Genomic DNA, 72,089 nt, shown 5'->3' with positions numbered 1-72,089 from the left:
CCTTATACTAATTAGATTTGACAAAATTATGTTGGTAAACTACTTAAATTCTTAGGTGTATAGAGCTTCCTAGGCCAGGAACATCAATAAACTGGTCTCATTTTCAATTAGGCTTGAGTGTGGTTTCTCCTTATGGAATATGTAATATCAAACTGCATAAGTGTGATATTGATTTCTTGATACTTTTATTGCTTTCATTTGACTAAGTACATGTGGATAGGCTGTTATTACCGTTCAAATAAGCCTTACATTACCTTTTGTTTAGCCCGTTTGAACCCTTGTAGCCGTTCTATATCCTACATTTATTAGCTACAATCCAAGAATTTGCCTACCTTATCGGGACAGTCGCAGTTGCTTGTTTATCATGTCTATTTTGCTACTATGGTTAGGTTGGGACTATTATCAATTGTGGGTGTAGTAGAATTATTTAGCAATTGTGTTGTATCCCTTATGTTGTAAAAGAAAGAAAAATATGAAGTGAAAGAAAAAGAAAGGAAAAAAAGAAAAGGAAAAAAAAAGAAATTCGAAAAAATTTGAAAGTGAAAGAAAAGAAAGAAAAGAAAAAAGAGTTGCTTCATTTTCATTTGTTAAGGGATCAAAAGGATGGTCGTTAGAGTCGAATGTATATTTGGTGAGTACTTCATTCGCTCTCATGTGTTGTAAAGTTGAGATTATTTCTCTAAGATGGGTTCATTTGTTATTATAAGATTTGGTTTTGGTTTAGCGCTGCGACTACCGTCTTAGCTCCAAATATCCATAACGTGCTTTGGCACAAACCATTTCTATCCCTTTAACCCATTTGCCACCCTTATTGTCCTTGATACATGTACTTTTGTCTACATATTGGATGCATATTAGTTGGGGAAATCTCTATCACATTAGATTGCATGCATGTTTCATAAGTTGAGTGAGTGTTTCTACTTCTTTCTATCTTTACATATAACTCACCCTTACATACTTATGAGTGCATGATTGAAATCCGCGAGAATCCGACTAAGTTGTCTTGCAAGATCGAAAGGTATTTGGCATTTGTCTATAGTATGGTGAGATGAGACTTAAGCTGCGTTTTCTATTTCCTGTAACTTTGAATTTGTTTTATTGGTACACTTTGGTCATTGCTTTGTTACAGATACGGATAACTTGGGATTTGTATGTGCATCAACATTAGCTCTGAGTTGTTTATTCGCCATTTGTATGATTGCCTTTTGTAATTGTGTGATGCTTTGCTTGAGGATAAGAAAAGAGATGGTTTGGGGGAGTTTGATGAGTCATAATTATATGCATATTTATGCCTCCCCTTAGTTGCTTTTGATACGGTTTTCGTACTAGATTATATCATTTACATGCCTTTTATGTTAGAACGTTGATACTTCCGCTATTTGATGTTTAATGCAGGAATGATGCATTTGAGGAGCAAAGGAATGAAATGGGCATCGCGGAGTAGGCATGAAGGAATACACGAAGCATGGCACGAAAATCCATAAGAATTAAGGAAGAGAAGTTAAGAAGACAACACGAAGAAAAGGGCTGAAATAAGTTGCTTCCTCGATCAACTACCCTTGGGCTCGATCGAGGAGACTATGTACTCGATCGAGTATGAACAGGCTCGATCAAGGATCCTCCGGTTTCCATATTTTCCGCAATTTTCCTTAAGTCGATTATGTTTTATTATAAATACCTAAATCGTACCCTAGTTTATTTTACGCCTTATCTACGCTTTATTTTACCTAGTTTAATATAGCTACTCTAAAAACTCTCTTAGAATACTTTTAGATTAGTTTACATTAGTTTAGCATCGGATCTATTGTTCTTCATTACGATATTGTTCTAATCTTTCCTCAATTATTAATTCAATTGCTTGTTCATCTTTGATGCTTTTAGTCATGTTGTTCATTAATCTTATTGATGTTATTCCCTTTATCATGAGTAGCTAAATCTATTATTTAGGGTAAAAGGGGATCTAGATGGTTAGAAAAGGGTTAACTTATGAATTGATTGTTAAATTGCTTTGGATTGTTGTTCAATTATTGTTGATAGGCTTATCGTGTACCTATGCAAAGATAAATTCCCTAAACACAAGCAAATGTAGTAATAGGGGTCGAACCACAAGGAAACGGGAATTACGTTGTGAATTGCTATGGGTAGATTTTTATCAAGGTCGATTTCGTTTTTGGTTTAGTTTGTTTGTTTGATGATTAATCAAAATTGTAATGAAAATTATATGATAAAAGAGAGTCTAAGGGGTTCGGGTCACACATGCAAAGGTAAAAATACGATCATGATAAATTCGGTACTAATAACATTGTCAATTGCTTAGGCTTAGAGACACCCACCTTACGATATTAGTGTCAACTATAGACCAGGTCCTAGAGAAACTCTCGTCCATGACTAGGTCGTCCTACTATACATGCTAGTCTAATTCAATTCCGTACCTCTCGACTTATAGAACGAATGAACAAACTTAATCAATTGAATAAGGCCTTAAACAAAGATTAAACGTTATGGTACAAGCATGTGATAGAAGCAATTTAAACAATATTATTATTAACCTATTTTATCATGTTATATACTTGATTAGCATGGCTCCCCTAGCCCTTAGACTAAGAGATTTAGCTACTCATGTTAAGGTGCAAATTGTAAACTATATAAAGAGAAATGATAAACATGGTTGAGTGATTTATATGAACTAAATGTTTTAACATGTAAAAGAAGTAGAACTAAAGTAATCTAAAAGGAGTGCTTAATTATAAACTAAATAGAAACTAAATAGAAATGTAAACTACAAAAAGAAGTACCTTAAAGAGATGAACTTGTATGGAAGAAAAAATAATAACCAAATGCTTGAATAAGAAATGCTTGAAAAATAACTTGTAGAACAAAATATTGAAGGATTGAACTAAGGAAAGCTTAACAGCTTGTAAACTAAAATGAGAAAACTAATGAGAGAAATATAAAGCTAAAGGCTATTGTAAAGTGGAAATGGGACGTAAAAATTGGATGTCTAACCCTTGGAATGCCTCTCCTATTTATAGGAGAGGAAAACGTAAACAATCAAGGTGCATGCGGCCCCGATCGGGGTTGGGTGGCCTTGATCGGGGTCGTGGTTATCCGGGTACTTTGGCTTAAATTCTTGTTTAATGCTTGAAGGAATCCAATGTTTGCGATAAATGATCCTTAATGCACCCGGTTAATGCTTCATAATTCCTTCTAAGAGCATCCAAATGAGCATCCTAAGCTTTGATATTTTCCACATAATTTTTGGACTACTTATTGGGCTCTTAGTAGGATCATTTTGCATTTTTCACACACACTTGCTTGGGCTTGGAAAAACCTTTCATTGTCATGCTTGGTCCATCTTGTTTCCACTTAAATTAATGAACTTGGTGTATGCTAATGTGATAGGAAAAAGTCTCTAAATGCTTAGATTCCTACAAAAGGTAACAAATGCAAATAATACACCTAGAACACAAGATTAGCTCACAATATACTAATTTAAAGTATGATGGACAATAGAAACCGAACTAAAATGAGGGATAGAAGTATATATAAAATGAACATATCAAACTCCCCCAAGCTAAGCCCTTGCTTGTCCCCAAGCAAGAAATCAAATCCCATCAATTGCTATATCCCAAACAAGCTAAGCATAATGATTTAAAAACCCGAAACAACATGGGCAAGGAATAAAGCAAAACATGAATGAACCTTTAAGCTCTTGCATGATCTTTCGACTTATGGACTCTCACGGTGCACTCAAACTCTTTTTTTTATGTGAAAGGACAATTATGTGAATGATCACTCAACTATCCTCGACTTATAACAATGTGCCCGCAATCTAATATGGTAAACATGTCAAAACTAGCAAGCAAAAACAATCAAATGTAAGCATGATAAAGAAGCCAAATGGGTAGGAAGGAGGCAAATAAACATGGGTAAGAAAGGGAACAAATGAGTTATGGTAATGTGGAGCTAAGTCAAGCTAGCAACTACCAAAATGCAAGGATGCTCAATCCCAATTTTAACCCAATTTTGCAATTCAAACCATAAGAAAATTCTCCAAAATAATATAAATAATGCTTGAGAATTTCTCATATCTTTTCTTCTTCTTCTCTTTCTTTTCTTTTTCAATGCATACTTCTTTGTTCATGCTTTTTCTCATTCATTCATTTTCTTTCTTCATTTTTTCCCTCTTTTTTTTTCATTCTCATTTTTTCAACTTTTTCCGTTTTTTTCTTCGTTTTCTCATTCATTTTTCATGAGCATTAAGACCAAGCTCACATGATATTCAAACTTTGAAGCAAAGCCCAATTGAGCACCCAAACAAGACCAAACAAGCTACTAGCTCAACAAGGTAGGCAAATTATAATGTAGCTAGGGAAAATTGTTTGTGAAGGGGTCAAGAAGGCAATTATATTCATGTGAATGGCTCCAAAATGCTATAACAAGTGAATGCATGCTTACCAAGAGATGACAAGAGAACCATACTTGTGTGTTTTGATGAAACACACATTACAAGGAGACACCTACACTCACCTAAGAGAGACCGGATATGGATGCATCGGTCAAAAAGAGGTTCTACCTTACCATTTTGTAGCTTGCCAAAAGTCAAGATCAAGCCTATTCGGTTCATCCTCCATCTCCCACCTACTATGTCAAGACATCCCCATGTAGCTAATATCCCAGCATGAAAGAATAAATCATTAGCAACAAGCCATTATTAGGATAAGCAAAGAGGAAAGTAGGCTACAAGCAAGCACAAAGCAAAAATTTCTCAAAAATTTTCAAATTTTTTCAAAATTTCTACACTACATGCAAACTACACTATATGCAAATGCAATATCTTCCCCCAAGCTAAACATCACATTGTCCTCAATGTGCCAACTATCCAAATCACCCAATCAAACCATAAAAATGGCTTAAAGCACAAAACAAGAAGGACTAGAGGTTATGTTTAATGGGTTGCAAGATCTAAACTAAAATGCAAAGCAATGAAAAACTTACTCGACTTGCTAGCCTCCCCCAAGCTAGCATGAACTCGGGGGATGGAGATGTTTCCTTGTGATCTTTAGTGAATAAATGCGAAGAAACGAGAGAGAAAGGAGGAAATGAGTACCGTCGGGTATGCTTGAATGATAGAAAGAACTCTATCTCTTTTTTTTTTTTGCCCGTATAAAGCAAAGGTCAGGAAGTCACAGAACCACGACCCCGATCGGGGCTGGCAACCCCGATCAGGGTTGACCTCATCTTCGGGTTTTGACTCTTTTCCGCATTTGATTTTAATTCCTTCTCGTTTCTCGAAAATCACGTCCCCGAACGGGGTTATTGCATGGGGAAGCGTGCCAAATTTACTTCTAATTCTTCTCCCTTCATTTTCACCTAAAAATCACAAAAAGAAACATCGTCAAGTCGAGCATTATATTTCTAATCTACAAAAAACAATAAATTGCAGAAAATAAATAAAAACAAATAAAAAGCTTGGGTTGCCTCCCAAGAAGCACTGGTTTAACGTCCCGCACGACATAAGAAGCTATTTGATTCAAGTTTTATTCTTGAGCTTGCCACCAACCAAGCTCCATGTCATAGCTCCTTTAGCATTCTGCAACCATTTGAAATTTTTCAAATAAAATTTCCCTTTCTTCTTTTTGGCACTCTTAGCAATAGTACCCTTAGCATCGTCACCTACAAAGCAAACAACACCCATATCATTCTCTAACGAATCCATTAGTAAGGATTCAAGCGTAGTAGAGGCATAAGAAGAGTCCACAGTGCTAAATAAATAACAAGACTCTTGTAACATTGGGCTTCTAATGGTGTTGTTTTTGCTAAAGGAAACCCGGTCATCACCCACTTCCAATATCAACCTCCCATTCTTCACATCAATTAGCGCACCTGCGGTGCGTAAAAATGGCCTACCCAATATAATTGGGGTTTGTGAGTCCTCGGTCATATCAAGTATGAGGAAATCAACGGGTATGAAAAACTTACCAACTTTGACGGGTACATCTTCTAAGATACCTAAAGGTCGCTTTAAAGAACGGTCCGCCATTTGCAATGTTGTACTTGTGCATTTTAGAGCACCCATGTTAAGTTTCTCACAAAGGGAATAGGGCATGACACTTACACTAGCACCTAGGTCGCAAAGGGCCTTATCAATGGTATGTGCCTATAGTGCAAGGAATAGAATAGCTACCGGGGTCCTTAAGTTTTGGGGGAGACTTATTTTGTAAGAGTGCACTACACTCTTCGGTGAAAGCAATGGTCTCAACCTCATTGAAGGATCGCTTCTTTGAGAGGATTTTCTTCATAAACTTTGCGTAAGAAGGGACTTGGGTAAGCAATTCCATAAATGGGACGGTGACTTGTAAATTTTTACACATTTCCATGAACTTACCGAACTTACCTTCTTCCTTGTGCTTTGCTAGATGATGGGGAAATGGTATTTAAACAACTTATTTTGGAGGAGCATCCTCCACATCTTTATTATTCTCATTCTCATTAGGAGCATCCACCTTCCTTGAAACGACATCACTCTCCTTAGCATTAGGAGAGACTTCTTCAACAACCACCTCGTTGCTTTCTTTGGGCATAGGGGACTCAACATTCTTGGCATCAAGCTTGCTCTTCCTTTTTAGCATCAACAACCGGTGAGGAAATGGCACACGATCCTTAACAAGAGGCTCTTCACTAGCCTTCTTTTTGTCATTTCCCCCGAGCTTGGCCTTTTTAACAACCACCTCTTCATCCAAATTCATGGATGGCCCATCATAGCTAGTACCACTTCTCAAGGAGATAGAATTAATGGTTTCATGTGGTTGCTCACCTTGGGGAGGTAGTTGACCGTTCTTTCTTTGAGAGCTAGAAGCGGCTAGTTAAGCCACTTGTTGTTCCAACATCTTGACCGCGGCACTATGAGCTTGATCATTCTTTTGAATTTGAGCCAATAATTCCCTTTGTATTTGGACTATCATGCCCTCGAGCTTACCAACTCCTTGATTGCTTTGTTGGCCATTTTGTGGTGGATTTTGTTGGTAATTGTTTTGTGGGGGCCTTTGTTGATTTTGATAACCCGGTGGAGGGATATACTTTTGTTGTTGAGGGACATAGGCATTTTGTTGTGGTGGGGGTTGAGGGTTAAGCACATTGTTGCTAGTGTAAGACAAGTTCGGATAAAATTTTGAATTCGGGTTATAAGTATTGGAAAATGTACCCGGTGGATATGAACTTTGTCTTAGAGCTTGAAAAGCATTTACCTCTTCAATGGGGGCTCGGCAATGAGCGGAATAATGGCCCGAACCTCCGCAACCATCACAAACAATGATTTGACTCGTTGAAGACACGACATTGAGTTGTTGAAGGGAATCTTTAGCATCCCTTTCCGCCAATTGTTGTTGGAGCAAGGCAATTTGAGCTAGCAAAACGGAGTTATTGGAGGATTCTTCTTTACCTTTGGATGGCACAACTCGGGAATTGACATATTAGGCATCATGGACCGCCATAGATTCGATCGTGGCATGAGCAAGGTCGGTGTCAATTTGATCAAACCGTCCATTGTTGGCGGAATCAAGAATCCTTCGGGACTCGGCACAACATCCATTGTAGAATGTTATTGCTAGAAACCAATCATCTAGCCCATGATGTGGGCATTGTCTTTGAAGCTCTTTGTACCTCTTCCAAGCCTCATATAAGCTCTCAAGAGCGTGTTGACGGAATCCGGTAATTTGGCTCCTCAAAGTTTGAGTTTTCTCCGGTGGAAAAAACTTTTGATAAAAAGCAAGAGCCAAAGTCTCCCAATTGGTGATTCCCATGGTGGTGCGGTCAAGGCTATTGATCCAAAGCTTGGCCTTGTCCTTCAAAGAGAAAGGGAAAAGTATTTCCCTTATTTGGGCTTGAGTGACGCCTGTTTGACGGATCATGGAGCAATAGTCACAAAAGTTTTGCACATGCAAATTGGGATCCTCCAAAGGACTTCCTCCAAATTGCTTCCTCTCCACAAGGCTAATGAAAGCCGGCTTGATCTCGAATTCCGGTGCAGTGATTTGAGTGGTTGTGATCCCGGCCTGAAGCATGGCCGCAATGGGCTTTGAGTGATCGGAAAGTTTCACCATCTTTTTGGTAGTAGATGGTGATGGTGGTGGAGATGATGAACTTGAAACCTCCTCCTTTTCAAGGGCCTCTAGATCGTCTAAGTAAGACTTTTTAGCACTTTCAACTTGTACGGGAGAAGTGGCTTCTTTCACTTCCTTCCAGAAACGTCGTCTTCTCCTAAATGTTTTCTCGGGATCGGAATCCGGTGAAAGCAATTCTCCACTACGAGAGGACCTGGGCATAAGACAACAATTTTTAGAGAAGTGATAAGTAACAGTCTCAAGGAACAAGTGTTCCCCAAGACAAAGGAAAACAAGATAAAAATCGACAATTCAAAATGCAATAAAACCGTTTCCCCGGCAACGGCGCCAAAATTTGATAGGCTTATCGTGTACCTATGCAAAGATAAATTCCCTAAACACAAGCAAATGTAGTAATAGGGATCGAATCACAAGGAAACGGGAATTACGTTGTGAATTGCTATGGGTAGATTTTTATCAAGGTCGATTTCGTTTTTGGTTTAGTTTGTTTGTTTGATGATTAATCAAAATTGTAATGTAAATTATATGATAAAAGAGAGTCTAAGGGGTTCGGGTCACACATGCAAAGGTAAAAATACGATCATGATAAATTCGGTACTAATAACATTGTCCATTGCTTAGGCTTAGAGACACCCACCTTACGATATTAGTGTCAACCATAGACCAGGTCCTAGAGAAACTCTCGTCCATGACTAGGTCGTCCTACTATACATGCTAGTCTAATTCAATTCCGTACCTCTCGACTTATAGAACGAATGAACAAACTTAATCAATTGAATAAGGCCTTAAACAAAGATTAAACGTTATGGTACAAGCATGTGATAGAAGCAATTTAAACAATATTATTATTAACCTATTTTATCATGTTATATACTTGATTTGCATGGCTCCCCTAGCCCTTAGACTAAGAGATTTAGCTACTCATGTTAAGGTGCAAATTGTAAACTATATAAAGAGAAATGATAAACATGGTTGAGTGATTTATATGAACTAAATGTTTTAACATGTAAAAGAAGTAGAACTAAAGTAATCTAAAAGGAGTGCTTAATTATAAACTAAATATAAACTAAATAGAAATGTAAACTACAAAAAGAAGTACCTTAAAGAGATGAACTTGTATGGAAGAACAAATAATAACCAAATGCTTGAATAAGAAATGCTTGAAAAATAACTTGTAGAACAAAATATTGAAGGATTGAACTAAGGAAAGCTTAACAGCTTGTAAACTAAAATGAGAAAACTAATGAGAGAAATATAAAGCTAAAGGCTATTGTAAAGTGGAAATGGGACGTAAAAATTGGATGCCTAACCCTTGGAATGCCTCTCCGATTTATAGGAGAGGAAAACGTAAACAATCAAGGTGCATGCGGCCCCGATCGGGGTTGGGTGGCCCCGATCGGGGTCGTGGTTATTCGGGTACTTTGGCTTAAATTCTTGTTTAATGCTTGAAGGAATCCAATGTTTGCGATAAATGATCCTTAATGCATCCGGTTAATGCTTCATAATTCCTTCTAAGAGCATCCAAATGAGCATCCTAAGCTTTGATATTTTCCACATAATTTTTGGACTTCTTATTGGGCTCTTAGTAGGATCATTTTGCATTTTTCACACACACTTGCTTGGGCTTGGAAACACCTTTCATTGTCATGCTTGGTCCATCTTGTTTCCACTTAGCTTAATGAACTTGGTGTATGCTAATGTGATAGGAAAAAGCCTCTAAATGCTTAGATTCCTACAAAAGGTAACAAATGCAAATAATACACCTAGAACACAATATTAGCTCACAATATACTAATTTAAAGTATGATAGACAATAGAAACAGAGCTAAAATGAGGGATAGAAGTATATATAAAATGAACATATCAATTGTCTTACTTCTAATTAGTTAATTACTGATCAGAATTGATTAATTAGTCTTGCATAAACTAGGATTTTTACCGACCGGGTTAAGACTAGTATAGGCCACGATAATTGAATTAGACCGACTTAATAATAGCGATTGCATGATAAGCTTAGATTTAAAAAGACATATTAGAATCGACCGATCATATGACTTTCAACAGTATAAATTGCTCAATCAATGAATTAAACCTTACCCTTAGATGACTACCTAGTGAACCCAATCCCTAGACTCTTTTAATATATTTGAATCAATCTTTTATTTACATTGCAATTAGTTGTTAGATATCAAACAAACAAAACCCTCATAAAATTGGCTACTTTAAGACGATCTAAATATAAACAAACTAGATTAATTACCTCGCCTCCCTGTGGATACGATACCTTACTTACCGCTAGCTATTTGTTAGTAGTATTATAGGATTTACTTTGATTAAGGCCAAACGACTGAAAATAACCTTATCAGTTACGTTTGATGAAAGAAATGACTTGCTTATCTTTTACCTAATTGAATGCTTTTGCCTCTATCCATTTGGAGAAATAATCTGTCATTGCTAGCATCCACAGTGTGTTTCCTGGGGCCTTGGGCAATGGGCCAACGATGTCCATTCCCCACGCCGTGAATGGCCATAGAGAGATGATTGGGTGCAAAGGTTCTGCTGGCTGGTGGATCATTGGTGCTGACCTCTTGCAGGCGTCACACTTTCGAGCGTATTCTACTGAATCTACCTTCATTGTAGGCCAGAAGTAGCCTTGTTTGAGAGCTTTGTTTAACAGACTCCTACCCCCTGCATGGTTTCCACATTCACCGTTGTGGAGGGCATGAAACACAGTCTATGCTTCTTGATTGTTCATGCACCGCAAGTAAGGTCCTACCAGTGATTTTCTGAAAAGAACATCGTCTATCAGTACGAATCTAGAGGCTTTCATTTTGAAACCCATTTCCTCGTTTTTGTCAGCTGGCAGCTTGCCATATATCAACCAGTCTATGTAAGGCGTGCGCCAATCTGTATCAGCTGACTAGTCGTCTGTGTTTGACAGAACCTGTTAGGCCTGATATTTCCACACTATGTTCAAGATATACTTTTACCCTGGCCTGACGATCAGGACAGAAACGCCAGGATAACTCAAGACTGGCACCAGGCAGGAGAGGACAACGGTCAAGCAAGAAAATATTATTTGACCAAGTCAAGCACAATTATGGAGAATAAATCAAGATTATTACACTAATTATGGAGCAATAAAGGAAAAGATTCCATCATAATGATCAAGCATTTATCCGGGTAAATATGGAGCATTTAAGGTACAATTAATGGCGCCATAAAGAGGAAATAATACGCCTTAATTGTAGAGATTAATCAGGATATGAAGATTACTATATAAGGAAGAGTCAAAATCATCCCAAGACACATTACGCAAGATTACAGGCAATACTATCTCAATACTTAGAGAAAAATACGATGTTGTACTAATTATACAATTATTCTCCATAAATCATAGTGAAACCTCTTCTGGCTTGGTGCTTGTGGTTTTTTCCCATTTAAGGGTTTTCCACGTACAAAACCTATTGTCTTACTTCCTTTCTTTATTTCCTTTTCCTTACGCATTGTTTAGCCTGCCCTGCAGTAATATACAAGGTAGACGAGCTAGTTAACCTTGCGACCGCTCTACCCTAACCTGATTCAGCTTGGTGCATAATCCACCCAAAACAGAATCGTTGCTCCATTCTCCACTTCTATATTCTGCTGGTCTTCTAGCTCTCCTCTGTCTATCTCTTCTGCTTTTTGGATTGATGGTTCCAACATGTGCGCGATGGGTATGTTGGCCAGCTCCGTTGGTTTGAATGTTGCCCCAGAGTTGCCAGGGCATCTGCTTCCATGTTCTGGTCTCTGGAAACCTGCTTAAGCTTACAGTCTTTGAATTTCTGCTTTAGCTCCTTTGCTACATTTAAGTAGGCTATCATTTTTGAGTCCCTGGCTACATATTCATTATTTACGTGATTAACTATAAGCAGGGAGTCGTTGTATACCTGTAGGTTTCTGATTCCCAAGTCTAGATCTAGCTGCAGCCCTAATATTAGGGCTTCATATTTTGTTTCGTTGTTAGTAGCCTTGAATTCACAGCGGACTGCTTATGCTATCAGATCCCCTTATAGAGATCGCAGGAGTATGTCTACCCCTGCCCCCCTTTGATTGGAGGCACCGTCAATGTGCATCTGCCAGACTTTTGCATCCTTGTCCCCTTTGAGGGTCGGGATCTCCTTATCAGCCAGACTTTGGATAGCTGTGCTGAAGTCTGAAACAAAATCTGTTAGTGCCTGTGACTTTTTCGCTGTCCTCGGGTCATACCTAATGTCATATCCACTAAGGTGTACGGACCATTTTGACATTATGCCTGATAACTCAGGCTTCCTCATTACAGATTTTAGGGGATGATTAGTCACAACATGTATGGTATGTGACTCGAAATAAGGGCGCAGTTTGTAAGATGCAATTATAAGTGCAAGTACCAGCTTTTCGAGGGATGTGTACCTGATCTCTGCTGGTAGCAGAGATTTGCTTACGTTGTAGACTGGTCGCTGCTCCTTATCCTGCTCCCTGAATAGTACTGCACTTACTGCTACCTCTGTGACGGCTAGGTATAGGAACAATGGTTCTCCTTGCTCTGGTTTCAACAGCAGCGGTGGGGTGCTGAGATAGTGTTTCAGCTTTTTGAATGCTTGCTCGTGTTCTTTGGTCCATTCGAATCTCTGACTCTTCCTTAATATATCATAGAATAGCCTGCATCTGTCTGATGATCTCGAAATGAACCTGCTGAGAGCTGCTACCTTTTCTGCTAGCCGCTGCACATCTTTTAGCTTTTCTGGTGACTCCAGCTGTAGTATTGTTTTTATCTATTCTATGATGGCTTCTATTCCTCTCTAGGTCACTATGTAGCCTAAGAACTTCCCGGATTAGACTCCAAAAGTACATTTGGAAGGGTTCAGCTTCATTTTATACTCTCTGAGTGTGTCGAAGGTTTCTGCCAGATGTTGCATATGATCCTTAGCTTTATTCGACTTTACTACTAAATCATCGATGTATACTTCCATAGTTCTCCTTATATTCTCTTTGAACATTTGGTTGACTAATCTCAGATAGGTAGATCCCGCATTCTTCAGGCCGAATGGCATAACCTTATAGCAGTATATCCCTTTTTCTGACATGAATGTTGTCTTCTCCTGGTCTCCTGGGTCCATCTTGATTTGGTTGTAGCCACTCCAGGCGTCCAGAAATGTTAGCATCTCGTGTCCAGCTGTGGCGTCGACCATAGCGTCAATATGTGGCAGCGGGAAGGGGTCTTTTGGACATGCTTTGTTGAGATCGGTGAAGTCCACACATAGTCTCCACTTCTCATTCTTTTTGGGCACTACCACTATGTTTGACAGCCACTCTGGATACTTTACTTCTCTTATTTTGTTTGCTGCCAGCAGGTTGTCTACCTCCTGGTTGATTGCCTTGTTTCTCTCTACTGCGAACTTTATTCATCTCTGTTGGATAGGCTTACATCCAGGATCTAAACTCAACTTCTGTATTATGATAGATGGGTCTATCCCTACCATGTCGTCATGGGACCATGTGAAACAATCTATGTCAACTTGCAAGAATTTAATTAGGTGTTGCATGGGGTCGACTGTGCACTCTGTCCCTATTAGCACCATTCTTTCTGGATGCAGCCCGTCCAGGTTGATTTGATCTAGCTCCTCAGCTGGGGGCTCGACGTACTCGTTCTGCACGTGCTGCTTCTGTAATTGCTATGCTGGAGGGCTAGTTGTGCAATTTAGTGCCTTCTTATAGCATCCCATAGCTTCCTCTTGGTCTCCATGTATCTTTTCTACTCCCCAAGGCGTAGGGAATTTCACACATTGATGATATGTTGAGGGGAATGCTTTCATTAGATGCAACCATGGTCTTCCAAGAATGACATTATAGGTGGATGGTCCATCAATGGCTAAGTACCTTACTTGTTTGTTTATTCCCCCTGCGTAGGTTGGGATCACGATCTCTCCTAGTGAGTTAGCTGTTTCCCCACGGAATCCCACCAGTAGGATGGTCTTCTTCTGCAAGTCCTTCTCGCTGAATCCCATGTTTTCTATGGTTTTCAACATGATCAAGTTGACTGAGCTACCAGTATTTACCAGGACCTTCCTTACTGTACAATTGGCCATTGACAGTGTTACAATAAGTGCGTCGTGATGTTCCTGACTGTCATGGACATCTTCTTCGTCGAAGGCGACTGTGGGCAGGTCACTATGGGAGACCCTGCAGGAGGTTTCTGGCCTGTCGCCCTTAGTTTCGGTAGTGTGTCTCTTTGCTACTGAATATATCAATCCACTTAGGTCTAAGCCGCATGTTATCACGTTTATTATTTTGGTGCATGTAAGCGGTGTGGAGGGCTTAGCCTGCTTTGTGGAGCCTACCTTATCTTGCTGCTTGCCCCCACGTGGTAATATGTGGCTCAGGCCTTCTTGTTCGCACAGGCGTCTGATCTCCCTGCGCAAAGTATAACAATCCTCTGTAGTGTGTCCAATATCACGATGAAATTCGCACTTCTTCTTGCTATCCTTCCTCCAAGCTTGTCCTTCTTTTGGCAGCCTAGGCCATCTTACCCCATCTCCCATTTCCCTTAGTGCTTTCTGAATTCCCCCGATTCCAGTTGTGAATCCATACTCAGCCAGAGATGGGAGGTGTTGATTCTCCTTTCTGTTGTCGATTATGTTTACTCCTCGGCCGTATGGTTTGTATCTCTCCTCCTTCCTTTCAGTAGGTTGTTTCCTGCTTGATTTCTCTATGGTCGGTGTACTCGACACGCTTGGTGTGCTTGGTACGCTTGCCCTGGCGAGCATATCTTCTTTCAGTCTGATTGATGCCGCGGCTTTTTCCTGGACTGCCTCAAAGCTGTGGCAGGGATGCATTGTCGGTAGTTTATATTGGTCTAAATCATGGTGTAAGCCCCTCCTAAATGCTTCTACTGTTGTCGAGACATCACACTCCCGTACTGCTACTTTCTCGTTATTGAACCTGGTGTTGAAGTCTCCAATCGTCTCATTGAGACATTGGACTATTCGATATAGATCGCCAGCGTGCTTTTTGTGATTTCTGGCTGCTAGCGAATCGCTGGGTGAAAGCGTTTACGAAGTCGGCAAACGTTGCTATTGACCTGTTAGGTAGACTCACGAGCCATCGCAGCGCTGGCCCTGACAGTGTTGACCCGAACCGCTTGCACATGCAAGCTTCCTTCACATGCCCAATGGCTGTTACTGTCATCGTTTTTTGTTTATATTAGCTCACGTGGTCAAAGGGGTCTGTTATCTCGTTAAAGAGTGTCATATTTGGGTTATTGAACCCTTTTGGCATGACGACAACTGATATTGCATCCACGAATGGTGAGTCTGCATAGCTATCATGGCCTGCCTTCTCAAGTGGGGGAGGCATTCTTGGTACCCTGCTTAACATTTCCCTTAACTCCAAATACTATTGGTTTGTCGGGCTGCCTGGGTCTGCACCACGGCTGTTAGTTGGTTGTTGCTGATTCCGGATACTGCTTCTAGGCTAGAGTTCTCCAGGGCTTTGATTCTGCTCGTTATCTAGGGGGGTTGATATTACGAGCGTCCCCGGGTACCAGTCTATATGTGGACTGCCTGCGAATCCTGTGCCAGGTGTCCGATTAGTCATAAATAAATTATTGGTTGGAGCATTACTTGGTATTATTTTCATGCTGCTGGCAGCCTGCCAGCTGTCTGGTGTTAGATATCCTAGCCGTTGTGGGACTACCCTTTTTCCTGATGGCATCACTGCCAAATCTAGCCTGGTGACCAACTCGGTGGGGATCTGTCGTGGTTGACTTCTGCTGCCTAACGCCTCATGTGAATGTTCTACTACTGGGGCTCGGCTTCCAACTTCCATGCTTGCTAGCGTGTTTGCTTGTTGCTTCACGAGGTCTATCTGTGCCCATAGCTCCCTGTTCGTTCTTGCTGCTTGGTCTTCTGCCTTTCTCCGGTATTCCCGCATGCCATCTATCGCCTTCTGCAAATTGTCCATACCGTTAAGCAAGGTATGCGTTGGGCTTGGTGGCGGAGTGAGATGCAAGCCTCCTGGCCCCTTATCTGACTTAGAATGTGATCCTGCAGCAGGAGTCTTGGAAGGTAAGGTGGCCTTGGCCGAGGATGTGACTCTCGACGCGTGTCCGGGCGCCTGAGCTTGAGCCGTTGACGCCGGATTCTGGATGGAGTTTGGTGGTATCAGCGACGGTTGGCTACCTCCCGACCCGTTTGGTGATGCTGATGTTGCGTTCTTACTTCCGTCCATTATGTGTCAAGCAATTAAGGATGACGACCACTATGCCCCACGGTGGGCGCCAAATTGTTTTGGTATTTTTCTACCGAATTAGGTTAAATTAGGACAAAGTGGTCTTATGCGTTATTTAAGAAATTAACGATAAACGTATGGTTGATACGTAAGTAAATAAAGACGTAAATAAGAGATTAACACAAGAGCTTCGGTCACGCGGAAACCCAATGTGGGAAATGACCGCGGGAAGGGGACGGTACCCTTCTAAGGATTGCACTAGCTTTTGTAATATGGAGGACGAATACAACAATGGTGGCACGGCTTATTTAGCTAGTACAATGTCTAGGGTTTTGTCTATGAAAGAATGCTCTTTCTCCCTTTCTTCACCTTATATATAGGACCCAAACCCTAGTAGGTTTTAGGTTGCTTGGATGATAAGTCAAGCCGAATAACGCCCTGGATAGGCTTCTCCTGCTGTCGGGTTATAGCTTGCTAGCTGAGGCCCAATGTTCTTCATTCTGCCAGCTGCCCACCTGACTGATCCTTGCTTACGGGCTCCTCAAGGCTGCCGGCTTATCTAGCCCAATTCGTCCCTCATACTCCTTTTACTGGACCAGTTCTTTCCTTGGCTCACATAAAGAACTTCTCTTTTGCAATTTCAAAACAATTTCCTTATATGACGAATTTCAATTTTGTATTTTCGTTCAACAAATCATTATTGGTAATCCATTGTCATTTCTTCATTTTTTTTCATCAGCCCACATAAAGAATCCGCCTCCACGCATATTAGAATCGGATTGTAAAAAAACATGTTTGCATTCCACCCGAATTATGAGGTATTGGAGCTTAAGGGCGAGCTTGACATTTTGTTTCTTGAGAAATTTTCAACAATGAGAGAGAGAGAGAGAGAGAGAGAGAGAGAGAGAGAGAGAGAGAGAGAGAGAGAGAGAGAGAGAGATCCAATCAAGAACATAATTTGAGAGAAAAATAAATGGGAGTTAAAAGTTGGAAGGAAAATAAAGTTAGGTAGGTTTTAACAAAGCAAACAAATGAGTTTTTTGGCTTGCATAAAGAGACACATGAGAAAGGAGGTAACCACCGGAATCTTGAATTTTTTTTGGCCAAAAGTGGGTTTTTGGTAGTTTTTAACAAAAGACAAAAATAAAAGGTAGTTGAAAGCCCCAAAAAAAAAAAAAAAAAGTTGTTACTCACAACCAAAATAAAAGGTAGTATTGACAAACACTTATATTTTTTATAAATCACCTTATCATCCTATCCAAATATACCTCTAATCAATATATATATATATATATATATATATATATATATATATATATATATATAGAGAGAGAGAGAGAGAGAGTCGGGATCCGGTGAGAACTACTAAATATTTGAGGATTGAGTAACGAATTAAATATCAGACCATATACAAAACAATATCGCGAGGGAAATTGACAAACAAAACCCCCAAATTAAAGCACAAAAAACATTCGACAGTTTCTCTCTCTAAAAAACATATCAAACTTACTGTCAAACATTTCAAACAAAAATCTCACATAAAATCTTGCTAAAATCATAAAATTTTATCTCCATTTCAACTTTCTTGATTAATTCGCTCACTACATTGAATAATATCAGTAGATTTCTCTCCAAAATCGTACAGGTAAATTCGTTGTTTTTTTTTTTTTAGATTTTTGCGGTTTTAATTGAACTTATGTAGTACTAAATTGATTATGAATGTTAATTTTGTTTGAAATTATTTTATATATGTTGAATTCGATGAATTTCATAGGGATTAAATGAAAAAAATCGAACTGATAGTCGATGATTTGTGGTACTTTCATTTTCTTGTTTTAAAATTCTAAATATCTTAGTTATACATGATTTTAAACGTTTTTTGTGATTATATCGACAAATTGAACTAATTAGTATCATCGAATTTAGTTGTAGTTGTTTATTAGATGTTTTCTTCGTTTAATTGTGAAGATTAGGATTTAATATTGTTTAATTTTGAAAATTAGGGTTTCAGAAATAGAGTTTACTAACTGAGTAATGTGATATTGAATGTGATATTATTTCTTACTATGATATTCTTTCTTAAAATCACAAACTGGAAGGGTGATATTCTTGTTTATGGCTTTGATGTTGTGTTATATTCTTTGTTAAGGGTTGTGATAGGTGAAGTATAATATTCTTTGTTAATTCAATCACTATAACTAAATAGTATCACAACTTTCTCTCAAATCTCATACAGGTCCATTCATCTTTCATAATTAGTTATTTTCTGATTAAGTTCTTGTATCAGGGAACTACTGAATAATGATGCTCTACTTGTTGTCAAGAGGTATAACAATGTCAAGCTTGATTGGAAGCCTATGAAAAATGAGATTGTTGGCACCAATGTTGGGAGTGCATGAGTACCGTTGTCGGTATTTAATGCCTTTCCTAGAAATCTAACTGGATTTTATAGAGGGTACATGTGTTGTCCTTCCTATCTTAAATTTGTTTGTTGACTGTTTTTTATAGATTGAATGAATTGGATAAGCATGATGGGGTTTCAGTTTGGAGGTTGATTTTGGATCAATTTAATGATACTTTAGTTAGGATATTATTTTGTTCTTCAATGTGCTTGCTTGGTATGATGGTGATGAAGGTGGAGAGATGGGGATTACGACGTTTGTTGAGCCATTGGTGATATTCTTGATATTGATTCTGAATGTTATAGTTGGGGTGTGGCAGGAAAGCAATGGATTGGTTTGGATGATCAATGTCAAGTATTTCCTTACCTGGGAATATCTCGATGATGGGTGGTCGCCAACGAATTTTAAATTCTCGTTTGAGAAGTGTACTTATTACTTTTAAATTGTTGTAGCACTGGATGTTGCAGCAACTCCTGAAGGTTTCCCTGCAATTATAACGACTTGACTGGCCCTTGAAACACGAAAGCTGGCTCAGAAAAAATTCTTTGGTTAGAAAATTATATAGTGTTGAGACTCTTGGTTGAACAACTGTTATTTGTTCCGACAATACTGGTACTTTGACCACCAATCAGATGGCTGTGTCAAAACTTGTTGCCATGGGCTCGAGGTGAGGTGCCATTAGAACCTTCAATGTGGAGGGGACTACCTATGATCCAGCTGATGGTCTAATACAAGACTGGCCTATCGGTGACATGCATACAAACTTTCAAATGATTGCCAAAGTTGCAGCTATATGCAATGATGCCGGTGTCGAACAATCTGGTGGTCACTTTGTTGCCAGCGGTATGCCTACTGAGGCTGCATTAAAGGTGAAACTTGAGAAAAAATTTGCCTTCCTGTTTTTCTCTTTTGGCATGTGCATTACTTCCACTTGCGTTCTTAGATTAAGATCAAGTCATTATATGTAGACATGAGAGCGGAAAGGTTGTCTCAAAGTATTGGCATTCCAACCATATTAGTTTGATTTACTTAAACCACACAAAGTGGTACGGATTTCTATTTGAGTTTGTGTGAATTTCGAGAGAGATTAATTATGTAATTAGGGTGTATTTTTACTTAGCTAAAATATTCTGGCTGCCGGCATGACTGGCTGTGATTGTGGCGGTAGGCCGTGTTAGTTGTTTTGATAAAGATGATAGATATGGGGTTAGTTGTGTATTACATTCATTACAGCGGCATTTTTGTATTTTTTTTGTATGAGATCTGAAAGTAGTAGCACGCCGGAGTTGAGAGGCAATCTTAAGTTGTCTCATTTTCGTATTTTTTTTTTGCTTATCAATATCAGGAAACCTCAGGCAGATTTGTTACTTATATTTACTTTTGTGATACTGAGAAATAATATCACACGTTATTAGAGACAATATCACACCTTATATAAAATAATATCACTATTTCACAAGTGCTTTAAATGACTCTCCAATTTTGTAATACTCTAAAACAATATCAGAACCATTAAAATAAAATACTACAAGTTCTTAGAAACAATATCACAGGTTTGTTATTAATGTGTTAAACTTACTACTGACATGTTTTTTTTATCTTTGGTTTCTTTTTTTGCAGATTGTTTCACTTCCGGATGTTGATTAAGAGCTTGTGTGCATGCTGAGAAAGTCTATATTACATCATCAACTTAACAAAATCGTCTTTTTTTACTCATTTTACTCATATATACATACACATTATTTTATGTTTAAATGTAATTACAAATGGCAACAATTTTGTATTCTTTCTTCATTTTTGGTTACCAATATCATAAAACCCCATAATCAATAATATAGTGTTACCAAGATTTGGCTTTTGTATTTTACAATATCACACGTTATTGTAAACAATATCACACTTCATTTGAAACAATATCACCATTCTTCTGAAACAATATCATCACATCACACTTAATTGTAGACAATACTCCTTGTGTGATATTGTTATACAATTTCACATGTACTTATAAATAATATCACTCTGTATACAAAACAATATCACGGTTCAAAGTATTTTAAAAGGAGTCTCCAATTTTATGCTACTGTGAAACAATATCATAACCGGTAAAGTAAAATACCACAAGTTATTAGAGACAATATCACACTGTATGGAAAACAATATCACACTATATACAAAACAATATTTAAGTAAAAAGAAATTTTAAATCCCTGTCCACTTGTGTTATATGAGAAACAATATCACAACCATTAAAGTAAAATATCACATGATATTTGAAACAATATCACACTTTACCAAGAATTATATCAGAGACAAAAGAAATTGTTTAGCCATAACTACTTTTGTAATCTTGAGATACAATATTCACCTACACCATAAATAATTAAGGATTGAGTAACAAATGAAATAAGTTCTACCAGCATTACATCCATGTACTTCCAGTTACAATTTTTTGTCCAACATATCTAGTTGTCATTCTAATTGCTTCCTCTACCCGTTGTTCCTGGAACTTAGGTTCATGCTTATTACCCTTCCATTTCAAGGTCTCAATAACTGTATCACAATGCTTGAAAAACTTGTCAAAATCAACTATCAAAGCTTCAATTTCCCTGACCTCGTCTTTAGCTTGAATAAACTTAAAATATGCTTCCATGTACTTCTGCCAACCCGCCTTGGACTCCAAAACCTTCACCTCAGAAGCGAGTAGAACATGAACCTTCTTCAATTTAGCAAGTATCATTTCCAACTTCTTTGTCTCGCACTCACAGTGTGTACGTTCACGACATGCTTCTATATATCTGCTTCTATAGACAACGACATCTCATCTTACTGCAAGGTTTAGAAGGTGGTGTAGCCGAGAATTCAAAAGGAGGACATTCATACGGATATCTTCATAGTATGTCAACATTTTGCTCCACAGTGAAAAGTTTTTTAGGAAAGTAAATGGAGTGCTAGTACTTAAGGCAGTATCTATGCGAACAGTCTCAGAGATAGTACTTTTTATATTAAAAAGTTCAGGATTTTTCAGTCCTTTAAATAGATGAATATCAAAAGGCAAATACTTATAGGACAAAACAGGATTAACATCTCCTAAATGAGGCAGAGATGATCAAGAACAATATATAAGACAAAACAAGAGAAGACACATTATAGAATTGGTCGTTGACGTTTCGAAAGATATTCATGTTAGCCCACCCCAAATCATCTGGGCTTAAACTGAGAATTGAGGTGGCCACAAAACAAGATTTATGCACATGAAATATATGCCATGAGCACATGCCATACACATAGACAACTGAATGTTTTCATGTACTGCTCATTGTCATCAAAATCCACTCCATAATCCTACAGCTAGATGAAGCAGGCAGTTATAAGTGCAACGGTCTTAAAAGGACCTCAATTGATATATTTGTTCTTCAAACATCTAATGATCCGACCTACTATCATTACTTCATGCATTTGAACCAATATGCTAATAACTGCCCCATATCTAGATGAGTCATGAGTGTATATATGAACCAATACTACATATATATGTCGTAAACTTTCATCACACCAGCTAAAATGGCTACACGAGTGTCATAAGATCCTGCATAACACAATAAGATAATTTTGACACCTAAAACAGAAGCATGACTTCACATATTTCATTATGTCAACAGGAGGCCTAAATCCATGGAAGTCCAGTGTATATCAGCTAGAAGCTAATTAATTAGTTACAAATTGATATAATATACAGCCACATCATCATCATAAGTAAATCCATAAGAAGTTACACAACTAAAAACTTCTAAAAAGAAAGTAAAATGAGCTTGTCTTAATACAGTAACTCATAATATGTGATACTTCAACAACAAAGATGTGATATTTATAAGATTTCGAACAATTAAGAACCTAAATGTATACTACTACGAGATAACATTAAGGAGTAACAATGTAAAACAGATGTACATCAATCTGGTACAAGTTTAAAAAGATGTGAAACAAGATACTAAAAATGTAAATTAATTTTACATAACAAACAAAACTCGGTCAAAGTGAAATAAATTAAAATCGCAATCAAACAACAAGATAATATTAATCAATCTCAGCAAAATTATAAATCGAGAACAAAAAATCATAAAACCAGGTGAATTGAACATAGATCAGGAAAAATTACTGAATATATAACAAATTCGTAACTTGTTTGAATTAAACCTAGATGTATGAGAAAAAAGACAAATAAATTATATGAGATCCTCACAAATTAAACCTGATTTAGGAAAAAGAGATACAAAGCATGGAAATCACAATAGTAGCTACAAATCATAACAAACGCAGTAAGATGACTAGTGACTACAAATATATGTAGCAAAAACAACAATTACATGAAAATAAAGCTGAAATTACAAATTAAAAATAAAGTAGATGTACCTGCTATCATGATTTCGATTGAAAGAGCATGATCGTTGATAAGAAATAGAAGAACGATAAATTATTGAGTTGAAATTGAATTCGAAATATAGAAATCACGAAATAATGGGTTAGGAAATTAGGGATTTCATGGGAGAAAACGTAGAAAAAGGTAGAGGGTAATAGAGAGAGAGAAACAAATTGGGTGAGAATGATGATTTCGACGGAATACGGAGGTTTTATACCCGCTCCTCAAATTACCATAATACCCTTAATTATCCGCGTTAAATAATAGACATTGGATCTCTTAAAGTTGACGGCCAGTATTAATCCTCAATCCTCAAATATATGAGTCATACTCACATGATCTCATTCCTATATATATATATATATATATATATATATATATATATATATATATATATATATATATATATATATATATAGAGTCGGGATCCGGTGAGAACTCCTATATAATTGAGGATTGCGGATTAATAACAGCCGTCGGATCAAACAAATTAAAAGCTCAGATTTCACGGATTAAAACAAATAAGCCTCTGAGATAGTGACATGTGGATAAGGAAAAAAAAAACTCACAGTCAAAGCTTATCAAAACCACGCTCAAATCGCGTAACCTATCATTTTACTTCTACACTTTTCTCTCTCTAAAATTGAAGAAAATCGAAGAAAATGAAGCATCAAATTCATGAATCGCTCAAAATTATGAATCAATAGCAATCACTCGACATAATTTGCGTTTTGATTTGAATGCAGGTATAAGTTTTGCTCTAATAATTTCGAATTTTTGAAATTAGGTATATTTGGGGGAAATTGTTAAAATCGATTAATTGTACAATACATTTTGTATTATTGCTTATATTCCTATAAATAATGTTATGAATTTTTGTTTTAGATGTTATTTGTAACTTTAAATGCATATTATTTGGTTAAAATTCGAATTATTAAAGTTAGGGTTTTAAAAAATTGTGCAATTTTTTTCAGATGTTATCTCATATCTTCATTTTGTTAATTTAAATTTATGCTATTGCATTTGTTCTTCAATGTTCATGATTAATTGGGTTATTAATTTCACTATTTCAGTTAATTAATTTCCTGTTTTTAAGATATGGTATGATTTTGCAAAAAATTGACATTGTCGCTATTCTATTACGCTTTTTAATTCGAATTTGTAGGATTTCTTTAGTTTAATTGTTTATTGTAGAGTTAGAAATGGATTTTAGGTCTACAATTGATGTAGTATTTGGAATAAGTTTTGTTTGTTCAATGTCTTAAGGGCACGATCTTCTGTTCGAAGTCTTACCTTGTCTGTTAGATTCAGTACTATGTCAGGATGATACATATCCTTAATACTGTGATCTAGGATTGCCTTCCTGATCACATTTGGTAAGTATATTTTTTGAGAATCCGAGGAATTGTAGTTGACAAGTTCTTTGCCAGTCAATAGTTTCTAGTAAGACGATTCCTAGACTGTATATATCAGTACTTTCACATGAGTCTTTGATTTTTATCATTTCAGGAGCTTTGTAGCCCTGATTTGCTGAACCCTCGAGCATTTCTTGTCCGATAGTTGAGTTCAGAAGCAGATGTAGGTCGTAATCAGATATATATGAATCAACCACCATCTGATGAGCCATCAATTATCGTCTTATCTTCAGGCTGAAGCAAAGGCAATTAATGAGGCTATTAAGTGGGATGTCAAGAATGGTCTACTTCATGTAGATTGGAAGGGATTCACAAGCTTCATCTGACAATTAGCCTTTTTTATTTGACAAGAGTGTAATCTATTTGAAAGCACATGTAGATTTAAAGGGATTCACAAGCTTCATTAGTTATTTAAATATTTAGAGTGTTCTGCCATCAATTAACAACTTTTCTTATACTTTGTGGATACATTTTATAATGCCTCATCATAAAAGCCTATTAGCTCAATCGGTAGAGCGTTGTGCAATGCGCAAAGAATGTGGGTTCAAGTCCCACATAGGCTACTGTTAATCTGTTATTTCAAAGTACAATTTCATTTGCATTTTTGTGCTAGTTCAAAGGGTTCCTTCCGCTATTTCTTCATCTTACATGTGTTATTTCTATTACGAGAAACAGTGTGATATTGTATTGACTGCATTGTGATATTATATTACATAAATTATGATATTGTAACTAAAATCCAACAGTAGGTGCGCAAGGCTAATGATGAAATTTATAAAAATAGATGTGATATTGTATTGGATATGGTTTGATATTGTATTGTTAAACATGTGATATTGTAATACTAAAAAGAGCAATCAGACTGGCGGAGATTTTTTGGAAAAAAAATTGATATTGTATTGAACATTTTGTGATATTGTAAGGTAAAACAGTTGATATTGTAACACTCAGAGAACAATCAATGTTCTACCTTGACTGACAAAGACTATTTGAAAAAGTGTGATATTGTATTGTATATCATGTGATATTGTATTGCAATACAGTTGATATTGTAATATTGAGATAACATTCATTATTCTACCTTGACTGACAAAAACTATTTGAAAAGTGTGATATTGTATTGTATATTTTATGACATTGTATGGAAAAACGTCGGATATTTTAATACTAAAACAACAATGATTATTTACCAAAAAGTGAGATATTGTATTGAATACTTTGTGTTATTGTATTGAATAAATTGTGATATTTTAAAGAATACAATGTGTTACTATAATGTAATTATTGTGATACTTCTTTTAAAAACTTGTGATATATATAAGACAAATGTGATATTGTAATGGATATGTTGTGATATTGTATTGTAAAGAATACATATCCAATACAGTATCACAATTCACAATACATATCCAATGCAATATCACACGTCTAACAATACAATATCGCAACGTATACAATATAATATTACACGTCTAACAATACTATTTTAAATTATGTAATTACATTAGCTCATCTTTGCGGGGTTCGAACCCACGTCTTGTGCAATAGCACATGCTCTCCCTTTTGAGCTAAAAGATGTCAAATTAACATTGATACTAAGTGAGACAATGAAATAGAAAATCCTAAACTGATACCATGAAAATGTAGCATAATTGTACCACCATCATAATAGAATATAACTGTGTCATTATAATAGCACGACTATATTTTTACAATAACACAAAATTGCCCTTACAATAGCACAAGTATACCATTACAAAGGTATGATCCCACCACTCATAAACTTTTCATATCACGCTATATCAGGTGTATAATGAAGTAGTTCGGCTGCAGACTAACCACAAACTTTCGGGCTAATAAACTTTAAACACAAATAGGAGATACAATAGAGGAATAAATAGCTAGGCAACTAACCTCCACCCCTAAGCGCAAGAATCCCTGAATGCCTCATCAAATATGACTAGAATTTATTTACTTCAACATTGTTTGACAAGCATACGTTGAAAAAGTGGATCAACCATATGCATACCTCCAGGACCATGTATAATTACAGGAAAGTTTCAAAGGTCGTTAGCATAAGACCATGCCTACCATTCAGAATAACCCTTCCCCACATATCCTTTAATCTAAACAGGCGCAAAGTCACTATCAAACCCAGAAAACCATGGGAGCACCAATACTCACTCACATCAGGTAAGACAAGGTGACACATCCAACAGTTTTCATGTCAATAGCAAATGGAAATACATGAACCTTCTCGAGTTTAACTGTGCATCATATCACATCCGGCAATCAATGATTTGTTAGAAAACAAAGTAAAGTTACTCTTAAAGGAGAAAAAAAATCGAACGCGGTGAAATAAATTCAAATTGCAATCAAATAATAAGGTAGTATGAATCAATATCGTTAAAAATATGAATCGAAAACAAAAAAACGTCATAACATCAGGTAAACTAAACATAGATAAGGAAAAATGATTAAATATGTAACAAATTCATAGAAGATTCGAATTTAAACATGGATGTATGAAAAAGAAGACAAGTAAATCATATGAGATTCAAATTAAACCTAATTTAGGTGAAATGACAAATAATGACAAATAAAGTATGGAAATCAGGATGAGTAGTAGCTACATAATCCCGAATGAACAACAAAAATGCATCAAGAATAGTTCTGAGAAAAGAAATAACATTATTAACTATGAATTTTTAACAAAATTGAAAAGAGAAGTTAATCAAATACAAACCTGAAATTGTAATTGCAAAACAAATAATAAAGTTAATTGATTGAAAATGGAACGAGATGAGGAAAACAACAATGAACCGGACATCGATCTTGTTTTGCGAGAGTGATTGAGGGAATATTGAAGTGTTTCTGGGGATGGAAAAGAAGAGAGAGGGTAGAGAGAGAAATAATCAGGCGAGAGTGAATGAATGTGCTGGGGAAAGGGGTATATATACGCGCGCATCAAAATGACAAATTTACCCTTATTGATCCGCAAACAATAGGGAGCGTTGGATCTCTTAGATCTAACGGCTTGTATTAATCCTCAATCCTCAAATATATATATATATATATATATATATATATATATAAGAGGCTTTTTTCAGGCAATTCTAGAGTCTCTAACTTTTATAAAACACCTATATAGTTTAAATATTAATATGTACGAAAATATATAAATTCAGCCAAACAGATAATACAGAAGATATAATAATTATATTATAATTAATCACAACTGAAAAAATCTATTTTCCATTTGAATTTGTTAAGAACTAAAACACCATGCATCGGCTTAGCTTATGTACGTTCTTTGCTTTTTACCCCGTACTTCCATCTTCCCCTGTAAACTCATCAGCATCAACCATGCTCCATCATCACTTCCACTACAAACCACCAATCATTCAGCCACCGCACTCACCATTACACAGCACCATAACCAGCCTCAACACCACCGTGTTTGCCATGACTCGGTTTTGAACCCGAATGCAGCTTTCCAATATTAAGTGGTGTGCTCTGTGTCGGTCGGGTAATCGGATGCCGGAATCGGATTAAAAGCAAAAGTGTAGCGTGCAAATGAATATTAATAAGTCGTAATCTATTTGTTATCTTGGTTGATTGTTTGAAACGAGTTTTCACGAGTGAGACTTGAAACTTGAGCGGTTTCGTACAACATAACATTTATTTATATTATAATTAGTTTTATTTAAAAATAATTATCTTATTATCAATGCTAATTGTTGCTTGATGCTAGAATTCTATATCCACAAATTCATCAATGGCTAATGGGTATGCTTGAATTGAATAGAAATCATATAAGGGGTGTGGCCTATATTGTAAATGTTTGTTAAGGGATGTAGAACTGTCAGTTTCTTTACTCTTTATTTAGCATCGAAAAGGTTTTAGAATCTTCGTACAGACAGTTCTGTATAACAGTGAGGGATTGACGTATTCTTATTATAGAGGGTGCAGTCATTCTAGATTTCTTGTCCTCAAGGAAGGGGAAGGCAGGATGCTTGCTTTAGGACAATAGTATTCTGAATGTGGTTGGTTGAACGCTTGAAGTCGAGTATCCCAGTGAGATAATGAAAACACATGGTACGGGTTAGTCGGGTTTGGCATTGAGTTTATGTATACGTTGTACTACTCATGTATTTAGTTAAGACAAAACATCGTCACAATTGAGACTTGTTGATTATAATTAGGGCACAACCTATATAAATTAAAGCCACATACTGACAAACACGATCATACATATCTAAGATGACAATAAAGGTTTCATAATATGCCAATGAAGACTGTATAATACGGAGCAGTATATAACACAATCGTACAAAAGACTAATTAAAATTAGAGACTAACTCCCCTCAAAAAAAAATTAGAGACTAACTGAAATTAATTCACAACGTCGACTACACTTATTTTCAAAGTCATTAATTACTTTACGATAGTAAATTTTACCGTTCTCACATTCAAAACTTACATATTCTACCACTTCAGTTAAAAATAAAACATTATTTAGAAACCGTGCAACGCACGGGCACAACATCTAGTCAACAATAATTCATACCCCGATTCAAAACTTAATTTGACTATGTAAAAATTCGTTTTATATGTCAAAAATTGAATTTTTAGTATAATTAAGCCTTAGTTTTCACAACAAAAAAATTGATTTGGCTCATTTTTTTTTTCTTCAAGTCGATTTAGTGTCGTCTCCGTTTCAGACTCAACCACTAATCTGTCATCCCTAGTGAATGACAAATGAAGAGAGAAAATGACGGGACTATACCTGAATCAAGGGAAGGTGGTAAAGGTTTAGTAGATGAATGTATATGGACAGGGTCGGAGAGGAGAGAAGATGATGGCGTTAAGTCATCAATTATACAATGAAAGGAAGAGAGAAGAGTCAACGCAGGTTGGAGGGGCAAGCTACAAGGCGGCAATAGCAGATAATTCAGGGCTGCAGTTGGGGTGTTGAAAGACTAGCCGCTTAATTTACCTATTACCTATGGAATAAATCAGGAGATCACGAGTTAATCTCACTATTTCAAAATAAAAGCAATGAATGTTTTTAGACAGACTAATGTAAATAGAACAGTTACTTTCAATCTCCGGTTAAAGCATCAGCCAAACTTGCAGTTAATGTATTATACAACCGGTTGTATATACAACTTATTCAGTGTTGTGGAACTTTGTTACAAAGTTGTCGAGCTCTATTAACAAAATTATCGAGTTATCATACAAAGTTGTTGAGCTTAACAGAATAATTATTAAACTCAATAACTTCGTAAAATAGCTCAATAACTTGTAAAATAACTCAATAACTTTGTGTGAGAGCTCGATAACTTTGATGCGGTTGTACATAGCTCTTATACAACCAGTTGTAGGATAATATTTGTGCCAAACTTGCCCAAAGTACAAAAATTTCGGGCACACAATGTTAAAATCGACGACCATTGTGCCGGATTATCATTAGCAATAACTCTTGGCCAGTGAGCCACTTTTACCCTTTTTAGGAGAAATTTCTTTAAGGAGACTTTTACATTGACAGCCACGCAGGGGAGTACAATATTTTTGAAACTAACAAGAAAGTCTATACAAGAGCAAAAATGTTTTGACTATAAAGTCAATATCATGCGAGCCTTTATGAACCACCTCGCCAAAGCAGTTGCAAAACACGCAACACAAAATTCTCGCTCGTTAGGATGGAACTGTTCCCATTCCTCACACGACTTGACCAACTCACTAGACAGTTCTCAAGGGAGACTGCATATGACTTATCTCCTTAAAGCCCCATAGTTTCTTGTGACCTGAGGAAGAACATCCAGGATAAGGTATAAGAGATGGAAAGCAATTCAAATATTGCCTTCATATTTTTTATTAAAAAGACAAGATTAGTGTGATCAAGGCCCATTGGATGACGGGCTGTCGGCCAAGTAGTTTTCAAGGAAAATAATACTCTACTCCATAAGACAATTTTTGGAAGTGTGAGATATATGCACGCACACAACACACGCTCAACTTCTTCCAGGCAATATCATCCACAAGCATGGACAAGGAAAATACTGAATTAAGGAACAGATTACTCGTATTACAAGCATATAGACTGTCTTGTGGTTTCACAATTCGAAATAGATATGCAAAATTATATGCATAATACACTCTTAATAGTGTCATAGACCTTGAGCATTCGACATTATAGAATAAGCTCCAACTGAATCATGATTCACTGGGAGTTGAACGAATTAGATAACCCATCTTAAGAGGTTTCTCTTCATATTCAAAAGTATGTAAATCAAACCTAAACTTAGGCAGTGAGCATGGACACTACGAGATACATGACCTAGGGTCCTGGATGCAGCAATCAAGAAAAAGTAAAACACACCATAAACATACGCTCATAAGTATGTATATCAACCCTAAACTAGGCAATGAGCATGGACACTAAGAGACACATGATCTAGATGCAGCAACCAAGAAAAAGTAAAACACACTATAAATAAGACCTCTGTCAGGCTGCATATAGGAGAGGAAAGAGAGAATCAAAATTGATTGGAAGAATAACCTTTGCTTGAGACTTCTTTAATCGACTTGACATGTCATCATAATCATCATCGTCGTCATCATCATTTCCCAAGACCATTCTTTGGAGCGAAGAGATCTCTGATTTTCTACCCCTCTTAGAGGGCTGCGTAGAACCTCTACCCCTTCCTCTTGGTGCAGCTCGTTTGCGACTTTTACTTTCAACCCTTCCATCATCTCCCTGTCAAAAGCAAAGAGATCCCTTTTAGATTAGTCTCACTCACAAACAAAAAAAGTAGGCATAAGAGGTGCACCCATACCTCTATTTTTAAATTTCAACACCTGGGCTCTATCAAACACAAGTTTTATATATTTGAAGCTATTTACATTTTAGACCAATTAAGTGTAGTTCATAGTAACACAAAACTCATATGAGATGGTCGACATGTGACACCACTCCACTAACCCTCTAATAAAATGAGAAATAAAGATGAATTTGGATTGCTCTCAGATATGAGAGTATGAGGCTGTCTCATACAAAGTAACAGTATATGTAAATAAGCTTGTGAAATGTGTTTCCCAATCAACAATTTCGTTAAAGTTGACATTAGAGCTGGCAATCATTGACCCAGCCCGAAAACACGTTAGGAACCCGACATGAAGTTAGCGGGTTAATATTAAGACATTGCGACCCATTTATGTAACTGGGTTGACAAGGACACCACACGGAACTTATGCGGGTCGACTAACAGTTGAGGTCTTTCGACACGAATCTGACACGAATACCCATGTATTTAAATTAGTCATAATATCATTTGGTTAACTTGATAATCTAACCAACTTGCTCAAAAATAAGAATTATTATTCATCATTTTGGGTTAATAGGTTATTAAAGCTTAGTTGCGTTAAAGAATTAAACGGAGTTAAATGGGTTGAAAATGAACTGCTTGAAGAAAAAATGGGTTTAACAGGTCGTGTTAGGTTGCTGAAAACTAAAGTCCGGGTTAGGGTTGAGACAAATGACCTATTTATGTAATTGGGTGGTTTGGGTTGAGGTAGTGATGACCGATTTGAAGTTGACACGGACACGTACACAACACAACCCGGCGTATTTGCCAGATCTAGTTGATATTGTGATTTGTAAAAATTATATGGCTGAAAAAAGAAGACACCACATACCGAACTGTCATTAATCTCCTGCACTTCATGTTCTACACCTTCTTCATTTGAACCAGAATCCACATTTTCTTCTTCATCTGCAATGCTCTGAACTGACGCTGACGCAACAGCTGAAGCAGATCTGCAGTTTAATAAAGTAATCTTCACTATCTTTCCTAAAGGAAAAGAGACTTCAGCCATGTCACACTCACACATGTGGCAGTAAATCTTGTATGAGATGGTCTCACATGTAAGACCAGCCCAAATCCCTAATTAAATTAAATCTCATTTTGTTATAAGGTTAATGGGTTGGTTTCACCTGTAAACCCTGCTATACAGGTCTTTCTGGTTAATTGGTATATGCAGTCATACGATCCCTCTTTCACACTTCTACTTTGCTATTTTTTCTCCGCTTTTTCCATTAGATTACCTTTCCAGGGTTGAGAATGATATGTTTACTATTTACCCATTTCAACAATATGGCGATATGCACTAGCAAAGTATTAATACATAATGCTTTGTGGAAATAAGACAGCACTATTCGTATAAGCAATTAAGCATATTTTTTGACAAAGAGAATCGGATACAAATCAATGAAGATTTTAGGAAAGTTGAATTCTGCAACTTTTAAAACACAAATATCATTTTCATCATAAAGGCTTTCCTCACAAGATAAAAGACTCATTGTAAGTAACACATGCAAAGAGTCTATATTGGCAAGGAAAATGAAGGGGGGAAGTGATTATGGAAAAAAGCATGAAAAAATGTTCACCGTTGAGAACGCCGAAAGCCCAAGGACATGTCAAGAGTTGATTGCTTCAAATTAGAAGTACCCTTCCCTCTTCCCCTTCCCCTTCCCCTCGTGGAAGTTTTACCAATTTGAGAAGCATCACGAGATGAACCTAGAGATGTTGTAGTTTTTCTGCCTCGAGCTGTAGATTTTGCCCCAACTATCTGGGTGGAATCTTCATCGTCATCGCTAAAAGATACTGCACTTCCTATTCCTGTTTTGCCTTTACCTTTCAAATCCTACAATATAGAAACAAACAATGCCGATCGTCAATTTTCATCCTGCCAGACAATACTAATGCCTAATTGCCTGTGTCTTTACGTGAGATTGTATGATTGATCCCTTTACCGTTACGTTTTAGATAAAAATCCTCACAAAAGTACCACTCCCTCTTTGTTACATCTCTTTTCTATTTCTCTTTCTATTAGCCGCATACTCTGGCTATGAGAAGAGCATAAACGAATGTTAATATTACACCATTATTGTAGTGTAATTATGTGTGATATTACACACTTTTGCTATACTCCCTCCGTGCCTGAAATACCTTCCAAAATACCAAAAGTGTACGATTTAAGGAGTATAAATAAAAATAATAAGGACCATATAAAAAATGCAAGTGGGGTCAAGTGGGATATTGGAAGATATTTCATAAACCACCAAATAGTGAAAAACGGAAGGTATTTTAGAGAAGGGGGAGTATCTATTATTAAGTGGACCAAATTGCTTTACCTGTCCACCTCAGCATGTGTAACCATTATTTTAACTATCTACATCAATTCTTTGTCAATTTTCGCAGAGTATAAATTAATCAAGGGTGAAACGTTGAAAGATTAAAAGAGAAAGGTTCTGAAGTAAACTGTACGCATCTCTGAAACCAGTAAACATATATAGTACTAACCCCTGAATGAGCACTGAAGGTAAAAGTTCCTTTTGGCCGTGTCGCACTTTCTTTGACACGTTCCTTAAAGTATAAACAAAGAGCAAATACAACAAAATTAGAAAAAAGAAGAACAGCTTCACGAGCAGAGTCATCTAGCATATGAAGAAAGTTATGATAGGAAGGGATCAGACAATAGAAAGTTGGATTATTGAGCCCTTAATCAAGAAAAAGCTCCAGCAGATCCTTAGGGAGAAAAGATGCGGATGGACAGAAGAACTTGCCTCAAGAAGTTCTTCAACTTTAACAATCAAGTCTTTTTCTTCAAAGTCAGCCGAGTCTGAGTCTCCAGCAATTTTGCTCTACAGTACGAGAAAATGGTTGTTAAATACGAGTACAAAATTGGCGCAATCATTAGGATTAGAGACGTTAGGACTTAGAAAAGCCATAAATGGAATGATAGAATATTGGATAGAATGAATAGTTGACTTCAAGATGTTTACACACACTAGTCACGACACTTCTAGATGTCAATTACTTACACGTGTTTCCTCAAGGGTGTGTTGCACACAAGCATGGAAAGCTAACTTGTCATCTTTGTTGACAAAATTATGAAGTGCGATATCCAAATCATTCACAGGTAGGATCTCCATTTTCTGCATGAAAAATATTGAATCAATCCTTCTAAGGACAAATAAGTACCAGAAAAGAAATAACACTTCAGACCGAATCAGAGTCAAGTAGAAATCGTTTATCCTTCTTAAATGGCTGTCAAATTTCCAAACATAGCAATCCGAGCAAAAAATTATAAGATACCAGTTAAACAAGCTCTGATGGCCATAAAAGACAATTTGAAAGACACTGAAACCGAAAAGGGGGCCAACTCTTCGAGTCAGAGAGAGCCACAACATGGAGAAGCTTTACGAGAAAAACCACAAATTCAGAGCACTTGGATAAATACTTCATAGTAGTCTACAAGTAAGAGATAAGGATGGACGTCAAACAAAATACATACCAAATTGCTCTCTGCAACCAAAGCCTCGATATTTTGTTGATTTAATTCTTCGGGACGGAACTTCTCAGAATCGTCGATTTTGCCTACAGCAGCAACATAAGATACTCAATTAAGAACATTACACACCAGAAGTACAATACAGATTCCCCTAGCCCTAAAAAATGATATTCAAGAGTTAATTTCATAAAAATTAAAAAACAATGCATCTCAGAGGTATCTAAAGGCTAAAATGAAATTCAAGGAAGATGCAATTTATTTTCCGGACATCTTTTTTGGATTCCACGCCATACTGTTTGATAATGCAAATCTCATTGAACAATATGAGTAACCAATAAATTTTCAAACTCAGAGTCGCTAGCAGGCTAATGTTAGTCCGCTTCAAAATCAAAGCAGGTTTTACAGCAGCTGCAGTAGAAGTAGTAAAATACAGATGCAATAAGTCTTGTTCTTATGGATACAAAGAGTGTCACACGGCAAAGATAACAAATTCAACATATAAAAAGTGATAGATGTTCATGATATATAATGCACTCCCTGCACCCACAAACATGCTAAGATACACACACGCACGCCATTTTGATAATGCACAAATCACAAAATAAACACATGCTAATATCAATTCCTGCATGTTTGAAAATAGAGGAACCCGTGATCAAGGGAAGGGAGGTTCCACTGGTCAAAAGAAGCTAGTTACAAATATCTATGTTACTCTGACACAGTAGCAAGGGTCAGACACGACAAAATGTCAAATATCGAACACACCAATGTTATGAAAAGTTCACACGATGTTGTGTCATATCACATTGAAAGATTAAAGTCTCAAATGCACAACACACAGCAGAAGAAGAAGTGAAGTGTTGACGTAACATAGGTTCCAGTAACAAGTAAAAAAAACCTTGGAAACGTGACTAAATGAATCTCTGTGATATACTGACAAAACATTACCTTCACTGCGACTTTTCGTTCGTGAAGCTTTGGAGAATATCAGAATATCCTGAGGATTTGCCACCTATATTCTTGCAAGATGGCAATTTAAATTAAATTGTTTTGCATATATAGATTTCAGTTAGATAGTACTCCGTAGCAAATAAAGATAGTTTAAATAGTACCTTCCCCACATACTTTTGTCCGAACCTCTGAGGATTTATAGTTGTAAACCCGGAGTAGTCAACCTGTCAACCACAAAAAAAAAAATAAAAAATTATACACTAGCGCACAAAAATGATTTTGACAAGCAGATCAGTGATAGAGCAGAAGTCACAACTACAAAAAATAAAGGAAAAAATTCATAGCCCCCGCCTTTTCTATACCACTTCTTAACTTCCACCTTCTCTAATTTTTTTTCAAAGATCCCGTCTTTTCAGAAGATTAATTCCAAAAGCCCATTTTTACAAAAAAAAAAAAAAAAAAAAAAAAAAAAAAAAAAAAAGAAGACATTTTATCATCCATATCAATCATGAAAGCTCTTTCCCTTCTACCAAAAGTTACATTTAGACAAAAGTAAAGATGTCAATGATACCCGCTAAAAATGACACTTATTTTGGTGAAAATGGGCAACCAATCTACAATTTAGTGAGCCATTTGCTTTATTTCATCATAATCCAGAACCAAAGAATAGCTAGTCCTTGCTCCGTCGGTATTGGAAAATTTGTGTCCAAATTTATGCAAGGACATTTGTCTCTATAATCCTTTCAATACCTAGAATTATTACTCCAGATGCATATAGAAGGGATACCAGTGGAATCATCATCACAGATGCACAAGTGATCAATCTCATCAATACAAATAACTCAAGGCCATGGAGACTAATAGCATCCGACACCAGCAAAAAAAAATCTTATAGCTCACGGTTTGATTGTTTCTGAGAAATATGATTGATGAACTCAGTAGAGTTCATTTATATATAGACATAACAAGCCAGATGCTCTTTGCTTCCCTGTCTATTGCATACCCGTTTATAGATAGATCACAATGGGTTTAAGCTTCACCAAAGTTAAAGAGTTCATTCTTTGCAGAAAGGTTGTTCCAGCCCACCAAAGCATTTGGTAAAATCTCCCACGTGAATAAGATGCAATTTCAGGTAGAATTATCTATTAGTTCATACTTTCATCTTATACTTAGAATGCAGCTAAGGGGATGAATTAAGTTCAAAAAGTCCCCATTAACTAATGATTAATTCTTACTTGATAAGATGATCGGATTACCTTTAATCGGACCAATGGAAGCCTAGCTTCAGATTTACCGGCCGCCAATTTGTCAGATTTCTCAATTAATTTTCTGACCTAAGGTAGATTACAAAAGATGAATTACTAGAAAATATGACAAAAATATTTTGGAACGAAGATGCACCTGGCATAAGATAAATTTCTTTGGCATACAAAAATTAACTTACCACTTTGTCTAGATGCTCAAGAATTGAATTCTGATCATTTTGATCAACATCAGGTATATCTTTCAGCACAACCTGCAGATTAACTATTTAATGTCACTGTGCAACTTTTAACATAAGCAATCCACATAATATTCATGTTCTTACCTCAGCATATTCAAATGGCCTAACTGAATGCAGGGGTATTTTAGTTGGCCGGTATTGGTTTCCCTGAACATGAATAATGTTAGAGAATAACGCAAAGGTTGAGCATAAAAACTAAAAAGTACCAGAGGCATAATGATTCATTAAAACCAACCTTAATTTCCAAGAGAAGGACGTGCTTTGGCTTTGACTCCCCATCAATAAGCGATGTGGCAACCGAAGAGCCAGGTTGCGTGATATGGAAACCCATGCCAGGAACTTCCTGCCGAATTAAATATCCATCAGTCACATATTTGGATGAATAAAAACAAGTGAAAATGAAATCCCACCTGTGGATCAACTAGGCATTCATGTTCATGTCCCCAAACTACAAAATCAAGGAATCGTGGTAAAAAGTGCTCATTAATCGCATTTTTTGGATTTGTCTTTATTCTGCACACAATGGTAAGTGATATTATAAAACACATACAACACTATGAACATCCCAAAACTCGTGTAATTGGAATCTTCATATTAGCATAAAATCAAATTCTTTAGCTACAAAATAGAAGTAAAAAGCAGCCTCCTTCAAAGAGAGAATGGGTATAATGGTACCTATTCTGATGAAGAACAAGGATGTTAAACCAATCCGAAATTTCATTTCCTTCTTGAGCTTCAGGGCGCATCCACTGAACTGAATGAGGAGTCTATGGCACAAAAAATCAAACCAGGGTACATGTGAATGATCTGATACTAAAAATCACATTCAAAATATATACCAAAAACAAATTTCAAATCATGTACCTGAAACATTCTGTTCAGCCTTTCATCTCGGATATTTCCAAGGCCATACAAAGCTACTGATGTAAGACCCTATGTAATACAGTCTCACATCATTCACAACAGAAAAAATGAGCTAACAACTTGCACACAGTAGATTCAATGACTAACCTTCCGAATAAGAATAGGATACAGAGTAATTTGGCCAACGCCAGAGCCTCCTAGATCCATTTTACCAAAGTAGTTAGCAAGATTGCAGGCTGAAAGAATATCAACTGCTGAAAGGTTATCCTGTCATAAGAAAACGTGAAACAAAAAAATTGTCAGTCCAAGAAAAAGGAAGCAGAACATTTATAATGTCAAAATGCATGGAGTCATGGACGTTAACACGACATGTTAATTGCTATAACTGTCCATGCTTCATACCTGACGCTCCTCTGTAAAAAAACGAACTACAGAGAATTACCACATCTATTTTAGACAGATAATGCGAATAAAAACCCTACAACAAAATATTCAGATAATTCATGTGCCACGCATGATACCTCCACATATGAAACCACGTTACTGTCATGGGTCCAAGAATCCAAGTACTAGAAATCACGGTGACATAGTAAAAAAGAATAAATTGCCATATTTGTGAGCTAAATCTCAAACCCCCAAACAGACAGTTGATAGAATGACCCAATATTCAAACTATGCTTTTGAAGTAATAAACAGCCTTGACGTTGTGGTAGTAGTTCTAGAATTATATATGTCAACTACGCAAGTCTAAAATACACAGGATCCATAGAACTTGTTCAATGTCAAATATCTGCTGAACTGAAGTTAAGAAATGCTGAATTACACTGATCTACCAAAATCACCCTCGCTAACCATTTTCAGACACGAAAGTGACAAAATCGATTAATCAGCAAAAAAAACATGAGATAAAATTAGCTCTAGATTTGTCTTATACTTCCTCCATTCAACTCCACTCTACCACTATGCTTTTTTCACGTTTGTCAACGCGTGTTTTATGCGGTAAATATCGTTAGCTACGTATTTGCAAAAATTATAAAAGTTAGATATTTTTAATGTACTCGTAAAGACGAATCAAACAAGATCCTACATGAATATATTTTCATTTATGAGAGAAAATTGAAATTAAATGCTCACTTGTGAATAGTGTACAAACTACAAAAGAAAGTGGTAGAATGGAGTTGAATGGAGGAAGTAGCTTACAATTTCGTTTAAGAGACAAATTTGACTCTTGGGAATATGGAATTTACAGGTTCAGACCCTTTCAACGAAGCAAAAGAGCAAAACGTATAAGTAGCCTATGTCACAGAGAAAAAATTAATGTATTTGCCAGCAGCATCATGTTGATCACCTGCCTTTTGTAGTTCCAGGAAGCCCTATATGCCCTTCCTAAACACCATTTTCCTTGTGCACGAGGGATTGGAGAAAGTTGTGCAAACAAGCAACCATTCCCACCGTAATACAAGGAAGAATTAGAGAAGGGATTATGAGTAGACATTTATGTTTGATAAACGACTCTAAAGTTGATGCCTGGGGTATCATGGCCAGATTGTGCATGGAAAGTGTTTGACGCAATTGATAGGTCTGTCTGATGAATGTGATCTTAAGAATTTGAGGGCATATTTAATCAACATACTGGTCCTGGTACTACTTTCCAAACTGCTATTTTTATACTTATTATCATGTAGTATCTCATGTTTCAAAAAATGTAGGGCCCAAAACACTTGTCACAGAATATGGCAATATGCTAAATACTAACAGAAAAACAAACTTCATTAATAACTAAATCGAGTAGTCAAACATCTAGAAAGATCTGCCATATGTTCTGCCAAGTGCTAAGTGTTAAATCGCCAAACAATCCCAAGTAGAATAGCCCATCCCCTAATTCAAAGGCTAGTTGTAAAAAGCATAGCAACGATTAAGTTAGATAGTGCCAAACAGAACTTCTCAAAACAAAAAAAATTAAAAAAAAAAAACATAGTGCCAAACAGAATGGATAAGCAGACAGACGGACTAAGTTAACTAGTGCTAAAACACATACCACACCAGCAGGATCATCATGATTGCCATGAATCGTGAACACCGGCAATCCAACGTTGAAGTGAGGATCCTCATAATTAACATGACCAAATCTAATGTAAATACAAAAGCAAAATAGGGTTAGCGCATAACACGACCAAATTGGCAGGCTTATCAGTGGTATAGGAGAAACATTTGATTTCATCGTGGGGAGTTGTGGGTACCGAGTATCTATGAAGAAGGGAATTCAAACTACAAAGGGAAGCTAATTCATCTCGAGCATCCCATAAATAACCTCTAAAGTGAAACATGAATCCTTGAGAAATTTAGTTCAAAGCAAGTGAAAATATATTTAGAAGTTGGCAGTTAGAGCAAAATCATTCTCAGATAGTTCACACAACTTCAGATCTTTCAAGTTTATTCTAGTCTCAATTCCATTCTTAACTCTTCTCAAAATGTACATTATTTGAGGTTTGGAGATATTCCCATAACAAAATTCTGAATCATTCTTTCAGCAAAAGGAATATTTTGATTTTTGAAATCGTAAAGTCTCCTTGGTCATCATACATCAAAAATTTCTCACACTATCTTTGATATCTCTCAAAAAAATTAACAGAGCACCATGATATGTAAGTGGTGCTGGATAAATCTATTAAAATGTTTCATGATATGTAAGTGATGCTGTACCTATGCTCTAGGTAAACACATGACAGCTCACACATGCAGGATTAGTGCTATAGAGAAAAGCGACAGTATGACAGGAAAAGGTATTTTGAGTTCCAGCAACACATTCAAAGGACATCAAAGGCTTCATCAGATATCCCGGCAGGGTTCAGGTCTAAACTCCCCAGAAATAAGGGTATACACATGTTCCATAAGCAAATCCATTGAAATAAACAAGCATACCTATTAGGGAAATTTAATGTCTGGTCACTGACAACTTGGAACTGTACTGGACGATCATTTAGACAATATCGACGAAGGATCTCTAGAGCTCTCACCAAAGTTGACCTAGATGGCTTGTTTTCGTGAAAGAGATCTCCACCAAGAAGTACAAAATCCACCTGAACCGAGGTAAAATTACTTAATGCTTAAACTGTAGTATGCTACAATGCTACAAACACATGAACCACGCTTTCACAATCGATATGAGATGAAAATGCTTTATGTGAGGAATAATTATCATTTCATCGCTAGAGTTTCACGGCATTAAAGTGATAGCCAAAAACAACTATTTCTGTTCACCGCGACATGAGAGATGAGACCCAGAGGTAACTAAATGGTAATCAAAACAATTAAAGTTGAAGAGAAGGAAATGAGGGGCTTAATTTGATAAATAAACCAATGTAAAAGTATAGCAACTAGCAGTAGTCAAGTCACCTGCTTTTTCTCTGCTATTGAGCATATCTCCTCAAAAGACTCAAATGAATCATGACGCCGTATTTCATCCTTCTCCATGTAGCCCAGGTGGCAATCTGTTGCCACAAGAACTCGTAACGTATCGTTCATATCTTCCCTGAAATACACACTTTCTAGCATAAATCACCACATAAATTGACAATCTCACTAGTCAAATTGAAATTGAAAAGCATGCAGAACATTTCTAGATAAAAGTTTGCACATCCTCAGTCGCCATACATTATATTTGCATCGAGAAATGAAATTATAAATCATTTTTTACAAAAATATTACCCTAATTTCTACTGTATGGCTTCCTTGATCTTCAAAGTTCAAACCCCTAAAATCGGCTAATTACACCGAAAACAGTCATTGATTGTATTAGCACAAATAGGGGAATTGGTCTACACATGAAAACCCTAGAATGCAACAAATGAAAAATCAGCAAAAGGAAATACATTGACTTTGGTGAGTGGCAGAGCCAGACGGGGGGGCTAGAAAGGGGGTTGCCCCCGCTGAAGAAAGAAAAAATTGATTTTTTTTAGTTCCAATTTTCGAATTTTTAAGTTCGTCTCTGTTGAAATTAAAATCCTAGTTCTACCACGTAATTTGGACGCAACAATTAGAGGAGTGGGAAAAAAAGAGAGTACCTAGGTTGTTCGCCGTGACAATTCGAAAAATGGAGGAAGACGTAGTGTTGAAAAGTGTACTAGTAGAAAAGTTGAGCACTATGAACAACTTTAATGGCGGGGGTTTTAAAAGGAATTTTAATGGGGTTTACCGTTTTTGCCTTTTTAGACTTTTAGTCAAGGTATTTTTCTTTTTTTTTCTTTTTGGAGGATTATTGCTAAAAAAATAAAAATAAAAATAAAGGTGGCACTTAAACAAATTGGTAAAAACACAAAATTAAGGGATTAGGAGAATTTTACACAAAATATTGTATTTGTGGAATTGATTGGATAAAATTTTCATTTTAAAAAGAAAACCATACTTACAAAGCTAAACGTAATAGAAGGTCGAATAAATAGGTCAGTTTAGAATGGCTTTACTCGGATATAATGCTTCTGGTGGTGGATCAAGTCGTTTTAAGTTTATTAAATCTGTTTTGGGTAGGGAAGATAATGAATCGGATTGATTGGGTTTTGCGTAGTACAAACACGGTCCAAAATCGAACTAAAATGAGAAAGAAAAAGGGACTGCGAGGGTGACTTAGAACTAAAATGGGAAATAGGTAAGAGAGTTTTTGACAACAAGAGTTTAATTTGAAATGCCTCATTTTGAATTTAGTAAAGTGAAATAAAGATTTGGAAATGAGGGGGTTAGAGAGTGGATTTCAAATGGGTTTATTTTAGCCTTACTTGGATTTTGTAGGGATTTGGCAATCCAAATCTAATAGGTTTGCCAAACATGCAAATTGGTCCAAATTTGAATTTGAGAATACAATTTTTGTTTCCAAACACACCAAAGAGAAATTCAGAAAACGGGAATATAGATTGTTTGAGAGAAAATAGGGGAAATGAGTGACTGGGTGATGGTGGGGCATTGGGGGTATGTGGGGGAGTTGGGAGTGAACAATCACCTGAGAGGCAGGAAGACGACTATTGTAGGAATAATAGTTGAAAATTCTCTCTTTTTAATAGATATATCGAAAAAGCTATCGTTACACTTAATATATAAAATCTTCTATACACTACGAGTAATGTAATGACAGGTGTCAATGGTGGGTGTAAGATAAAATCTTTTTTGACATTAAATTTGTTATATTTGGAAACAAAAAAATCATAAATCAAATTTAAGATTTAAAAACTTTTCTTGATTAATATCTTTCAAATATGAATTTGATTTTCTTCTGCCAATTTTTTGTAAAAAATATTAATATTTTATTACTGCTAGTAATTTCATTTTGCTATTTAAAATTTGGTACGTTTTCTTTTTATCAATTACCATCATCCACCATCCGCACCTAATCAGATAGGTTCGTATTTTATACATTTTGTCCTCTTGATTTAGCTCTATTTTTTTATGTCATATGCACTAACCTTAGTGATGTTATGAGCTAATATTGTATTCTAGTTGTCTTTGCATGGTTTGTCACATTTTGTAGGAACTTGAGCTTTTAGGAGCTTATTTCTAACAAATTTTCAAGAGCTAGAAGCAAGGCTAAGTGTGAAGCAAATATTGGACCAACCTTAAATTATTACATGGATTTGCATGCATAAAGATATGGATTTAAATGAGAAATGCAAAATGAAGTCTTATGCAAAGTCAAGCCCAAGATTTGAAGTCCAACTAAGGTGGAAGCTTAGGATGCTAGAGTGCATTGGATGACATGCTTAAAGGTCATTATCGGACGCTTAATAGGGTATTTATCGCTAAGCATTGGATTCCATAAGCATTAACTAGACTACTAAAGGAATTAAGGTGAACGAGCTGGAAAGCCACGACCATGATCGGGGCTGGCAACCCCGATCGGGGTTACCCTGCCTTAAGTGCATACGTTTCATCCCTAGCTCCCTATAAATAGAGAGCTAGGTCCGACCTAATAGGCATCTTATTTTCACCATACAATCTCATATTTCTTGTGTTCTTAAGCACACAAAAATTCTCTCATAGTTCTCATTTTAGTTTTTATATTGTTAAGCATTTGGTTATTGTTAAACATTTGGTTCTTATACTAGTTTAGATCTCGTGCAATATATGCATGATATTTATAAAATTTTACTTTTTGGTGTACTCCGTATTATTTATGGACTTTAAATTAATAATTCACTTATTTTTTATGTTTCTCATCACTTTATTTTAATTTGAGCAATAAAAATTAGAATTGTAAAAAGTCATGAAATGAATATTTTAATGATAGTTTTTTTTTACCGAGAAATTAATGATGTTATTTTTAAAATATTTTTACTATTAACATTTTTTGTGCAACTTCTTATCCTTAACAGTCAATGAATTTTTTGTTTCCATCTTTTTCACCAAGTTCATGAATCTTTCGTGTTGTGAGTCTTCATTGTTGCTCACCTTCTCGACCACAATTTCCTCCAAAACAAAATGCTCATGATTTTGGGGTTCATAAGAATGTGGACTTCTTTGAGTGTTAGAAGTCCCTTGATTGGCCATGTAAGAATCAAGTGTCCTTTGGTGAGCTTGGACATTGGTGAGATCAATTATCAAATTCTTGAATTGTTGGTCTTGATGGGCTTCTCTTTGTTGGGCTCTAGCATCTATTTCTTTCAACATTCTTTCAATGGAAGAATTTGGATTTAGGCGTTCAATGAATGGAGGTTGGTAAGGTTGTTGAAATTGTTGTTGTGGAGGTGGATAATCGGGGTCAAAAGGTTGCCCCTCATGAGGAAATCACGGGTTTTGATTTGGAATTGCCCGGTAAAGATTTTCTTGATGATAGTAAGTGAATTGGCTAGAAGGTGGTTGATCTTGTAAAACATGTCATTCTTGTGGGTATGGGTCTTGTTGTGGAAAGGACGAGCAAATGTCATATGAATGCCCAATCCCACCACAATTCTAACAAGTAGGAGCATATTGTTGATAGCTTCTTGGAGGAGACATTTGTTGAGAATAGGTCCTTGGTGGTGACCTTGGCTCTTGTATGTGATAGACCTCATAGTGACTAACCATCTTCTTGCCCGGAAAATCTTCTCAATCTCTCGGTCAAGAGGGAAAAGAGAACCGGTATTTCACCTATGCATGCATTCAAAAAGAGATCAAATGGTCCTAATGCAAAGAATGCACTAGGACAAGGATGGAAAAACAAACAAATAAACAAACTAAGCCTAGAAACAAACAATTAATCTAATCCAATATCGCCGTCCCCGGCAACGGCGCCATTTTGATACCGAAGTTTGTCGTACTCCTCGGTATGCAAACAATATTTGTAAAACTCAATACCAAACTAATGAATATAGTAGGGTAAGGAGGTCGATCCACAGAGACGAGATTATGGTTCTTAAATTGATTGTTTGTTTCCTAGTTTAGTTCTAGCAAATGTTGAATGATTGATAAACTAATTAAGAAGGCTACAACTAAAGCAAGCAATGACAAATTGATTAAGATGCTAATTAAGGAAGCAAGGGTGGTCGGGTTCACTCATGTAGAGAAAGGGTCGAGTAAAGGCACAAATTAACAAGTAATCAAGGTAAATTCAAAGGTATGTCCCAACTTCTCGATGTGAGACTAACCCAAGGCTTAGCATAATCGAACTCTCGCTCTAATTACCCATAACCCACTAATCGTCATGAGTTATCTAGTTACAAGTCAAGCTCTCACCCAACAAGTTATAAAATAGTGAAATTGACTTGAATTCTCATTGAGACATTTCCACAAACACTTTGTATCCATGACAATTAGAAGAGAAATTACCCTTTAATTACTAATTTATTCAAGCCAATAGTCTACCCATATTAACTACACAAGATCACCCTCCATCCAAGCAATACACTACTCAAACATACTAATATAAATGAGAACAAAAGATGGGAACTTTAACATAAAAATAAGAAGAACAAACATAAAGATAAGATAAGTAATTAAACTACAATAAACATGTAAACAATTGAGAGGAAGATGAATTAAGAGAAGGATTATAAACTATGGTTGAAATAAGGAAGATGAATCTCTTCTTGTTTTCCACTTACAACCCAATAACAAATGTAAACTAATGAGAATTGAGAAATTACTAAACTAGAGATTAATTACATTAATGTAAGAGAAATATTACAACTTTTATTGAAGGAAGTTAAAGAGAGAAATATTAGGGTTCTTGTTACAATAATGAGAGACTAATTATTCTAATATGAGAGTAGAATAATCTAAGGTTAACTAAGGTAAGTGGTAATAATAAGAGTGTCTTAATATACTAGTTTATTAATAATACTAATAATACTACTACTACTACTACTACTACTACTACTACTACTACTACTACTACTACTACTACTAATAATAATAATAATAATAATAATAATAATAATAATAATAATGATGATGATAATAATGATGATGATGATAATAATAATAATAATAATAATAATAATAATAATAATAATAATAATAATAATAATAATAATAATAATAATAATAATAATAATAATAATAATAATCTAAATCACCTAACAAATAGACACAAATACACGACACTTAAACAAATGAAAAAGGGAAAGGGGGAACACGACAAAGAAAAACACGCAGCACGAGATGTCCCAACCGGGGTGTCGGCCGTCGGTGGTGGCACCGGCTGGGAGGTTCCTGGAAAGTTGAGTGATTTATTGCTTTGTGTGAGCCGGTAGTGGGGGTGGCAGCCGGGGGCCCGGTTAGGAGAGCAATTTGATTGATGCGAGATGAGGGAGTGGTGTTGCGAGCCGGTTGGCCGGCCACCGGTTCTAAGGGCGGCTGGAAGTGCATTGTTTACCAATCAACTCGATTTCGATTCCGAGTTCAATATTGATGGTGGCTGTGATTGGTGGACGCCGTGGCTGTTGTCGGTGATGTTGCTGGTCGAAACTCGTGGTGGTCATGCTGATGGGCGACGATGGTTCCCGCTGCTGGTTGTGAGTGTATGGAGGGAAATTGATGGAGATCATGGTTGAGTTGAGACGAGCTCAAATCTGGGCAGCGATGAGAGCAGAAATGGTGATGTCGGGTAGTCGAAGGTGATGCAGGTTGTTATCGTGGTTCTGAACTGGGTTCAGAGGAGAAGTAGAGGACGAAAATGGTGTTGGGCTGTTGTTGACGGAATGAGAGTGAACGGTAATGACAAATGGTATAATAAAGATGAACATACTACTAGTAGTGTAAATGACAAATGAATAACAAAACAATACTTGAAATAATATTACCTTAACAATTGGAAATGAGCTTGGAAATGAAGAACAAGATAGAACAAATGGAAAGCTTGAAATGTAAATTGTATTATAACTTGGAATGCTTAAAGAAAATTGTTTATAATATAAAGGAAATGCTAAAGGGAAATCTAATCTAAACTACATTTTATTCTGAAAACTAAGACTAAAGCATATGAAAAAGTGTATGGAAAGATGTGTTTGAGGTCCCGGATCACCCCCCTTTACATAGGACCAAAGGGAGTAACGTAAATGAGCTATAAAGGGGTCACCCCGATCGGGGTCGTGTGTTTCTTGATTTTCGTCTTAATTCCGTCTTAACTTCTTAACTTCTTGCTTTATGACAATGCGGAATCCAATGCAAAGCTTATTCAAGAGTTCGTCTAAGGCATCCTAGGGATCATTTGGCATCCAATGTATGCTCTTATGATGAGCTTTTACTTGGACTACATTTCATTATTTGCACACCAACATAAGTTGGTTTTCTTCATGCTCGGGATTTCCAATTTCTGCCCAAAATGTCCCTGTACTTCTCGGAATGCCCTTGCATGATCAAGACTTGCTCTCATTAGCCTCGTGAACTTAGGTAAATGCTAATTTGACGGGGAAAAACTACCAACGGCTTCATTTCCTACAAAATGTAATGAATACGAGCAAAAACACATAGAACACGAAATTAGCTCACAAATACACTAATAGAAGTGTAATAATCAAATAAACCGAGCTAAAATAGGGAGTTAAATTATTTATAAAATGGACTTATCAATAGATTAGATTGGAGGGAGCATGTAACAATACAAATGTTTTCTATCAAAAAAAAAACACAATACAAATGTTAGCCTAGCCATGCTCTCATGCTCTAACAACAAAAATAAACTAAAACAATGGACGACTTTTCAATAAATCTTACTCCCTCCAATCCTCTATTTTCTTCCTCTTCTTTGTGTGCACAAGGATTAAGGAGGGAGTTTAATATTGAATAAAGTACTTGTTGTGGGCCTTGGTGAGTGGAGAAAGGGTAGTATAATTAGGAGTTGTAAAGCAAATAAATAAAGGTGGTTAAGCATAATTGTTCCCTCCAAAAATTTGTACACCATTAATAATAGTCAAACTTTGGAGTTCCCTCCAAAATTCAGTTCAGTGACTTCCCTCCAAAATACAGCACTGTTAACATTATTTTTACAGACTCGGGTTATTGAATAACCATTAAACATAGAGACATGCCTCTATTTAAAATAAAAATACATTCGATAATTAATTAAAGTACATAATTAAGTCTAAAATTACAGATTTTAAGCAGTTACTTGTACATTAAAGAACGAAATTTGAAGATTAGTGTGGATAAGAGGACTTCGGAAATTTGGTTGGGCATCTCCTTTATTTTCAGCCAAGTTGGTGTCCTTCAACCAAACCAAAGTGTCAAAGTCAAGTTACATCAATGCAAATGGATATAATTAAAAATTTGGCACCAAAATTCAAAAAGGGAGCCAAATTTTCACACATTTCATTTTGGAGCCAAAATAATTTTAAACATTGTGCAAAGTTTATTGTGGTATAAATGCAAAGTTCATTTACTAACATAGAGACAAACAAACACTTTCTTACCTTTTCCAAAACAAAAAATAAATTTCATAAATGAAGACAAAAAATCTAAACAACAATGAAAGATCAAGAATAACTTAGCTTTTATTAGAACAAAGTAATGAAAGAAAACCCAAGTATGGTGCAATGTCAGTTTTGGCTAAACAATTTGGGGTATGTAGGAAGACCATAACCGACATTTGGAATACATCAAAGAAGCAACACACAACAGGGCAAGCTATTAATGTGAAGAGCAAACTGAAAGGAAGATCAATGGTAACGAGACATAAGTTTGACAATGATAAACTAGAGAGTATTGACTTGAGTAAGAGGACAACACAACAACAACTTTCTGAAGGTTTGGGTGTAAGTCAATCAACTGTTTGTAGATGGGTGACAGCAGATCTCATAGACTCACATACTAATGCAGTCAAGCTAGGTTTGACAAAAAACAATAAACTTGCTAGATTAATGTATTGTCTTTCACATTTACAATATGATAAAATCACCAAACGCTTTGTTTTCAAAGATCAGAATAATGTCATTCATATGGATGAAAAATGGTTTTTTATTACCAAACCTACTCAAAGATTTTATGTAGGGAAAAAAGAAAAAAGACCACATAGAACTGTCCAATCAAAAAGATTCATTAGCAAAGTTATGTTCATGTGTGCTGTTGCAAGACCCAAATATGGTCCCAACAAAAAAGTAATTTCTGATGGAAAGATGGGTATATGGCCACTTGTGATGGAGGTGCCAGCCAAAAGAAAATCAAAAAATAGATGTGTGGGAACTATAGAAACAAAGTGCATAGACTCAATCACAAAGGCAGTTACAAAAGATATATTAATCAACAAAGTGTTGCCATCAATAAAAGCAAATTGGCCATCAAATTACAGCAAACACATTCTGATACAACAAGATAATACTAGACCCCATATAACCAATATGGATGCAGATTTCAGAAGGGCTGCAACAGAAGATGGGTGGAAGATTGAATTAACTCATCAACCACCAAATTCACCAGATTTAAATGTACTAGACTTGGGATTTTTTTAGAGCCATTCAATCTCTTCAACAAAAGAAAAAGTCCAGAATATTGAAAGATCTTGTTGACAATACCATGAAAGCATATGAAGAATTAGAAGTCATTAAGCTTAACTATGTTTTCATCACTTTGCAGGCATGTATGTTAGACATAATGAAACGTAAAGGTTGTAATGATTATCCTGTGCCTCATATGCACAAGTCAAAACTAGCAGCAGCTGGTTTACTACCTGAGTATCTAAATGCTGACATAGAACTGGTGAAGGAGTGTGTAAGATATGTCCAAAATGTTGGTGATGCAAGTTCTATAAGTGAATTAGTAGAGGCACTTAGTACTATGGATAACAATTCAGAAGTAACAGAGCAAGGTAGTTGCAGTAATAACCCAACAGCTCACAGTGAAACTGTTGGTAACATTACTGCAACTGGTGTTGTTACAACTGATCCCACAGAATTGCAGGAAGATCTTTTTTATTGACATGTGTGCAGGTAATTCAAACCAAGAATAAAGACTGCAGATGATTGATGTATAGACGGTGTAACTTTTTGAAGCTAAATGAATCAGACAGAAGCAGATGCAGCAGAGAACAACATTTTGAAAAAGACAGAAGCAAATGATGCAGCAGCAAATCAATCCAGAGAACAACATTATGAATAAGACAGAATCAAATGATGCAGCAAAAACGCAATCCAGATAACAATATTTTGAAGAAGACAATTGTTTTCATTTTGAACTTTGCACAATTATTTTAAGTTATTTGGAACAAGTAGGTGAATGAAATGTAACTCAGCATCATTGCATTTGTAGTAAGACTTCGACTTCTTAGTGTTTAATTGAAGACACTCAAATAACACAGTCCATGCATAGCCTCATTATTCATCACAATTACTTGTGGTGGCGTAATGCAAGGAATGTATTGGCAGTGTAATGCCCTCAAACCAGATCATTGGGCATTACTTTTAAGTAAAGGAGAAAAAAAAAACCATTTGCAGGCAACATATTCATCACTAGTCCATAAACAAAAAAAAATGAAAAGAGTAACAGGGTAAAAAAAAAAAATAGACCTCCATATCCTTCTCTTCCTTTATCTGCTCAGACATGCAAGTTTCTGGGACCCATTCATCAAGTTCACCTAACGAATCAGGGATAATATCAACTGAATCAGGGACAGGTACAGAGTAATCAGACCCAACATCACAAGAGTCACGCCTCATCTCTTCATCACCATTATTTCTCTTCACCCCGTAGCCATCTTCAAGTAGCAGGCCAAACATAGGGAAATAGGCAGCAAGTTCAGTTAAAAACCATCGTTCATGCTCTGGTGTTTGACGCCTAGCAACCATCCTCTTCGCCCTTTTCTCGGAATCCAGCCTTATAAACTCCGCCATCTCCTCCTTAGCCTTCTCTTCATCAACTCTCTTCTCCCCTTCAAAATCAGGCACAACATCATCGTAGTTTTCACTACAATCACCCGCAACAACCACACCATCATCATCTCTTTTCCCCCCTTCACAATCACGCATATCATTTGTCTGCCCCTCTTCAGAATCTTCAAGAACACCATCAAAATCAACAATAGAGTTGTTGAACAGACAAGGCCCATCTTCAAGATCTGAGTAATAACAACCCAGATCTGGAGTAAAATTGTGACAATATTCAAATTTATCGCGATTTAGGAAAAACGACATCGACATGCAAATTGATTGGTAGATTTGAGACAAGGAAATCTTAGATCAGAGGCGAGGTATTGTTTAGAATAGAGAAAAAGGGAGAAGTTTAGAGCAAATGAGAGAGGTTTAGTGAGAGAATGACGATATGAAAATGGCGGAAGAGAGAGAAACTTCTAGGGTTTTCTAGGTGAGACGGGTAATTAAGGCGGGAGGGATTAGGGTTAAGTAAGGGTTAATTGGGTTGGGTTGGGTTGTTAATTAGGGTTAGTGTTAATTGGGTGGGTTTAATTGTTGGGTTAGTATTTGGGTTAGTAGTATAAGTAGTGGCATAAATTGTAAATCTGAAAATATAACAAGGACAATATGGTAATTGCATAGGTGGAAAAAGTTGCCAAATAAGGAAATAGGGAAGAAAACCTGAATAACCGAATAAGGAAATAGGGAAGAAAATGGCGAATTGGAGGGAGTATATAGTACGGCCTTGTAGTATATGACTGACTGAAAATAAAAATATATGTAACCCAACATTAAAATTCAATTTCATTATTTATTAACTAATTTAAGTGGACTTTTTATTGTTGGATAAATTATACTCCATACTCAGTATGTATATGACTGCCAAACACATTAGCCGAACTCCATATACAATCTGACAAACCTACATTACGCATTTACCCCAAAATTCTTACCCCAAAGAAGTACCTTCCTTAATCCCTCTATCCATCCTTGCTTTTTCAGTAACATACAAACTATCATATTTTAAAGGGAAACCCACATACTCGAGCTTTAGTCTCCTTCCCCCATTCTCCCCTAAACCCTATCTACTCTAGGTCTCTAGTAGTCAACTACTCTTTTAACACCATAGATGCATGAGGTAAGAATTTAAGTCAAATATAAGCATTCAATCTATAGTTTCATCACATGCAATACGATATATCCTAGTTATTTTTTTTTCTTCCAAAAACAAATAGGTAATTTTTCTTAGTGTTTATTCGAATTCCTTTATCAATCAAAACTAAACTTTTAATAGTAATTAGAGAAAAGGTTATTATTCTCGGTTTATCATTTTATATTAATTACTGTAATATTGAATATATCTTAGATTTTTTATATGACGAATTATATATTTATATCATTAACTAATTTATGTGTGTAATTTACAATATTAACAATTTGATAGTATATGGTATATAAAAGTTATTGTAATAAACAAATAAATATATGCACAAAATGATGACTGATAAAACAAAGCAATCGTTTGAAAGTTATGGAAAACACAAATGGAAAATGGAAAAATAATTTATTTCTTCACGTGGTCCCTACAACTATTTTGTAAAACAAAGTCATGTTAATGATGACGTGAGTGAATGAGGTTGTTTTAAATGTTTTTGTATTAATAAAGATAAGAAGTGCATATCTTAGCTTGGAGGGGAAAGAACACTTTATCATGTTAGAAAAATGTTTTTTAAAAAAAATTTTTTTTTTTTAGAAATCTTATACTTTAGGTCACTAAAGTGAGAAATTACCCAAACTTTTGGGCATCAAAGGTCATTGAAGTGGAACTGAGCCAAATCTCATAACACTAAATTAAGTTGAAGTACGGAGTAATTGTTGTAATTATCTAATCTGACAAGATTTTGTATTTACACTTTTACTGTAAGTACTTTATTGTGACCCTACAAACTTCTCAAATTTTGATATGAATACATAACTAGAATCACAATAGCTTTGTATCATCTCCATAGTACGGGGAGCAAAAGATTTGCGGCTGATTTGAGCACTGCATCTTGATTTTTCGGCTTACTCACTTCTCCTATTGTTAGTGTTACAGACAAAATTAAAAAATATTTTCTTGGGAAGAATAGTATGTAATTGTTTGCTATTTTGATTTCAGTGTTTTGAGAATGAAATGGTGGATGCTATGACATATTTTGAGATTTATGTTAGAAATAATAATCAGAAAAATCTAGACTAAGAATCATGTAGATTTGTGGAAATGCTAACTTGTAAATGTAAAAAATCTAGATACATACTATTAGTGTAGTTGAACCAATCATAATGTACATTAGTCTAGAATTATCTTAGTATGTCGGTGAAAATGGTGCAAGCCGACTTTAGAAGCCTATAAATAGGCTATGGCACTCCACTTTGTATACAATCAAAAAATAAAATAAAACAAACAATAACAAAACATTCACATACACAAACAATTAACTCCTCTCGTTCGAATAGCTTGCCCACACTTACATACAATATAATACTAACAATTTAGGTCATGTTCTTTTAGACTAAAACTGTCTGAACTGAACTGAACTGAACTTAATGAAGTTGAACTGAACTAAACTGAATAGAGTTGAATTGAATGAGCTGAAATTAACTCCAAAAGAACAGGGTCTTACTTTGCATTAATTATTTATTTATAAATGGCTCATAATTTTATCTATAATTAATGATATGCCTCTCCGGCTCTCCCTTTTCTTCTGGTTTTTATCTTGTCATGTCAAATTATTTGTGCTTCTGAAGTTTATATGATAAATTGTGAGCAACAATTCATGAAGTTAACTGATCATAACTCATTTACTAACAACAACAATTCTCCCTTGTGACGGTCACAATTTGCGACAGACAAATGTGACTACTTTTTGATAAAATGTAACCACTCAAATACTGTTCATAAAATGGTACTTGTAAAAAAACGGTCACATTTTCTCAAAAAGTGGTCACATTTGGCCCGTCGCAAATGTGAATAGTATTTGTGACGGAATAGTACCCGTCACAATTGAGAATTGGTGCAAATAAATAGATAAACAAGTACGACAGATGCTGGCGACAGATGCTATTGTGTTGCACAAGTTGATGGTCCTTCGTTGTATAGAGAAATAGAGTACAATGGAGTGGTTTGTGGTAGTAGGTGTATTGAATTAGCATGTCGACTTGGAGAAATCTTTACATATGGCCATATGGCGGTGTTTGGTTGAACTACTTGGAATGAATTAATCTATTCCAATGTTTGATTGAAGTAATTTGAAATGAAGTCAGAATCCATCCATTATTTAACTCCATTTTAACCCCTTGCTAGAATTTCATACCCGCCTCCTCTCTCAAGTTTTTAACTTCATTCCACCCTATAGTATTATTATTCTTCATTTTGGAATCGAACCAAACAACTATAAACAAGTATGGAGTTTTAACTCAATAGGACAACACGGTATATTGATACACAATTCATTCCAAAATCAATTCCACTACTTTGAACAAAACAACCTCTAAGTTGTTATCTTTATTTGTAGCGAAGGGATTGTAGCCTCTAACAATCTTACCTTTGGTGTGAACATCAGTTAATTTCTTTTTATTTTTGAGGGAAAAGAATATTACGAGTATTATTGATCAAAGGCCGATACAAAATTGGCAGCGACAATGTGACGAATACAAACAGTGGCCGAATCCACTCAAATACGTGTGGAATAACTAATAGGGTAATAGTGAGTCATAGATTGAGCCACATGATTTTCGGGTTTTCTAACACAAGCATAATCACCGTCTCAAAAGTCAAAACGACTAGCCAAGTGAAGAATGTCTTGTACCATATTTCCCAAGTAAGTAGCAGGAGTATTATGAGCTTGAAGAAACACAAATGTTTGTGTCCTGAAAAAAGAAATGTTTGGAGCTAGTAATCCCACTTTGGGATAACTCATAACTCAATTTGCTTTCTTAAGAATATATGTAAATTTTCATTTTATTCATTAATCCTTTTTTTCCTAGTTAAATTACGATCAACCGATCGGACCAAAATTAAATCTGAACCATTAAAAAGTTAATGGACCTCTATTTTACTCTAGGAAATGGAGAGGATCCTTACTTGTATACTTGTATGACTGACTGAGAATTTTTTTGGCAACCTGAATTTCAACAAGGATCCTCTCCATTTCCTCTCACAAAGCCATTTAATAATATTATCTCATCTATACTCTATTAACCCTTTATTTTTATACATAAATCGTGAACCGTTTGATGTTAACATGATACAATTTGGGTCGTTGATAGGTAATGACCTCGCCATTTCTTTTTAGGAAATGGAGAGAATTAAGTCAACACTGATTGATGCACCTGTTTCGACAATTTTGAACTTTTGTGGCTTCTATAGCTCAAAAGAAAACGTAGAATATTACTCCCATATAAACAAGGTCGTTATTTGAGAATCAATACAGTGTGTACTAGGAACTGAAATACTCCTGAAATTCCCCACACAAAAAGTTGATACAACACAACCGCGAATATGATGGTAGGATAAATACATCCAATCCAACTTTTACAAACAACAGATTTCATGAAAGATCCCTTGAAACTTGCAGTTATTTTCACAAAAAGGAAACAAAAGTGCATTATCTACACTGAGAAGAATGAAATCACGTTGGGCAACAAAATCCACCTTGAGCGTCGTCTGTGTCCGACCCCAACCCCAAACCGCATTTGATATCCTTCATCCTAACCTCCATCATCACCAATGATTGTAACAAAAAAAGATGTTGAAGCAGGAACATTATTGATTGTACAGAATGCTTCGTAATCTCCCGTATAAGCTATCTCACGAAGCCAAACATACATACATCTTCACTGCACGAAAGATAAAACTCCACAAAGAAATCTGAACATTTATTCTAACTCCACTGCATCAACTTGCTGCTGAGCCAGATACTTCTCTCTCCTCTCTTTCTGTAGTGCAATTTGATCAAGGCAGTCATTGTACGGACGTAGTAGGATAATGGAGTAAAAGGTATGTACTACTCCGTATGTATTATTCTTTTCCTTGTGAGGAAATAAAATTAGTTTGATCAGGGAGAACATGAGCAACCTATCTTCATCCTTGCGGATAAGAGAGGATAGTGGAAGTTATTGAATTTTGAAGCATTTCAAAAGATTTGGACATGAGTGCTCATATGCATATGTAGTCTGTGACAAACTTAATAGCCTCGCGAAAGTAGTAGTGATTAAATACTGCTCGATGCAAAAATTGGATCCCTATCTTAATGTCATCAATGATACAAAAATTTATGGGAAGATATGCACATACCCATTCATCAATGACAAGACCTTCGCCAACCACCTTTGGACCATCATCTGTTGGGGGTTTCTTACGATCTTCAACGTGAGCATCAGCTTCAGCTAATTGACGATTCAGTTTTTCCAATGCCTAACACGAACTTAGATCAGTTCCGATGTACTATATGGATTCTAACAGCTCATATAGGCAGCAACAAAATGGATACCGAACTTACTGAGCTAGGGCGTTCAGGATCCAGGAAAATGGCACGCAGTATCCGTTCTATATTGGCTTGATCCTTTTGTTCATCAAACTGCATAAAAGGGTTGGGAGGGATTATAATTAATTTAGTTCCACAGATTTACTTAAAACCGAAACAAACTTTTGTTCATCAAAATTGTTTATATCCATTTCATAGACATTTTTCATCCTTCTCGACATCTCGGGCCCATGCAATGAGTAAACAAAACAAAGTGAAAAACTATTCAGAGACTCAGAATTCATCGACCAATCTATGTCTCTGAGGCACAAGGACGAACCATAAAGAATGTCCCAAAACTCTTGGTGTCTGAGCAGCCCAAATCCAACATTTTAAAGCATATTATAACGAAATTAATACCCCAAGTATCCTTTAACTCACACAAATGACTTAATTATTAGTCCTCATAAATGAAGCCACGAGTAATAAGATATAGCTGAAATTATGGAATAAAAAAAACAACTCCAAAAAAGCAGTAGCTAAGGCCTACGAAATGACGCATATGCGCAAGGTGGTTTTCATGACCATGTTGCTCATTTCAATTTGGTTTCGAAAAAGACGAGGGACATAAGACCTGACTGAAATTCATCTCACAGAGTCACAGGTTTGAGTAACATGAATGTTCCAAGTTCCATGTGCTAAATTACTAACCTTCGCAGATGCACATAACCCACATAAAATGAAAACAATCGCGACATTTTCATGTTAGCTTTAGTGACGACATCCCCTCCGAAAAAAAAAAAAACCTTCTACCATGTCACATAGTCACAGGCAAACAACCTAACAAGGAGTATTGACTGAAGGCTCCATTTAGTCCCAATATACAAACTGTGCTTACCAAGTCAGTAGGTAAATTTTCGCAGCAAATACAACAGTCATCCAAATTCAGAAAAAGTGCAACAAGTTACCTAAGGAGTCTGAGGTTGTGAAAATATTCGCGCTCTAGAAAAACAGAGGCAAATCATTTCCAGATACTTCCTAGGTAGGCTATTAAACAATGCACTAAATATTATAGATGAAGATATAGCTTATGACAAAACATGAAAGCCACAAAAGATAGGACATACTTAATCTGATCACCTTACGGCAAATAAATGGCAATCAAACAGCTCAGTTTCAAACAGAAATGTCTGAAAACTATCTTTGTCAGAACCCAACCCATCCCTTGAGGATTGAAACTTTACTCCGACTCAAATAGTGAAAAAATCCACCCTCCACTGGATAAGATCCATTGTTTATTCATTTAAAACTGTGAATGTCGTAGGTCGTGAGTTGTAATCATCACATCAGTCCTAGATTTAAACTCAGCAAGAAGTATAAACCATGCAATAAAACCACCAAAGATAGAAGGGCAGAAAACAGTATCTTTGAAAAGTAATAAGATTATATACGACTTGTAAAAGAATTTTTTTTGGATGAGACTGCTCACCAACTCGGGCGCATATTCTGTCCCTTCTTTAACCTTCAGACTCATAATCTTAAATTTGACTTTTTTCTTCAGGTCTTGCATTTTCTCATTGTTCTCGGGCTGCTCCACAAACTTAAAGACTGCCACACAGAAATATTCAAGAATTGAATGAAAGACAAAACCCATGAAAAAAGCCTTCTTATTAAAGCATAAAAAGGTGCATGGCAATGTTACCCGCAGCAACAATATGCTCTCCAGGAGCAAGGATACCACCAGGCGGACGCATGTAGCAGCTTTTGGGTGCAGTTGTTTGAAACTGAGATAAAGCGGCGTGTGACAAATGAAAGTCAGAGTAATAGATGCTTTGCATCTAAAAGCTTATCCGACAAGTGGCAACACACAAAATGAATGGGAAAAAACAGCCGCAGAATTCAGAAGTGATACCTTGAAAGCTACGTGGGATTTGCCCGTGTTCTTAATTCTCACGGCACTTCTAACTTGTTTGCCGGGCTCATCTTTACATGCACAAAGCAAGTAAACAAGTCAAACAACTAAAAGCAGCAATGCCAGCAAGAGAGACGAATTACCAAACCAAGTGTAAATCATCACAAGGAAAGATTTGCTGCGCCAGACCTAAAATCATGCTTGTTCTTATAACGATAGTAGTAATGGAAACCCCAGAACAGTATATATAGTTGGAAAAACCGCATTTTACTATCACGTTAGTAGTCCTCTGTCCAGCACAAGGATTCTTGGATGGTTTCATGTTTATGAATCGAGATAATTCAATTCGATTCTACTTTCCTCCCCATTGTATCTTTTTGTAAAAGGGCGACACCTCTATGATATCTTTGTACATGGGCATCACAGCCTTGGTGTCTCCTAACTAATATCATGTGTTACTTGTCAAAAATTGAACAATCCTCATGCCGATCCCAACAATCATCAACATAGGAATACTAACACTCTCAACTGAGACTTTGACAGTGCAATCCAAAACTCTCAAGTCTCAACTGAGATTCGATAGAGTAGGCTAACACAGTCAAGATTAAGGCCAACACTAGCTTAAATCCACTTGTTACTCCGCACATTTCAATAACTAACCACTCAATTCACAAATAGAATACAAACATAATGTTGGAATAAAATTGCAGTAACAATGTAAAAGGAAAAGAGATAACCGATTCGTAGTGACGTGGTATGAGAGCCACTGCCTTGAAAACTATATTTCCGGTACGACCGTGGTGGCGATCAGCAGATGACCGGTAGTTCCCCAAGGATTTACACTACTGCACTCAGGCTGAGAGCATTGGAACGACAGAATTTTCTTTACCCAGAAATTATAGAGAGATTGAGAAGAGAAGAAGAGAGTATATTGTGTATTTTCTGGAGTGAAGAAGCAGGCCTTATATAGGAGAGTCGAGCAGGTGAGGAGCCAAAAAAAAAAGATTCCCTATTAACTTCAGTCAAACGGAATTAAGAGCCATAAACGCAGAAGATTTAGCTCTTAATTGCAGATGATACGGTTTGACTATGCACCTAGACAGACTCCTATGAATGAACCTGGTCACTTCATCCTAGAGCAAAACACACGCGGCTCTGGCCCAAAAAGATAGGCACAGCCCGCCGCAGGCGATTGCCAAATCCCAAATCACGAATCTGGATCCGGGCCGGGCCGGGCTCGGGCACGCGCGCGTGTGCGAGCTGAATTAAGCACCTCGCAAAGCTTCCACAAAAGCCTCCCATGACCCACTAGTGATATGGTAAGGAGTGTGGTCATATATAAACACAACAAACACTCTTTTCCTCACCAATGTGGGACAATTGGAAAAATATACTCGGCATAAAAGCCCCTATTTCCAACAATCCCCCACTAGGGGCGCCTGAGATAAAGAAACAGAATTCCTGGGTAAAGGAAGGATTGGATACTTAGGTATCAATACCTTTCGATTTGAATTGACACTTTAGTGAGATGAGGAAACAACTTACTTACAGCGAGAGAATATCTTGCGATTTGAATTCCTAGCTGAGCTTCGGTCGATACCCCCCACAACACATATCATACCTTCAGAATTGTGATCGTTCCGCGATTTCAAAGTGCAACGCGCTCTTTTAGAGCATTGCGTTTACCTCGGTACTAATAGATGTGTTCACAAAACTTCTCATAGTCTTTATGATCACACACCTACGTAGGTGGCTCAAGTGCTTCTCAATAGCACTTCTTGCATGAGCCATTAAGGACATAAGTCCAACCTTTGTGTATGATTCATCAAGTGCGTCTCAAAAGCACCACCAGTTAAGGTTATGAATCATATAACGCCATAGGAATAGAAACTTTAGGCCTAGTCACTCTTGACTTAAGAACTTAAGTCCCATTCCCCTCGACGTTTCAATGACTAGTCTCCTAGTCAATCCCTTAGTAAAGGGATCAGCCAAATTGCTTTCGGACTTCACATAGTCCAAAGCGATTACTCCATTATCAAGGAGTTGTCTAACTGCAATAGGCGTGCTGATTCGAATGTGTCGTTTCTTAGCATTATAGACACTATTCTTAGCAAAGACCAATAGTCGCTTGTGAATCACAATGTAAGGAGACCTAAATATTTTGTCCCCCCACATTGGTACATCCGCCAACAAGTTTTTCAACCAATCGACCTCTTGACCGCCAACTCAAGAGCTATGAACTCCGACTCCATGGTAGAGCGTGCAATACAAGTCTGTTTAGAAGACTTCCACGATATTGCTCCTCCACCCATGGTGAAGACATAACCACTAGTAGAACATATCTCATCGTTACACGAAACCCAATTTGCATCACAATATCCTTCTAACACAAAGAAAATTTACTATAATGCAAGCAAAGGTCAACTGTTCCTTTTAGGTATTTAAGTAAACGACGAAGAGCATTCCAATGTTCACTACTGGGGTTATGTGTGTAACGACTCAGTCTACTAACTGCATAGGCAAAGTCTACTAACTGCATAGGCAATGTCTGGTCGAGTACAGCTCATAAGAAACATCACACTACCTAGGATTTTAGCATACTCTTCTTGGGATACACTCTTACCCAAGTTCTTACATAAGTGTATACTAGCATCGTAGGGTGTCCTAGCAGGCACATCATCAAAGCAGTTAAACTTTTTCAACACTTTTTCTACATAATGAGATTGACTTAAAGAAATTCCTTTAGAGTTTCGAATGACCTTAACTCCTAGGATTACATCAGCTTCTCCTAAGTCCTTCATCTCAAATTGTGATGACAAAAATTCTTTGGTTTTAATTATTACCTCCAAGTTATTACCAAGTATTAACATGTCATCAACATAAAGGCATATAAGCACACAATCAGATTCTATTACCTTTGAATAAACACATGAATCAGAATTGTTTACCATAAAGCCATTACCTACCAAAGTGTTGTTAAATTTCTCATACCACTGTTTAGGTGCTTGTTTGAGACCATATAGTGATTTATTTAGTTTACACACCTTATTCTCTTGACCCTCTACCACAAACCCTTCAGGTTGCGACATATAAATCTCTTCCCTTAGCTCACCATTCAAAAAGCGGTTTTGACATCCATCCGATGTATAAAAAGGTTATGAATAGCGACTAAGGCGACAAGAGTTCTAATAGTCGATATTTTGGTCACGGGTGAATAAGTATCAAAATAATCAATATCTTTCTTTTGTGTAAAACCTCTAACCACAAGTCTAGCTTTAAATCTTTCTATTGTACCGTCAGGTCTCATTTTCTTTTTGAAAATCCATTTACTCGTAATGGGTTTACTATCTTTAGGTAAATCAGTCAACTCCCACGTCTGATTAGACACAATAGAATCAAGCTCACTTTTAATAGCATCTTTCCAAAAATTAGCATCAATGGATTTCATAGCCTCATTGTATGTTTTCGGATCATCTTCTATTAAAAATGCTTTAAACAAACTCATCACTAGCACAAACAACAGTAACCATGTTCGAAAAGAATGTTGAAACAAAATCAAGTCCAAAGTTTTTAGGACATCTAGGTCTCTTAGTCCTTCTAGGTTCAAAGAACATGATCAATAGAAGTGCTACTACTAGCATGTGAAGAGATATCAACGGATGTAACAGTAAACTAGGAGATGAATCAACATTCTTCTCAGAATGGAAAAACATGCTCAAAAAACACAAAGATCTCTAGCTTCGGATATAGAACGATCACTCAAAGACATGAATCTATATGCAGAACTATTTTGAGCATAACCTATAAAAACACAATCATAGGTTTTAGGTCCAATCGTAGGTCTTCTAAAGTCAGGTAAACCCACTTTAGCTAAACACCCCCATACCCTTACGAAGCTCAGGTTAGGAGGATAGCCTTTCCATATCTCATAGGGTGTCTTGTCTAACTTCTTATGAGGTACACGGTTAAGAATATGACAAGCCGATAGAATTGCTTCCCCACATATCCTCGTAAAGGCCGAACTTAAAAGCATAGCATTCATCATTTCTTTTAAAGTTCTATTTTTTCGTTCAACCTACTCCATTGGATTGAGGTAAGTAAGGTGGACTAGTCTCATGTATTAGACCGTTTTTGTCACAAAACTCGGCTAAATAGTTTGATTTATACTCGCCTCCTCTCACGGACCTTACCCTTTTGATTTTTCTTTCAAGTTGGTTTTCGACCTCATTCTTAAAACTTATAAACGAATGTTCCGCTTCATCTTTTGTCTTAAGCAAATAAACACGGTGTACCTTGGACAAATTCTATAAAAGTGACATAATAATTTTTACCACCTCTACTTGCAACATTTTTGAAGTCGGCTAGGTCGGTGTGAATTAGCTCAAGAAGACTCGTTTTCCTAGTGGTAATCGGTTTACTAGGTTTCTTTGTGAATTTAGCCTCAACACAGCTAGCACATTTAGAGAATTCTTGACTCGACAAACTTGGAATTAAACTCATAGTTCTAAGTTTTTTAATATAGTCAACATTCACATGACCTAATCTACCATGCCAAACATCAATAGACTCGGCGATATAAGCGTAAGTAAAGCAATATTATTAGAAATCAATCGTGTTCAATACAAAAAGACCCCCAGAAAGATAACCCTTGCCCACAAATTCCCCATTACGCGACATTACCACCTTGTCACCTCAAAACAAGTTTCAACCCACTTTGTTTAATAAGGCACCGGACACTAGGTTTCGACGTAACGAGGGTACATACAAAACATTATTTAGAGCAAGTGTTTTCCCCGAGGTGAGTTTGAGAAAGATCTTGCCTTTGCCTTTGATCGGAGCGGATGAAGAGTTACCCATGAAAACGCATTCCCCACTACCTCCTCGAACTCAAAGAAATAACCCCTTATCGGCACAGAGGTGTCTAGAAGCGGTCCAAGACCCATTCAAAGAACATTACCCACCACATTAGCTTCCACAACCACAAAGCAAAGAATGATGACCATGATGTCATCGATCCAAGATTCGCTTCAGCAGATTTCTTTTCGGAGCATTGGTAGGCTTTGTGACCAGCTTTTCTACAGACATAGCATACAATTTGCCCCTTTGGTTTCTGAATTTTAGCAACTGGTTTGGTATGCTTCCCTGGACCATTTTTCTTAGCAGGACCCTGGTTCTTCCCCTGACCAACCTTGGCCTTGCCCTTACCCTTGAATTTTTCAACATTGGACGGACCACTCGACTCGGCAGTTAGCCTTGGCGAAAACATTAGAAGCATTTACAGACACACTAATGGTTTTGTCTTTGAGACGATTTGCCTCCTCGGTCCTCATGTGACTCACTAATTCTTGGAGGGAAAGGTCTTTTTTCTTATGTTTCAGATGGTTTCTATAGTCAGACCAGGAAGGGGGGAATTTTTCCAGTAACACATTTGCTAGGAAAATCTCATCTAGTTTCATCCCTTCATTAACTACGTCAGCATAGAAATTCTCATAGACATGAACTTGTTCCATTATAGGTTTGTCATCTACCATCTGGAAACCCAGCCATTTCCCAACGACATACTTCTTTTTACCCGCATCATCAGCCCCATATTTTTTCTCAAGTAATTCCCATATGGTTTTAGCAGATTTATGAACCATAAACAAGTCCAATAGGGTATTAGTCATAAGATTAAGGAGGTGAAACCTAACTGTTTTATTATCCTTATCATGTTTTTTAATAGCCTCTTCATTTGACTTAACAACAGAAATTACAGGAGGGGTCGTCTCAATAGATGGTGCAGCGATTTCGATTACGGGAGCAGGAGGGGCCAGAAAATAAAACGTAATCAATTTCAAACCGCTCAAAAACATCGAACTTTTGAGACCAACGCTTATCGTTCGACCATCTAAGGGTTCGACTTTTGACAAATCGGGAGCATTTTTTGACATGATCGACATTGTTACAAAGAAGACAATATAGTTTTCAAATTGTTGGAATAAAATTGCAGTAACAATGTAAAAGGAAAAGAGATAACCGATTCGTAGTGACGTGGTATGAGAGCCACTGCCTTTAAAACTATATTTCCGGTACGACCGTGGTGGCGATCAGCAGATGACCGGTAGTTCCCCAAGGATTTACACTACTGCACTTAGGCACGCCCACTCTCCCCACTCGAGACTGAGAGCATTGGAACGACAGAATTTTCTTTACCCAGAAATTATAGAGAGATTGAGAAGAGAAGAAGAGAGTATATTGTGTATTTTCTGGAGTGAAGAAGCAGGCCTTATATAGGAGAGTCGAGCAAGTGAGGAGCCAAAAAAAAAGATTCCCTATGATACGGTTTGACTATGCACCTGGACAGACTCCTATGAATGAACCTGGTCACTTCATCCTAGAGCAAAACACACGTGGCTCTGGCCCAAAAAGATAGGCACAGCCCGCCGCAGGCGATTCCCAAATCCCAAATCACGAATCCGGATCCGGGCCGGGCTCGGGCACGCGCGCGTGTGCGAGCTGAATTAAGCACCTCGCAAAGCTTCCACAAAAGCCTCCCATGACCCACTAGTGATATGGTAAGGAGTGCGGTCATATATAAACACAACAAACACTCTTTTCCTCACCAATGTGGGACAATTGGAAAAATATTCTTGGCATAAAAGCCCCTATTTCCAACACATAAACTCAGCTCAATATTTTTCCAAACTAATTACAATTCGTTATCCATAGCACACATTGATACCTTAGCGGAAGCATTAAACTTTGTGGAATCCGTCAATCCTATCACACACATACTTGGACAACAATAAACTCGCAACGCACTTAACTTTCAACATTGCTCGATATAAACATCAGACAATTCCGAAATCGTAAGAAATAACCAAAATTTCACAGTAACATTAAAAATCCACGAATTATAATTATAATTAGGGAAACAAATAATAAAAAGAAGAAGAACTAACAAGGAAAGTAAAGGTGATTAGGAGGATCAAGCTTGAGTCGGCGTTTCGCAGGGAGAAGAGACCTAGCAACAGAAGCAACCGACGGCGATGGTGGCTTCGAGGTGACACCTGCACCTCCAGCACCGCGAAACGACGACGTATTACTACTGGCGTCGTAATTTCGGTGTCCATGTTGGTAGTAATTATAATTATTACTATTATTGTTATTACTGTTACTATTATTGGGAAGGTGTTGAGTAGAAGAAGCTGAAGAAGAGGTGTGAATCGATGAAGATTGCCAGAAACTGCATAGATTCCATAGTTTAGGTTCTTCGGAGGTCGCCATTGATTCCGGCGTATAAGGAAGAGTTTTTAGGGTTCCGGTGAGTTTCCGGTGAAATTGATTGAAGAAGAAATTGGGGTGTGTGTGGGAAACTGGGAAGTGGGAAGTTTTTGGAGCGACTTTTTGGAGTTGGTTACTTACTGAGTTACTGCTGTAAATGCCACTTTTTATTTATTTTTATGTTTTTTAAATTGGTGGTCATTGACTTTAAATCAAAAGAACAAACTAAAGTAGTGTTGACCTAGAAATGGGTGGATCTGGTTGGTGAATTGTATTTGGGATTTTTGTATTTAAAATAACCAACCTGCTAAACTAAACGTCGTCAACATTTTACTGATTATCGTCGATATTTTTTAATGACTTTCCTAATCTACCCCTCAGTCCATATTTTTTAATGACTTTCCTAATCTACCCCTCACTCTAAACCTTCCATATTTTAACATTTTTTTTCAAATACGACATTTCCGTCACCACCGCTTCAATTCCGCCACCAAATTTAAGGAATCGACGACAAGTAATCTAAATTAGTTTAATTTTTTAAAAAATTGTAATTAGTTAGTAATTTTAAGTGGTTTAGAATAGAATCGTTATTGTTAGAACAGATTAGTGATTATCGATTACCGCGGCAAAAATTAATCTAAGTCAGAAAATGATTTTTTTTTTCAAAAAAAAAAAATCTTTTCCGGACAAAAAACATTTTCGTCCGGAATTTTTTTTTTTTTTGATTTTTTTTCCGGACGAAAAACATTTTCGTCCAGACGTAGGTCCAGACGAAAATATTTTTCGTCCAGTCGAAAAATATTTTCGTCCGAAAAAAAAAATTTCTTTTTTTTTTTAAAAAAAAAAAAAAAAATTTGGACGAAATATTTTTAAAACCGTTACTAACTTGATCGTTGTTACTTGTTACCTTATGTTTAAAACCGTTTTAATCGAAAAGTTCGTAAATTAAATTACGATTTTTTTCCGAAAAACTGTCTTTTTTTTGTTTTAGAAAGATTAGGGAGAGAGACAAGGGGAAGTTAATGGGGGGCAAAATTGAAAAGATGTGTTAATTATCGATGATAATTAGTAAAAGTGTCGACGATATTTAACACGACCGAAATGGAATATTATATATGGATCATATCATAGAGGAATCTAGAATATATTGTCTTATGTAAACTTTATCTCATTATATTGTATATATATATACCTCTCGTAATGGAATAAGAAAATAGATCTGTCTCTCTTATATTCTATCTACCTTTTCTCTACAATTGTCTCTTCTCTTTATTTCATAACACGTTATCAGCATGAGTCTTAACCGACTGGGCGAAAATTCTCTTTATTTCATAACACGTTATCAGCACGAGTATTAACTGACTGAGCGAAAAGGAATTAATAGTATTTGTTCATATTATTATTAAGATTTGATAATCAGGAGGTTCATATAAGATCTTATTCTATTATTTTTAGCCAATTCAGATCTAATAATCAGAAGGTTCATATCAAATCTTATATATTATTCTCTGATCTAGGTACGTTTTATATAATTCATATCAATTCTTATTCTATTATTCTACTAACTAGGTTAGACCTCGTGCATTAAATGCACGCCTTATAATTTTTTTTTTCTACTAAATTAGATATATAATGGTGGTATTTAATTAATTGTTCATTTTTCTTATCATTGCATTTTACTTTGAGAAATAAAAAGTTGAAACTAAAATAACTAAAAGAATTGAGTAGCATGTTGAAATATATTTTTGTAAATAATATTTTTTTATACCGCAAAGCTAATGATTCCAATTTATAAATTTTCTCGATGTTTTATCACGAAAGTAATTAAAAAGGTTTATAATTTTGTTTTATACATAGTATGAGTCAGGTCATTCTCAAATAATAGAATAGAATCAGTAAAATATTTAGTAAATCATAGTTTGATACAAATTTTTTATTAAAATATTTTAATTAAAAGATTATAGATTAGAGTTTAGTCAAAAAAAATATAATTTGATGAAAAGATAATGGCTCTGTTTGGTAAACAGCGGATTAATATTGGCAGAAGCAGATTGTAAAAGCAGATTATAATTAGCAGAATTTGTTGACAGATTTGACTAGCATATTCAATTAGCAGATTTTATTAAAGGTGTTTGGTAATTAACATATTCAAACTAACAGATTATCTCAATCCTTTGTAAAATGACAAAAAAGGACATGGATAATTTATTGACTAATATTTGCCAACATACATCATCATACAAACAATTTAATTAATAACTAATGACTTCGATTTCTTCTACTAGTCACATACTTTACTCTAAATTGTGATAAATCATTCATAATTTGCAGTAGTATAAGCAACAAGACGAAAAAAAGAGCCAATTAATCTAACAAATAATTCTGAGTTGAGAAAATTCAAAGCATAAACAAACAAATTAGTTGGATTACCATGCAGTACATGGAAGAATTTGAAAACAAGAGAAAAAAAAAAAGAACGCACCTTTTTCAGAGAGGAGAACGTATGAGGGACTCTAGAATAAAAGTAGGATTAATATTTCTAAAAGGGTGAACATATTCTTTTTCCAATCTACTAATAAAATATGCTGGTGGGAGCAACATATTGTAAAATAGTAGATTCGACCCCAATCTACTATTTCAATATGCTGTTTACCAAATACCCCAAATAGCATATTGACTAGTCAAATATGCTAAAACCCCCAAATATGCTATTTTTTGTGCAACCTACTGTTTACCAAACACACCCAATAAGTTACGTAGTTGCTCATTCATATACGAGTTTTACTCATTCATGGACTTTTTTTCATTATTTTTCCATTGCATGCCCTTTGCCCAGAAACGAGAAAAAAAATCTCTCTCTAATTCTCTCCCTCACAAAACTAATCAAATTTATCAAATCCGTCAAATTACACAATTATGGATGTAAATTCTCGTATCGATCATTTAATAATTCTAATTCGTAATTTTATTAATTATTGTTGGACCATATAGATATATGATTAAGTTTTGATAATGACAAGTGTGTGCTTCGTTTTATATATACTCTTGCTCGTAATTGTTTGTTTAGTCTTTGTTAGATTGACTTAGGTTTACAAGATTAAGCAAGTAATGTTATAGCATCCTTAGCTATAACATTGAAGATTTGTGAAGCATCATTCGAGTAATGTTATAGCAGCTTGAGCTATAACATTGAAGATTCTTAAAGCGTCATAGTTACTGTAACAAGTTTCAAGTATGATGATCACTCAAGCAAAAGGCTAGATCAAGTCTTTAACAAGCTCAAGATGAAGAGCTTATGATCAAGATAAAGAGATGATTCTACTACTGAAGATCTCCAGGAAGATTAGCTAGTATAGGTCATCATTCGATAGCGGTAATTTTAGAAGTAATCTTGACAAGCAATGTTATAGCTGTTTTAGTTATAACTTTACTAGTTGAACTCAAAGTTATAGGTGATTCTACTATAACTTTGAGCTGCAATATGAAGAACACGATTTTAATGTTTTTAAAATATATTTTTCAAAGCTTAAATAATAAAATCTTTAAAGAAAAGTATGTTTATAGTAGAGTGAGATTTGGGACATGATTAGATCAAATGAATTTGAGATTATCCTATTGATTAGTAAAACTACTTATGAGTTGTCATGCTATCTAAGGTTTTCCTTTAATTCATATCTAAACCCTAATTATCTAACCTAATATCTTAGCTAGGGTTTCGGTTTGGGTGGCCGGCCTATGAGCCGTTTTTCCTCCTTATTTGAATACTCTTTGTGCAAGTTAGGGTTTGGAATAAATCTTAGTAATAATATTTGGTTAAGATATTTTATCTTCATATATTATTTGATTTATTCTTTTCCGTTATATATAGATATTATTAGGTTAGAATTAGATATCCTACTTACTATATACTTCACACGTGATCTATATAGTATCTAGGGTTTTATGGTAAAGATCTTAAATAAATATTTGTTAGATATATTTTATCTCCTTATATTTATTTTATATCTTTTATCTAAAATAGTGTTGGATTAAAATAGGAAAAAGATTGATCTTATTCCTTTCCTAATCTACACGAGATCTAGGGTTTAGGTAAAGATCTTAGATAAAATATTTGTTAAATATATTTTATCTCCTTATATTTATTCCATATCTTTTGGTAAGATATTTTTAGAATAAATAAATGGATTAAGATCATTTTCTTACTTGGATAAGAACTAAAGTAGATCAAAATAATATTTGTTAGAGATTTCTTATCTCCTTATATTATTTTTATTCCTTCTTACTTTCCAAGATTAAGGAAGATTTAACCTAATCTCTTTCTTGCCTCTCACGACACACACACGGCATCTAGGGTTTTCTTTCTAAACCTAGATCTCCTCTCTACTATAAATACAAGCACTTATTCATTCTTTCAAATCACTTTTCAACTTTGAGCTTTAAAATATCCTTGCAAACAAATTAAGTTTATCATTATTTTGCAATCGAAAATTGTTTTGAAAAGTCGTGTTGTTCTTTATTGCAATTACTTTTTAAGTTACGTTATTGGATAATAGTGCTTCATATTGTTTCTTACTCGTTCAATTGTGTGAACACCTAGAAGAACAATCAAGTACTTTCTTAGTAACTTAAGATAGTCAAAACCGAATATCTAGTGATATTCAAATTGAGTTATAGCTAGAGTTAGCTATACAAGTTGGGTTGATAATTTTGTAATCCGGAGAAAGGTACTAAAATTATTAATCGAGAATAGTGGACGTAGGCTTCGACGTGTGAAGCTGAACCACTTCAAAACCGTGTGTCTTTGCATTTTCGTTTTTGTTCATTTCATTACGTTAATAATCACCTAGTTAATTAGTTAAAGTTTAATCAATAAACTTTAAGTAATTAATTACTTTGATATAAAATAAAAAGTAGGCATAAGTTTTTAAATACTCAATTCACCCCCCCCTCTCGAGTATTTCGGGTGTGATAGACTCTTCAATTGGTATCAGAGCCTCGTGCTCTTGATTGCCTAACCGCAAAGAGGCTAGATCCGTCTATCTTTTTATCTTTTTATTTTATTTTTATTCCGCTGCCTTACACGTGTGAAATGGATTCCAAGTATCTTAAGTGTCCCGTCTTTGATGGGAAGAATTATGGACTTTGGAAAAACATGATGACACACTATATAAAAGGACATGATTGGGAGTGCTGGACGATCATCAAGAATGGACCAAACAAAATTTTGGTTGCATCTTCGGAAGGCACTACCTATGAGAAAAAGGAAGAAGACTATATTAAGGTGATTACAAGAAGGTGAGAAAAAAACTCGAAAGCGATAAGCCTGTTACAAAACGGCATGACATCGACTGAATTCGATCGTTTTTCCTCTTGCACTTCGGCCAAGGAAATATGGGATGGTCTTGAGTTGGCCTATGAAGGAACGTCGTCTGTAAGGAAATAACGCATTGACTTGCTGATTCAAAAATATGAACTTTTTAGAATGGAAAAGAATGAATCACTTGATAGCATGTCAGCACGATTTTCCACTATAGTCAATGAGCTCAAAAATCTTGGTAAAACCTTTAACTCCGAGGATATTGCTAGAAAAGTACTTAGGAGTCTAACCAAGAAATGACGTCCCAAGGTCACGGTCATGGAAGAAGTAAGAGATCTCACTTCTCTTCCTTATGCAGAACTTATTGGTGCTCTCATGGCTCATGAACTCGTCTTGGAAGACGATGAGGCCGAGGCCAGTAACACTAAGAGCATGGCTTTACAAGCTTCTGCTAAGGAAGAAGAAGATGTTGAAATAGAGGACGAAACGGTCTTGTTTGCTAAA

At 36.1% G+C, this 72,089-nt stretch overlaps 3 protein-coding genes and 1 non-coding gene across 7 annotated transcripts; 2 read left to right on the top strand and 2 right to left on the bottom strand.

Moving 5' to 3' along the window:
• The first annotated feature begins 7,623 nt into the window (after window positions 1-7,623).
• Window positions 7,624-7,730, top strand: LOC141624893 (small nucleolar RNA R71). The gene has a single exon (XR_012534696.1). It is a non-coding gene; the product is annotated as a small nucleolar RNA R71 (small nucleolar RNA).
• Window positions 7,731-30,108: 22,378 nt separating this feature from the next.
• Window positions 30,109-42,438, bottom strand: LOC141617342 (double-strand break repair protein MRE11-like). 4 transcript variants are annotated; one of them, XM_074434528.1, is made up of 23 exons: window positions 42,350-42,398; window positions 41,994-42,049; window positions 41,682-41,817; window positions 41,208-41,365; window positions 40,324-40,414; window positions 38,433-38,552; window positions 38,286-38,354; window positions 38,097-38,188; window positions 37,832-37,934; window positions 37,657-37,764; window positions 37,506-37,568; window positions 37,362-37,433; window positions 37,174-37,251; window positions 36,079-36,141; window positions 35,915-35,978; window positions 34,970-35,052; window positions 34,497-34,610; window positions 34,239-34,316; window positions 33,976-34,038; window positions 33,060-33,316; window positions 32,309-32,429; window positions 31,173-31,370; window positions 30,109-30,417 (listed from the first exon to the last, which is right to left on the bottom strand). In XM_074434528.1, the coding sequence occupies exons 3-23, from the start codon at window positions 41,808-41,810 to the stop codon at window positions 30,385-30,387; spliced, it is 2,157 nt and encodes a 718-aa protein (XP_074290629.1). In that variant the 5' UTR covers window positions 41,811-41,817; window positions 41,994-42,049; window positions 42,350-42,398; the 3' UTR covers window positions 30,109-30,384. The 4 variants fall into 4 exon arrangements, with proteins under 4 accessions (XP_074290629.1, XP_074290628.1, XP_074290627.1 ...); XM_074434527.1 differs by lacking the exon at window positions 42,350-42,398 and adding an exon at window positions 42,158-42,242; XM_074434526.1 differs by lacking the exon at window positions 41,994-42,049 and having other exon boundaries at window positions 42,350-42,438.
• Window positions 42,439-49,282: 6,844 nt separating this feature from the next.
• LOC141620455 (uncharacterized) lies at window positions 49,283-50,660 on the top strand. Its single transcript, XM_074437321.1, has 2 exons — window positions 49,283-50,170; window positions 50,319-50,660. The coding sequence occupies exons 1-2, from the start codon at window positions 49,283-49,285 to the stop codon at window positions 50,658-50,660; spliced, it is 1,230 nt and encodes a 409-aa protein (XP_074293422.1).
• Window positions 50,661-55,996: 5,336 nt separating this feature from the next.
• Window positions 55,997-66,449, bottom strand: LOC141617341 (vesicle-associated protein 4-1-like). The gene is made up of 7 exons (XM_074434524.1): window positions 65,947-66,449; window positions 59,006-59,076; window positions 58,796-58,877; window positions 58,583-58,701; window positions 57,130-57,207; window positions 56,925-57,044; window positions 55,997-56,566 (listed from the first exon to the last, which is right to left on the bottom strand). Exons 1-7 carry the CDS (start codon window positions 66,269-66,271, stop codon window positions 56,507-56,509), a joined length of 855 nt encoding a protein of 284 aa, XP_074290625.1. The 5' UTR covers window positions 66,272-66,449; the 3' UTR covers window positions 55,997-56,506.
• Window positions 66,450-72,089: the final 5,640 nt, after the last annotated feature.

This window comes from Silene latifolia, chromosome X (assembly GCF_048544455.1).
Source record: "Silene latifolia isolate original U9 population chromosome X, ASM4854445v1, whole genome shotgun sequence".
Lineage (NCBI taxonomy): Eukaryota > Viridiplantae > Streptophyta > Magnoliopsida > Caryophyllales > Caryophyllaceae > Silene > Silene latifolia.
Note: the sequence above shows the minus strand (reverse complement) of the source record. Positions and strands in the feature narration are given on the sequence as shown.

Bases quoted from the DNA above. Each gene is read 5' to 3' on its own strand.
- LOC141617341 (XM_074434524.1), bottom strand. From the start codon at position 66,271: ATGGCGACCTCCGAAGAACCTAAACTATGGAATCTATGCAGTTTCTGG. The intron at 58,702-58,795 runs GTAACATTGCCA...TCTGTGTGGCAG, and splicing joins AGAGCATATTGTTGCTGCGG to TCTTTAAGTTTGTGGAGCAG. The intron at 56,567-56,924 runs GTATGTGCATAT...ATTGCACTACAG, and splicing joins GTCTTGTCATTGATGAATGG to AAAGAGAGGAGAGAGAAGTA.
- LOC141617342 (XM_074434526.1), bottom strand. From the start codon at position 41,810: ATGAACGATACGTTACGAGTTCTTGTGGCAACAGATTGCCACCTGGGC. The intron at 35,053-35,914 runs GTAATGTTTTGT...TTGCTGCTGTAG, and splicing joins AACGAAAAGTCGCAGTGAAG to GCAAAATCGACGATTCTGAG. The intron at 32,430-33,059 runs GTGAACATTTTT...ATTAAACTGCAG, and splicing joins GGCTTTCGGCGTTCTCAACG to ATCTGCTTCAGCTGTTGCGT.
- LOC141620455 (XM_074437321.1), top strand. From the start codon at position 49,283: ATGTCAGTTTTGGCTAAACAATTTGGGGTATGTAGGAAGACCATAACC. The intron at 50,171-50,318 runs GTACTAGACTTG...ATCACTTTGCAG, and splicing joins CAAATTCACCAGATTTAAAT to GCATGTATGTTAGACATAAT.